We start from the raw sequence: 72,089 nt of genomic DNA on the forward strand, positions 1-72,089 counted from the left end.
TACGTAAACCAGAGGATTCTCTGACTCCGGAATCTCTGACTCTAGATCTTGCTAACGAACCACTGATTAAAGTTCATGTTCCATTCTCTCTTTAACAGAACTCTCTCAGATAGAAAGTAAGCTGGGTTCTTATACTTCTAATTCTGCTTCCTTTATTAAATAGTTTCAATATATAACTCAATCTTGTAGTCTCACCTTTCACGATATATTCGTGATACTTTCTAATAATTTACTTCCTGAGGAGCACAGGCAGGTATGGGAGCAGGCTAGTACCCATGCAGATGAAATTCATCAAACTAACCTTTCATACCCTCCAGGAGCTGAGGCAGTTCCTGACTGAGAACCACACTGGGACTATAACACCCAGGGTGGCTGTCTAACCAGAGATAGGTTTATTACCTGTCTCCTGACAGGTCTCCGTAATGCTGCCCTAAAACCAGTAAACTATGAAAAACTAAAAATGGTAATTCAGGATAAGGACGAAAATCTGTCTCTTGTTCCCCAGACCTCCTCAACTAAAATTTAAGCATCTGGAGAGCAAGGCTTCTGACCCCACAGGCAAAAGAGTCATCTGTGGTGCCAGGGAAAAGATAAAAGTCTGAAAACAAAATTGTAAGTGCTGGCACTCACTGACTCCCAAAAGCTGTTGGGTCCCTGTTTTAAGTGAGGAAAAGGCCATGGGCTAGCTAGCGAATGCCCTGCCAGGCCCTCAACAGCCTTGTTAAAAGTGCTGCCTAGAAAGACAAAGAGTCAGCTGACTGCCCCCAGGCACCAAGATGCATGGGTACATCAAGCTAAGACCTTCAGCAGACCTAGGCTTGGCTCGAGACATGGCAGGGAACCCAGAACACAGCAGGGAAGCGATCTGTTTCTTTCCTTCTGGACACCAGAACTATTGACTCAATCCTGGTAGTTTTGGGATGCCACCTCCTCTATTGTTGGGTACAGAGGACAGCCTTACCTGCCTCATCAGACACCACCACTCAATTGTATTGTCAGAGGCATCCCTCTCACACACACATTCTTAGTGGTGCCAAGCTGCCCTGTACCTTTAATGGGGAGGGATCTCCTAGCTAAGGTAGGAGCGTCCATTTCTTTTGCTCCACACATTCACCTCATACCAGATGCACCAGCAGCTCTTCTACTTCTCCTTCTAGCCACTTACTGTACAGACACCAAATATGCTTTTCATATCCTCCTGTTCCACGCTGCTATTTGGAGGGAGCGTGGCCTTGTCACAGCAAAAGGGGGATCCATATCTAACTCAGGCCAAATAATGGCCATGCTGGAGGCTTCCCACCTCCCCAGGGCTATAGGAATTGTCCACTGCCGGTCTCATCAGACTGACAGCTCCATCATCTCTAGGGGAAACAACCAAGCTGACCAGGCAGCCAGAACAGCGGCCCTCCATGGCCAAGTCTCACCTCACCCACCACAGGGACCTCCAGACACTAGACAAATTATTTCCTATCTACACCAGCTCTTTCAATCTCTCCATTTGAATGAATGTATGGAAAGGCCAGTTCTAACATCAGGTCTTTTATTCAAGCCTCCAACTGTTCCAGATAGTCTGTTAACTCCTCTTTTATGTCACCTAAGGTCTATTCTATGGAGCTACGCAGACTGTTCATTACCTCTGCCGTGTGACAATAATTGTCCACCTCCAATACACATTGGGGATCAGGTTCTTCTCTTCCCTCCAGGCCAGCGCCCTTCACTCCTTTCCCCTAAGTGGCAGGGACCCTTCAAGGTAATTCTTGTAACTCCCACAGCTGCTAAACTCGCTGGCTTTCCTCACCGGGTCAACCTGTCTCATCTAAAACCTTTTATCTCACCTCCATCCCAGAAAAATCTCTCTTCATATACAGTAAAACAAACAGGGCCTCTCACTCTCAAGCTCCAGAGGACATAAGGATCCACTGCCTTGTCACCAATTCCAGAGGAATAAGGTATCACCCTTTCATTTCCCAACCAGGGACACACAGAGCCGGAGGCAAAAAGGACCATCAAAAATATCCAGGCAGTAAGGAATAATGTAATACAACAATCTATCATTGTTCAATACTCAGCAACTGATCACCTGCATTTCCTAAATGCTAACTTAATAAGGGAAACAGGTGCCTTAAATAAGCTACCTCCAGTGAGGCTTGTCTAAGGAAAACAGGTGCCTTAAATAAACTACCTCTAATAAGGCTTGTCTCAGATAGAAATTAAGCAGAGTACTAAGGCCAGATCTACCTCAGGTAAATGTCACAAGTCTCTATCTGGGCAGGCCAGATCTACCTCAGACAAATGGCAACTCCAAAATAAAATAATAATGATTCTTTCTCTCTAAGCTCTTTCTATGTCAACAATATCTTGTCAAACAGAAAGTCCCCAGCCACAGCATGGATGGACAGCTGCAGAATGAGGGGATGGCAGAAAATCATTCCAGGACCTCCACCATCATCCCAGGACTTCACAAGATACCCCTCATCCCCCCACAAGAGACAATCAACACCCACTATTCAGCTGGAAACAGTTTTTGAGAGAAATGTTGCCCCCATACCCAGTCAACCTCAATTTTTTTCTTTCTTTTTTAAAAAGGAAAGAGTCAGGGATGAAGGGTTCACAAGACACCCCCAGGGTCAGGCATGTTTGCATATGCCTGGAGGACACTTCCACCTAGCCAGTTCCAGGTCAGGATAGCCATTTCTGGGTCAGGGCGTCTCGCGTGACCAGGATCCGTGATGTTTCATGGCGACGTAAGCGCGCAACATGGCCATGTGGTCTATGCGCATGCGCGGAGTAGTGACATGACCTGGGCACGCCCAGCCTTTAAAAGCAAGCACCATGTTCCTGATTCCTTCTTCTTCTCCACACATGTGTCTCTCCCACAGGCCTGTGCAATCTCTGTCCTTTTATCTTTAATAAAACTCTTATTAGCAGATTCTGTCATGTTTCGTGACATTTCCTTGCAGGGTAAGAGCACAACGTGGCCAATTAACTAATAGTAGGCACCTCGCAATTCTTGTGTTATATTGTAGACATGAAGGTTGTTGCCATTTTTGGAGAGATATAGACCAGACCCCAGAGAACCAGGCAGAATGATGGTGGCAGGCGAATAAACGAGTTGGACAAAAGAGCTCCGTGTACCAAGATTCATTTCCTCGTCATTAGTTATGTCTCTTCTAGGCCCCTGGGAAGGAAATTAAGAGGCTGGACCTCAAATTTTTCATTATGCAAGATCTCGGGTGGAGGAGAAAACATGTTCAGTCGGCATACTAGCATAATGTTGAGGGAAGGAATCTAATGAGAATCTATCCCTAGACAAAGTATTACAGGAAACTATTGACTGTTGAGAGAAGAAGGATTATTCTTTTCCAGGCATGAGCCTCCTACTTGGTTATCCAAAATAAAGTGGTCTGCCCTGAAATCATATAAGTACATGAAATACCAGATGGACTCAGCAGCTTATATTTAAATGCTTATGTGCATAGACATATACATATAAATGCAATGATAACAAACAAACAAAAAAAAAAAACAAGAGACAATCAATTTGAGATGAAGTCAGTGGGGGGTATGAAGTGATTGGAATGAGGAAGGAAAAGAGAGTTGTAATGGGTTTATCTTTTAAATATTAATCATGAGACATAGAGCTAAATAGTGAATTCTCAAAAAATAAAATACAAATTGCTAACAAAAAATTAAGAATGTTTAACATACTTAGCTATTGAGGAAATGCTAATTACACCTTCTTTTTAATTTCATATCACCCCAGCAGAATGCCTAAGGTGAAAAAACAAAAAAAGGACACATGCTGTCATTGATAAGAGGAAAAAGAACTCCATTTCAAGTCTTGAGGGAACGCAAACTGGTGCAACAATTTTAAAAATCAGTATGGAGGTTATTCACAAAGGTCACTCTAGATATGCCATATGACCCATCTGTAGCTGGATTTTCTCCAGTCCTGCCTGGCCCATGGTCAGGACAAATCTCGCTCACTCGCCAGTCCCACAGCCGCTTAGACACAACCAAGTAAACACACAGAGACTTATATTGCTTACAAACTGTATGGTCACAGCAGGCTTCTTGTTATCTAGTTCTTACATCTTAAATTAACCTATATCTATTAGTCTATTAGTTGCCATGAGGCTCGTGGTTTACCGGTACCTTACATCTTGCTTTCATGGTAGGGTCTGGTGGCATCTCTCTGACACAGCCTTCCACTTCACTGAATTCTCCTCTCTCCTTGTCCCTCCTATACTTTCTACCTGGTACTGGCCAATCAGTGTTTTATTTATTAACCAATCAGAGCAACACATTCAAATAGAATATCCCACAGCCCCCAGGAGTACCACTTCCATATATATACAAAAGGGAATCCACATCCTAGTCTAGAGACATCTGCTAGCCCATGTTCATTGTGATTATATTTACAATAGCCAGGAAATGGAAGCACCCTAGATTTGCATCAACTGATAAGTGAATAATGAAAATTGTTAGTCATACAGGGTAATGTTATTCGGATATGGAGAAAAATGAAACTATGGAATTTACAACTAAACAGATGGAGCTGGGCACAATTATTTCGAGAGAGGTAACCCAGACCAAGGGAGATAAAACCTTTAAATAAAGCCAAGAAAATGGAAACAAACAGTTGAAGGAAATGGACAAAACTGTTCAAGGAAATGGACAAAATTGTTCAAGACTTGAAAATGAAAATAGAAACAACAAAGAAAACATAAACTGAGGGAATTCTGGAAATGAAAAGCTTAGGAATGCAAACAGATATTACAGATGCAAACTTCACCAACAGAGGACAAGAGATAGAAATGAGAATCTCAGACACTGAAAATAAGATAGAAGAAATGGAAACATCAGGCAAAGAAAGTGTTAAATCTGAAGGAAATTCCTGACACAAAACATCCAGGAAATCTAGGATATTACAAAAGACTAAATATAAAAATAATAAAGAATAGAGAAAAAAGAAACTCGGGTGTTGCTGGAGAGCTTCTCTCCAGGTTCCACCAAGCCCCGCAGTCCCACAACCCATGTATAAAATAATCACTCAGAAACTTATATTACTTATAAACTGTATGGCCGTGGCAGGCTTCTTGCTAACTGTTCTTATATCTTAAATTAACCCATTTCTATAAATCTATACCTTGCCACATGGCTGGTGGCTTACCAGTGTCTTTACATGCTGCTTGTCCTGGCGGTGGCTGCAGTCTCTCTCCCTCCTTCTTCCTGTTTCCCCAATTCTCCTCTCTCTTTGTCCCACCTATACTTCCTGCCTGGTTACTGGCCATCAGTGTTTTATTTATATAGAGTGATATCCACAGTACTCGGGTTAAAGACACAGAGAATATGTTCAACAAAATTATAGAAGAAAACATCCTATCCTAAAGAAGAGGCCTATCAACATAAAAGAACCATTTAGAACACCAAATAGATTGAACCAGAAAAGAAGTCTCCTCACCATAGGGTAATCAAAACACTAAACATACAGAACAAAGAAAGAATATAAAAACTTCAAGGGAAAGCCACCAAGTAACAGATAAAAGCAGACCTATTAGAATTACACTTGATTTTTCAACTGAGACTCTAAAAGCCAGAAAGGCCTGGGCACAGACTCTAAGAGACCACAGATGCCAACCCAAACTGCTATACCCAACAAAACTTTCAATTAGCAGACATGGAGAAAATAAGGTATTCCATGATAAATCAAATTTAAATAGTATCTATCTACAACTCCAGCCCGAAAGAAGGTGATTCTTATTCTTAGAAGGAACACTCCAACCCACAAAAGGTAACTAAAACCATGAAAACACAGGAAATAGATAGCCTCATACCTGCAAAGCCAAAAGAAGGGATCTCTCTCTCTCTCTTCCTTTCTTTCTCTCTCTGTCTCTTTGTCTCTGTCTCTGTCTCAGCATCTTATACACACACACAGACACCAACAATAAGAACAATAATAATATAACAGCAAAGAACAATCATTGGTCATTGATACTTCTCAGTATAAGTGGTCCCAATTACCAAATGAGAAGAAACAGACTAACAGAATAGATGTGAAAATAGGCATTCTTCTGCTGCATACAAGAATACATTTCAATACCAAGGATAGACATTATCTCAGGAAAAAGGGTTGGAAAAAGATATTCCAAGCAAATGGACCTATGAAGCATGCTAGTATAGCCATTTTAATATCTGTCAATATGCTATCATCCATTCAAGTCCCTGAATAGCCCCAAAGTCAGACTAAAATCCAGAATTGTATTTTATTCTTATTTCTGGGAGTCTGCTTTCACCATGACAGTCTAGGTATTTACCTTGATATAAATATATAAATAAAAGTACAAAGGTATATACTTTGATAAAAATGTCACTGCATTATCACTACCTTTTATAATTTGCTTACATTTTTGTCAAAAAATACAGAGTAACAATATGTATCTCTAAAAATAGTAGCTCAAAAGTCTTATAAGGTAAAAATAAATAATGCTATTTTTGCATTATATGTTCTTTCATTGCTCTACAGATGCCTAGATGCCAGCAAAAGAATAGGGTCCTATGGCCACACATGTATTGTCAGTATTCAGGCACATACTTAGTCAGCCCTGGGTCCTGTGGCCATAAGTCACTATGCAATCTAGGCACATGCACTGTGTGGCTACATAAGTCTTTACAGGCATAAACTAAGCCTCCTTTAAAAGGTGGGCCCCTCCTGCCTCCAGTCTCTTCTTCCTCTTCTTCTCTCCTCAGCCCCTGTCTGTTTTCTCTTTCTGTCTCTTCCCATGAAGCTACATCTGCACTCCCTCTTCCCCCTTTCCCATCTCTTCCTCTCTTATTCCTTTTATCTCCAGAGATGCACTCTGCAATGGTAGAATGAATCTCTTCACATCTGTAGAAAGTGGATTTATGCCGGGCGTTGGTGGCGCACGCCTTTAATCCCAGCACTCGGGAGGCAGAGGCAGGCGGATCTCTGTGAGTTCGAGGCCAGCCTGGGCTACCAAGTGAGCTCCAGGAAAGGCACAAAACTACACAGAGAAACCCTGTCTCAAAAAACCAAAAAAAAAAAAAAAAAAAAAAAAAGAAAGTGGATTTATTAGAATGTCTCACAGGTTGTGGTCCAGCTAGTCCAATAATGACTATCTACCAAGGGGAAACTGAAGAACCCAGTAGATGTTCAGATCATGAGGCTATATGTCTCAACTGATCTTCAGTATACATCAGAATTCTGAGGAAGTAGGCCATAATGCTAGTAAAGGAATGAACATGGTAGCCAGAGGTAGGACAAGCAGGCAAAGGGAGGGAGCTTCCTTCTTCAATATCCTTTATATATGTAGGCTGCCACCTGAAGGTGCTATCCACATTAAAGGTGGATCTTAAATTCTTTCTTCTTCTTTTTTATTAATAAGAAATTTTCCATTCATTTCACATACCAATCACAGGTCCTCCCTCCTCCCTCCTCGTGCCCCAAGACTTCCCCCACAACTCATCCCCCATTCCTATCTCCTCCAAGGCAAGGCCTTCCATGGGTAATCAGCAGAGCCTGGTGCATTCAGCTGAGGCAGGTCCAAGCCCTTTCCCCTGCACTAAGGCTGTGCAATGTGTCTCAGCATAGGCCCTGGGCTCCAAAAAGCCTGCTCATGCACCAATGAGGGATCCCAAACCCACTGCCAGGGGGACTCCTAAACAGTTCAAGCTAAACTTTCTTGCCTATGCAGAGGGTCTAGTCCAGTCTCATGGGGACTTCACAGTTATTGACCCACAGTTCATGAGTTCCCACTAATTTGGCCTGGCTGATCTCCATGTCCCTTACTCATAGACTCCCTCCTCTGTCCCATTGACTGGACCCCTGGAACTCGGCTAGGCATCCAGCCATGGAATAGAGACAAAGTGGGAAAGCAAGGAAAGAGACACCATGATAGATAGGAATAGGGAAAGACAGGGTCCTAGGGAAGTTTTCAGGACTCCACAGGGATGACCCCAATTTAGACTACTAGCATTAGTGAAGAGGGTGCCTGAACTGGCCCACTCTGGTATTCAGATTGGTGAATATCCTGTCATCAAAGAGCCTTCATCCAGTAACTGATGAAAACAGATGCAGGGACCTTATTCTTTGTTTGATTTGTGGTATTTTTCAGACAGGGTTTATCTGTGTAGCTTTGGAACTCATTCTCTAGATCAGGCTGGCCTCAAACTCAGAAATTCCAACTGCCTGTGTCTCCTGAGTGCTGGAGTTAAAGGTGTGCACTTGTTCCAGGCTGCCAAAGGTGGATATTATCACCTCGAATGATCCAGATTAAAGATGGGTCTTTAATTTCAAAACCTTTAATAAAAATTCCTCACAAGTGTACCCAACTATCTGGGTTTTAGTTAATTCCAGAGGTAGTCAGTTTGACTACCAAGAATAGCTATCACAACAGCCAAGACAGAAGAAATAAGAAATATTTATTACCTGCAGAAGGCAAGGAGACCATGGGAGTTATTTCCAAAGCAATGCTTTTCCTAAACAAGGGAAGCATGGGGAGTTTACTTAGGGAGGCTGGACATGTTCATGTAGAGTTCTCTCTATTCCTAAGCATGCTCAGTTAACAGATCTCCTTCTGAACATGATCACAATGTAAAAGCAGAGACATTTAGGGCCAATATTGCCTCAAAGTCATTTGGGATATATATAATTTATAAAAATGATGGAAAGAAATGCCTCTGGCATGTTCATCTTATACCACAAGGCCTTAGCTGAAAAATCATGTAAATGACACTATGAAAGTTGATTGCTTTGGAGCCTATGCTATCTGTCAATCTTGATGTTTAATCTAAAGGATAGATGTACCAATGCCACAATTCTCACAAATCCAAAAGAGAGAGAACACAAATACATCAAGGAGAAGTCACCTAACATCACCGTATACTCTGCTCTTAGATGAATGTTATGCTGAGCTCTATTAATCTCTGAAGAAAGCTGCTTTTGCCTTTGAGCAGGCTGGGGCAGAGGAAGGCCACAGCTGCTTCTGTGCCAGACTAAAAGAGTTCATTTTACCTACCCCAAGCTGCTGTCTGTCTCGGGGTTGTGACATCACTATAGAGAATTCCAGTTTTCTTTTTCCTAGTGTATTTTAAATTTTTAGTTATATGGTGTTTTGCCTGCACGTTTCTTGCACAGTACCTATCTATACCTGCCAGACAAGGTCAGGAGATGCCTCCGACTTGGTTCACAGAAAATGCTATGTTTTCTGGGAATGAAACCAGAGTTCTCTTTAACAATACACAGTGCTCTTTATTGCTGAGCTATCTTTTTAGCCCCTCTTTTTATATTTAAATTCATTTCCACAAATTGTCAATTAAATGATATTACATCAGTTTCATCTTCCATCACTTCTTCCTATCCCTTCCCAAATCCCTCCTAACTTCTTCCTTGTTAAGTATGTGTGAATAAGTATGCTGAAATACAAGAATACAACCTGCTGCATTGGCTTTTGTTAGTTGTGTGCATGTAGTTTAAGGGCTGAAAATGTTGTATTGGATAAACAATTAGGGAGCTCATCCCTGCCTGAGGCTAATTTTTTCAACTGGAGGAGAATTCTACTTTTTAATAAGATTCAGGTATCTGAACCTGATTTGGCTTCCCAGGACAGGAAATATAGTCAAGAACAGAAAACTTAGGGTGTAAAATACTTTAGCAGTTAAGAATACTGAAGATTCTTCTAGAGCACATAGATTCCATTCTCTACACATATCAAAGCTCACTATTATTTGTAACTCCAGTATAAGGGGTTCTGACACCATCTCCTGGCCTCCCTGTCCACCATAAGAAGAGGATACTTAACCATAGTAATTATTTTTGAAGCTGTGAAGTACTGCATTATCTTAGTATCAGTACTGCACCACAAGCAGAGAAGCAGTAAGGTCACTGTGAGTTTTAAAACATGTCTACACACACACACACACACACACACACACACACACGACTGGAAAAGAACAAAACTAACACACCAGAAAGGACAATTGAAAAATTGGGACAATACAATACCTCTTAAAGTCATTTCAGATGTCTGCCACAGGTGCTCATAGAATCACTTTCAAAAATAAATATTACCAATTATGCAAGCAATTTCCATTAATCTCCACCCATTGGAAGGCAAAGACATGCTGATACCCATGAATCTGAGGCCATGGTGCTTGACATAGTCACTGCCAAAGTAAGGCCCATCTCAAAAAGATAAAAAAAAATGTAAAGGTATGTATAATGTGATTTGCTTTCTTTGAGATGGGGTCTCATTTGATATGCCAGTTGATCTTGATTCACTAATTATACTATAATGCATAATATGCTTTGAGTCTTTAATAAATTCTGATATATTTATTTAATCCCCTGCCTTTAGAACAATATTCTTAGCATCACAATCTTCTATAGTAGAGAGAGTTTCTAAATAAGTTGACATTGGTCTGGTTATAAATAAATGAAAATGTTCTTAACAGGGTTGTTTCTTCATGAAAAACACCTCCATGGTTTTCTAGAGGTGGAAGGGGAGATTTTTCTGTGTTCTGATCCTCCACAGAACCCTTCTGTATAGTTATCATTCTATTCCTCTGCTGGAACACACCATGTCCAAAGCAATTTATAAAAGAAAACATTAAATTGGGCTTACAGCTCCAGAAGGTTGGAGTCCACGATGGTTCGGTAAACCCATGGCAGAAGAAAAGCTGAGAGTTCACACTGTGAACCTCAAGCAGGAGGTAGAAAGCACACTGGGCATGGTGAGAGGCTTGGGAGCCTCAAAGCCCACCCCCATGAGACTCCTCCTTCAAAAGACCATGCCTCTACTCCTTCCCAAACAGTTCTACCAAATGGGGGAACAAAGCAGTCGACTACATGAGTCTATGGGCACCATTCTCATTTAACAGCCAACTGTTTCTTAAATACTGAGATCGACTTTTTATCTCACCACACTCCCCTCTATCGTTAAGTGAGACTGTCATGTTTCAAACATACAAACATACAATGGTACGGAATGAACAGTCCTATTTCTCATAAAAAGAATCAGAGCATAACAAGGAATGAACAGGCCAAAGCAAGACCAAAATTCAGCACAGCAAACATCAAATATTGTAGTACCTTGTCAAGCATCGTGAGATCGTGATGAACTTACCTGGACTCCAAAGGGCTTAGGTATTCCCTTTACTCCAGCTCTGTCAGCTGCAGCGCACACAACCTCTCTTTTGGGGCAGCTCACCAAATTCCTACAGCTTTCTCATACAATGCCACCATGGTCCTCATATTTCCAGCCTCCTATGTATGGATTGCTATTTCACTTCATTGAAAGTAGGTTAGAGGGACTGGAAAGATTGCTCAGTGGTTAAGAGAACTGGCATCTCTTCCTACAGTCCAGGGTTCCATTCCTAGCACCCACATGACAGCTCAAAATTGTCTCTAAGGACAATTCCACAGGAACCATACAACTAAATAATTGGGTATAAACTGGTACATTACATTGATTTGGTTTATAATCTCATTGAATTATACCAATGAGAGGTTTGTGGAGCATATTTTACATTTCAAATTTAAAAGTTAATTCTGGAGTCAAATATCCCTGACCATGATCTAGTAATATACATTTAATTAATGCAAAATACATGTTCCCTTACAAAAAGTCTTATCAAGGTTATTTTTCACTTAAAAGAGTACTAAGAGCATTATGAACAAGGAAATTAAAATATATTAATGTAGACAATTCTCATGATAAAGATGGGCATTACTTGGCAAATAATTGAAAATCTACAGTACAGATGCAGTTAGCACCCAGGGTTAGAAAGTGAGACTATGTCCCAAAACACACTCACTCCAAAAATCTCTACTTAAAGGTCAGGCCTGAGAAGATGGGTTAGCAGACAAAGTACTCACCTGGCAACTGAGAACCTGAGTTGTTATACGTTAAATTCTCCATTATAAAGCCAGTTGCAACATTGCATTCTTATAATCCAATGCTTTTAAGGCAACATAGGAGGCAGAGAGGAGAAATCCTACAATCCTATGTGCATTTGATAGTAAACTAGAGACCCTGTCTCACACATGATGAAGAGACAGGACCAACACTGAAGGTTGTCCTCTGACTTTTCCACCCATCCCATGGCACACATGAACATCTTCCACACCCACACAGAAATGAGCACATACATAAAGCAACCATAAGTGAATAAATAATAAAATTACAAATTGGATGATGTGGCACACATCTTCTTTTTCAGTACCTGGAGTCAGAGGCAGGCAGTTTTAGGCCAGCTTGGGCTACATTTTAAGTTCCAGGAAAGCCAGAGCAACATAGAAAGGCCCTCTGTTGAAATAAAATAAAATTCCAACTCCAATTTGTATTGATGCATTCTGAAATACTTTTCCAAAATGCAACAAAGTGTCCCAGCTTAACTTTGGCAGAGGTCCCTATGAACACCTAGTTTGTTACAAAACAGCATGGGGCTGTGTCTCTGACTCTTCAATCTTTGTACAGAACTGTTGTTTTTGTCCAATCATTCTCAAGTCTCATTAAATAGCTTTAGAAGAGCCCACTTGAGCGAGAAATAGGTGGACAAGCCTATAATAGTACCACACTAGAGAGAGGGGCAGGAAACTGCTGTCAGTTTGAGGAAATGCAGAGGATGATTGATTGATAAAATAAAGTACTGATTGGTCAGTAGCCAGGCAAGAAGTAGAGGCAGGTCAAGGAGAATTCTGAGGAGTGGAAGGCTGAGGCAGAGAGACGCTGCCAGCCACCATGATGAGAAGCAGATGTTAATATACTGGTAAGCCATGAGCTATGTGGCAACATTTAGATGAAGAGAAATGGGTTGATTTAAGATATAAGAATAGTTAGCAAGAAGCTTGCCACAGCCATACAGTTTATAAGTAATATAAGTCTCTGTGTGTTTACTTGGTTCGGTCTGAGTGGCTGTGGGACTGGTTTGTGAGAGAGATTTGACCATGGGCCAGGCAGGACTGGAAAAAACTTCAGCTACAGGGAAAGCCTATGCTATCTAGTCACACACACTCACATACGCACACATGCACACACACACAATGCAAAAGAAGATCCTTTATGAATAATAAAGAGCACTGGAGTTTCAGGACAATATCTCTTAAATCCTTTTGAAGTATCAACCACTGGTCCCTGTCAAATCATTCTTAGAAATAAATATATCTGAGCATAGTAGCAGAGCCAGGGATCCCTCCATGAATTTAAACCAGCTTGATATACATAGTGATTATGATAGTAAGACATGTCCAGTAAAACATGCACATGTGTGCATGCGCACGTGTTTGCGCATGCATGCACACACATACACACACACACAAGCACACACACTCACAGAAACACTACAATCTCCAGGTGTGTCTGTGTTGAGTATTTCCACACAGGTTTAATGATGCAGAGAGACTTCTGGAATTTGTAGTCACAATCCTACTGATTAAAGAATAATTAATGCTGAAACCAGCTAAGCACTAGTTTTAGTTTCTCCTTGTTTAGTGAATGCAAACCCACTCCTGTTGCCAAAAGTCTCTGTATTGAATAGATAATCTAGATTCTTTGAATCTTACTTAAATGTGATTTTAACTGCATCTATATTTCAAAGTTTTAAGGACATATTAGAAAGAAAAGTGAGAGCTGAGAAGCTGCCAAAAGGAACTCTGAGTGAATTGAATTATAGAATTTGTGTTGATTATTGTTTTCATTGTCCTTTGGTGGAGATGAAAAGGAAGAAGTGTTTCATTGTAGAAGTTTCAGTGGCATACCACTCATATTCCAGGCATCTCAGTATTTGATACCCTGTTCTTGACACCGTTTGGTGGTTTATGTGGTTTGACCTTCCTGGAGGAAGTACGTCATTGGTTGGAACTTAGGGTTTCAAAACCCATGAACCATTTCCAGTGTTCTCTCTCTGCTTCATGTTTGCTGTCCAAGACAAGAACCTTAGTCTCAGATTCCTGTTTTAGTTTTAGGTACAGCTGATCATAAGATAGTGCCAATTGTTTGTCCTTAGATAGTGCTGAGAACAAGAATCAAACAAAAGAAAGCTGAATAGAAACTGTGTATAAGATAATATAATAATTTAGTCCTTAGAGAAAACACAAGGCAGTCTTCATATATAATACATAGCATCACTGCTTTTTTTTTTTTGTTGTTGTTGTTGTTGTTGTTTTCTTAGACAGGGTTTCTCTGTGTAGCTTTGCGCCTTTCCTGGAACTTGCTTTGTAGACCAGGCTAGCCTCGAACTCACAGAGATTCAACTGCCTCTGCCTCCTGAGTGCTGGGATTAAAGTCATGTGCCATCATCACCCGGCACTTTTGGTTTTTAATGGGTGTATGTAGGAAATACAAAGAACCAGCAAACACATGACAAGACATCATCGAATAGATGTGTACAGCATTCAGTACAGCACAACTATGAAATCCCTCTTAAAACTATGATGCTCCAGCTTAGTATAAAGAGATCTTTACCTAAAGGATTTACTCTATCCTCTCTCCATAGATGCACATCCCATTAGCACATGTATAGACATGTGACCACTATACTTAAAAGCTGAACAAACAATTGCATCCTAGCATCTTATTCTGTAACAGGCCTGGTTTACATACTACTTATCTTTGGGTGTTTTAGAGGAAGACACCCCCCCCACACACACACACCACCATTTAATTCCACTTTGTATGATTTACTATGACCAAAGCATTGCCAAATTTTTTGTATCACCAATTCTACTCTTCTATATCACAGCGCAGTAGAGGAGTGCTACCCAGTACATGAGATGCCATTTGTAATCTCCACAAAATTAACTCCAAATGGATCTTACACATCAATGTCAAATTCAAAGTGCAGAACTCCTAGAAGATACTCGAGAAACTATGCCTCTCTCAGTTTTGCAACCTGTCTAAGCCTTGGGAGGTTTCTCTAAGGCCCGGATGTATAAGGGAGGGGCGGGGATGGGGGGGCGGGGAGAGTTCCTTCTCTAAAACTAGGAATATGCTTGGGGGAGCTGGTAAAAGTCTGGGACCAGGGCCTTTGGGAAGGGTTTCTTCAGATCCTGAGAGCCATCTCTTTCCACACCTGGGGCTGTGGTAATCCCTCCCAGCCTCTGTGGACTTTTTTTAAATAATGTTCTAGAGATACCTTGTGTTCCTCTTGTGCAATATTGTCAGATTAGCCTCCTTCTGAAAATGTATGCTTTCTTTTAAAACTGAACGCATTGTTTTATATTAACTAGAGACTTGCTGTGGAATTTGGCTCAAATCTCCAGCCAATCTGGGATAGGTTTGTGCTTCAGGTGGAAGAAGCCAGGGCTGGGAACCACTGGACTGTTTCCCTTCAGCTTACCCGGTCCTGTCACTCAGGGCTCACTAGCCAATCAGGGAGTCGAGCGGACTCACCAGTCAGATGGGAGTGTTCTTCCTCCTGGCGCTAGGGTTCTGGTTCAGCTCTTATGATGAGGAAGTAGGAAGTTGGCCTCTTGTGCTGTACCCCGTGCGCTCTGCTGTGGGTTGAGTACTTGGCAGCTGCGCCATGGTGAGCAAGGGGCTTCTGTTCCCAGACCGGGAGGAGTGGCCGGCCACGGTGAGCAAGGGGCTGCTTTCCCCAGACTCGGATGAGCGGCCGGCTGAGCCGGAGCCGGGTGGTGGGTCCTCCCGAAGAGGGTGGGAGCCAGTGGCCAGAGGCAGAATTCAGTGTGGTCCTGCCTGATCCTGTGCGAGCCTGGAAGTCCCACATGTTCCTTCCTGGTCCTGTGTGTCACGCGTGTATTCCTTTGTGATCCTGCGTGTCCTACGTGGCCCTTGCAACTCCTTGGGCTGGGGCTGAAGCCTCTGAATAACTTCTCTCCGTGGGCAGAGCATCTGTGTCTGTGCAGAGCATTGGGAACAAGACTTAGAAATACCCTTGTTGATGTCACTGTGAAGTGCTGGGGCCTGTAATGCTTGTATTGTCACCTTGGAAGGCAGATTTGCCAAACTCAGAAAGCCCTGGTCTCTGTAGAATCTTTAAGCAGTTCTGCATTTTCAACATTTAGGTTTAGGATCCATCTGTAGTTAATTTTGTGGAGCTGGTAAAGGACAAGTCCTGTGTAGAGTAGCACTCCACTGCTAAACTGTGATGTAGAAGAGTAGAATTGATGGTAATAGAATTGATGGTAAAATGATTTACCCATTTTTAGGAGACATTAAGTCACAAAGTAGAATTAAGCTAAGGGAGGGCTGTCTCTCAGATATCCCTAAGATATGTATTATGCTAACCGTGCCTTTTAGAGATTAATATGATAAGATGTAAATACTTGTTCCCCAGGACTAACCAGCCATCTGGGAACATTCCCATAACAAAGGAGAAAATGTAATTTACAACCAGTCAAAAGGGTCCCCCCATTCCCTGCCCCCTGTCAAAGAACAGGCCTCTAACATGCTGCTCACAGGGTCACAACCAACATTAAGTCCTGGTGTGCTGCCATCATAGTCTAGAACAGCTGCATTTCCAGTCTTTTTGAACAGTGTTTTTGAGTCAAATTCTCTGATGTAGATTGAGGACTTGAATCCTGTCTGTATCCCCACAGAGCATTCCCCTCACTACTGTCCTGACCAAGCACCATGAATTCTTTTTTTTTTTTTTTTTTTTTTTTTGGTTTCCCGAGACAGAGTTTCTCTGTATAGCTTTGTGCCTTTCCTAGAACTCCCTCTGTAGGTCAAGGAGGCCTCGAACTCACAGAGATACACCTGCCTCTGTCTCCCGAGTGCTGGGATTAAAGGCGTGCGCCACCACTGCCCAGCCAGCACCATGAATTCTTGTATTGCAGGTCTGTAGCACCACAGAGTTCTAAAGTAACCACTTTGAGTCACATGGTGGACTGTCCATTGCAGTAACAGGAAAGTATTTGTGTGTGGATCATGGCATCTCCCTTAAGACCAGAAGAGGAGGAGGAACAGTGTCCTGTGTATACTGCATGGGGAAACAGGCTAGGCAATAGCTAGACCATGGGCTGGAGTTTAAGGCAGTGAGCTGCAGAGGTCTCCATCATAAAAAAGGACCCGCTGGGCAGGGGGAGTGACTTTCTGTGTAATTTAACTCCTGGTATTATTCCTTCCATGTGAATGAAGTTAGATAGAATTGGTGGATGTACAATTTAGGGAGGGTAACTTGAAGTACTGAGTCTTCAGTTTCCAGTTAGGGAACTCTCCTGTGCAGATATGTACATTCCTGGTTGACACAGTTAAGTCAGCTCAGAGGTTTGAGACACAGGCCATTGGCTTTAACTCCATGTGTCAGCTTATAGCACCCAGCAGCTGACACTTTACATGGGAAAGTCATGCAGTGTCTTATGAATGGCATTCTCTCTAGCAGGGAAGTGCCTACTCTGTTGCAAAATCAGTACTGCTAAGTGTTCTTCCAGTTATTTCTATCATTTTAAAAAGTCAATTAGTGGTACCATTTTTTAAATTTCACTTTCTTTAAATGTATTATAGCTCTAATCTGTTTTCCAATGTTTCCTATCCATTAAGAATTTCTTTCCGCCGGGCGGTGGTGGCGCACGCCTTTAATCCCAGCACTCGGGAGGCAGAGCCAGGTGGATCTCTGTGAGTTCGAGGCCAGCCTGGACTAGTTCCAGGAAAGGCGCAAAGCTACACAGAGACACCCTGTCTCGAAAAACCAAAAAAAAAAAAAAAAGAATTTCTTTCCAATTTTTCTTAGGTGCTATTTATTTATTTATATACCTTTATAGAGTAGTGGTTCTCAGCATGAAGGGTAGAGGCTCCCTTTAACAGCAGTGGTCTTAGACCATTGGAATACACACATATTTTTATTATAATTTATAACAGTAGCAAAAATTTTAGGTATGAAGTAGCAGTGAAAATAATTTTATAGTTGGGTTCACCACCTGATAAAAGACTGTATTAAAGTATGACAGAATTAGGAAGGTTGGTAACCACTGGTTTAGACCAGTGTCCCCTGTAGCTCAAGTTTGTCTCACACTACATAATTGAGAATTTCTTGGAATACCACATCCTGCCTCTGCTGCCCAGTGCTGGGAAGACAGTCCTGCAAATCCTTCCAGGATGGGCCTTGACTGGTCAGTGAGATGGAAAATAGACCAGTGAATGAGTGTCCTCAACCTCTCTAGATTTCATTGTGAAATTACAGATGAAGTGGGCCCTGTGTAAGAATTGAGTTCACTGACCCACAGTAAAGCCGGTGTAGTCACAGCCCAGAAAGGGTTGGCAAGAAGGAGGTGAAAGCTTTCCTGCTGTGACAGGAGTTGACAGTAACAATGAGTAGTGAGGTCATCGATTTTAGACATTCCATAAATGTCCTGACTGACCATTTCTCTTTTTCACAGACCAGACAATCAAGAATCTGGATAAAGAACTGAATTTTTATGAAACAAAATTACATTAGTTACACCAGTTCAACCTAAATAGAAGAACTGGATAAAATGGTGTGGCCCTGCCTAATGTGAATCTTTTCCAGGTTAAGATGTACAGCCTGGGAGAAATGCATGAGTAGTACTTAGTGTGCTCTAGTACACATCCCTAGTCTCTGGAGCACATGGCCATAAAGCCTGTTTCAACTTTCCAACATAATTTTATGGGATTATTATTTCCTCATTTCCACTATCTCTTTCCTGGCTCCAAGCCCTCCCATAGACCCTTCATTGTGTTCTAATCCATGACCTGTTTCTGCTTCCACAACAGTTACTGTATGAATGTGACCTTTGCTTTGCGTCAGGACCTCCCAGCTCTGAAGCAAAGGTTTGGCTTCACTGGGCATTGAGTGTGTAATGGAATGTGCATGCAAAGGACCCAGTACCTTGAAAGAGGAATAGGAAGTGCTCTAGAGAATGAAATATTCTCTAAACTACAAGGTTCTCAGACTAGATACCTATCCAACCCTAGTGTGGAAGGGCAGAGCTGGGAAGGCTTGTGCTGTTTGAGTCATTGGCTCTCTGCTCACCCAGTAGGGTAACTGCTAATGTCCTGAGATACAACTGGGTGGTCCTAACTAATGCAGAGCTTTGGGAAGACTTAGCCATCAGTAGCACCAGTGGAAGGTGACTTCCAAGTTCTCTTTGGGATTCTCCTCTGCTTCTGCTATAGGGAGCTCTAAGGAATACCATAGCTATGCCATGGTGAATGTGGGGGTCCACTGTCCAGGACGAGCAGGTTGGTTGAGCTGTCAGAGTCTGAACTGCTGGGACTGGGATAGACCATGAGCCAGACTGTGTTTCTGTTAGTCCCTGTAGTAACCTGGGCAGTGGCCCTTTTCCTCTGATCCTTACTGATCCAGGGAGTGTGGATTCCCTGGGGAGGAGAAGGCTCTGCCACCCTGGCATGGGAGGCTATGATGCTTGTAATATCACTGTCCAGTGTGCACACACAGGCTTTGCTTCTGTGACAGTGGGAATCTGGGAAGACAGATTGGAAAACTGAAGGTCTGGTTTCTACAAGTTCTGGATGTTACTTTCCCCTTTCAGCTTTGTCTTATAAATGTTACAGACAGTTTAGAAAATGGTAGAAAGGGGGTGATGGAGATCATCCTTCAGCAATACATGATTAGAATGCTTTTAGCTTTCTGTTACTGCCAGCCACCATGGTGTGATTCAGTGAAGGTCAGTTTCAGGGGACAAAAGGAAGCTGTGAGCTACAGAGGTATCACAGGTTGCGTGGTTTTAGGCAGGTGGATAGGGCAGAATTCACATCTTGTGACATTATGTGGTTAGACATTAAATTATTCTTCTACAGTGTTTTCTGTGTGGGCATCACTGGGGCTGGGTTTGCCTGAAAACACAAGGGAGCATGAAGGCTGCAGAGCTATAGCAGGGTCTGCAGGAGATCACCTCCCTTTGCAGAGAGAGCTCTAGAACATGGGGCCTCTCTTAGAGAAATATCAGTAGCTAGAGGGTCAGAAACACAATTTAAGGTCACTTTGAGTTGAAAGTCATGAAATCTGTGTTTATTTAATTTCTATACACATAGAGTCATAGGCAGCTGCCTGCCTTTCATCTTGCCTTAAAAGCACTGGACTATAGGCATGCACTGTTGCAACTGGCTTTATAATGCAGAAATAAAGGGGTAGTTGCAAGATGAGTACTGTATCTGTTAACCCACTTTGTGTGTGTGTGTGTGTGTGTGTGTGTGTGTGTGTGTGTGGTCTGATTGTTCTTTATTTTATATCTAGAATCCACCTATGAATGAGTACAAACCATAACTGTCTTTCTGGGTTTGGGTTACCTCACTCAGGATGATTTTTTCTAGTTCCATCCATTTGCCTGCAAATTTCATGCTTTCATTGTTTTTCTCTGCTGAGTAGTACTCCATTGTGTATATGTACCACATTTTTTTCATCCATTCTTCCGTTGATGGGCATCTAGGTTGTTTCCAGGTTCTGGCTATTACAAATAGTGCTGCTATGAACATAGCTGAGCATGTATCTTTATGGTATGAATCAGCATTCCTTGGGTATATGCCGAAGAGTGGGATGGCTGGGTCTTGAGGTAGTTCGATTCCCAATTTTCCAAAAACCACCATACTGATTTCCACGGTGTTTGTACAAGTTTACATTCCCACCAACAGTGGAGGAGTGTTCCCTTTGCTCCACATCCTTCTCCAACATTGGTTGTCATTGGTGTTTTTGATCTTAGCCATTCTAACAGGTGTAAGGTGGTATCTCAGAGTCGTTTTGATTTGCATTTCTCTGATGATTAAGGATGTTGAGCATTTCTTTAAATGTCTTTCAACCATTTGTAGTTCTTGTTTTGTGAATTCTCTGTTTAGCTCTTTAGCCCATTTTTTAACTGGACTGTTCAGTACTTTGATGTCTAGTTTCTTGAGTTCTTTATATATTGTGGAGATCAATCCTCTGTCAGATGTGGGGTTGGTGAAGATCTTTTCCCAATCTGTTGGCTGTCTTTTTGTCTTATTGACTGTGTCTTTTTCCCTGCAAAAGCTTCTCAGTTTCGAAAGGTCCCATTTATTAATTGTTGTGCTCAGGGTCTGTGCTGTTGGTGTTTTATTTAGGAAATGGTCTCTGGTGCCAATGCGTTCAAGAGTGCTTCCTATTTTCTTTTCTATTAAGTTTAGTGTAACTGGATTTATGTTTAGGTCTTTGATCCACTTGGACTTGAGTTTTGTGCATGGTGACAGATATGGATCTATTTGTAATCTTTTACATATTGACAACCAGTTATGCCAGCACCATTTGTTGAAGATACTTTCTTTGTTCCATTGTATAGTTTTGGCTCCTTTGTCAAAAACCAGGTGTTCATATGTGCATGGATTAATGTCAGGGTCTTCAATTCCATTCCATTGGTCTGTATATCGGTTTTTATACCAGTACCAAGCTGTTTTTATTACTATAGCTCTATAGTAGAGTTTGAGGTCAGGGATGGTGATGCCTCCAAGGGTTGCTTTATCGTATAGGATTCTTTTAGTTATCCTCGGTCTTTTGTTTTTCCATATAAAGTTGAGTATTTTTCTTTCCAAGTCTGTGAAGAATTGTGTTGGGATTTTGATGGGGATTGCATTGAATCTGTAGATTGCTTTTGGTAAGATTGCCATTTTTACTATGTTAATCCTACCTATCCATGAGCATGGGAGATCCTTCCATTTTCTGATATCTTCTTCAATTTCTTTCTTTAGAGATTTAAAGTTCTTATCAAAAAGGTCCTTCACTTGTTTAGTTAGTGTTATCCCAAGGTATTTTATATTATTTGTGGCTATTGTAAAGGGTGATGTTTCTCTGACTTCTTTCTCAGGCCTTTTATCATTTGTGTATAAGAGGGCTACTGATTTTTTTTGAGTTGATCTTCTATCCTGCCACTTTACTGAAGGAGTTTATCAGCTGTAGGAGTTCCGTGGTAGAGTTTTTGGGGTCACTTATGTATACTATCATATCATCTGCAAATAGTGAAAGTTTGACTTCTTCCTTGCCAATTTGTATCCCTTTGATCTCCTTTTGTTGTCTTATTGCTCTAGCTAGAACTTCTAGTACTATATTGAATAAATATGGGGAGAGTGGACAGCCTTGTCTTGTTCCTGAATTTAGTGGTATCGCGTTGGGTTTCTCTCCATTTAATTTGATGTTTGCTGTTGGCTTGCTATAAATTGCTTTTATTATGTTTAGAAATGTTCCTTGTATTCCTAATCTTTCTAAGACCTTTATCATGAAGGGGTGTTGGATTTTGTCAAAGGCTTTTTCAGCATCTAAGGAGATGATCATGTGGTTTTTTTTCTTTCAGTTTGTTTATATGGTGTATTACATTGACTGATTTTCGTATGTTGAACCATCCTTGCATCCCTGGGATGAATCCTACTTGGTCATGATGGATGATTGTTTTGATGTATTCTTGGATTCGGTTTGCCAATATTTTGTTGAGTATTTTTGCATCAATGTTCATGAGGGAGATTGGTCTGTAGTTCTCTTTCTTTGTTGCATCTTTGTGTGGTTTGGGTATCAGGGTAATTGTAGCCTCATAAAAAGAGTTTGGTAGTGTTCCTTCTGTTTCTATTGTGTGGAACACTTTGAAGAGGATTGGTATTAGTTCTTCTTTGAAAGTCTGGTAGAATTCTGCACTGAAACCATCTGGTCCTGGGCTCTTTTTGGTTGGGAGACTTTTGATGACTGTTTCTATTTCTTTAGGGGTTATTGGTCTATTTAAATGGTTTATCTGGTCTTGATTTAATTTTGGTATGTGGTATTTATCCAGAAAATCGTCCATTTCTTCCTGGTTTTCCATTTTTGTGGAGTACAGGTTTTTGAAGTATGATCTGATGATTCTCTGGATTTCCTCAGTGTCTGTTGTTATGTCTCCCTTTTCATTTCTGATTTTGTGAATTTGGGTGCTCTCTCTTTGCCTTTTGGTTAATTTGGCTAGGGGTTTGTCTATCTTGTTGATTTTTTCAAAGAACCAACTCTTCCTTTCTTTGTTTTTTTGTATTGTTCTCTTGTTTTCTATTTCGTTGATTTCAGCCCTCAATTTGATTATTTCCTGGCGTCTATTTCTCCTGAGTGAGTTTGTTTCTTTTTGTTCTAGAGCTTTCAGTTGTGCTGTTAATTCATTGGTATGGGATTGCTCCATCTTCTTCATGTGTGCATTTAGAGCTATGAATTTTCCTCTTAGCACTGCTTTCATAGTGTCCCATAAGTTTGGGTATGTTGTACTTTCATTTTGATTGAATTCTAGGAACTCTTTAATTTCTTTCTTTATTTCATCCTTGACTCATTGATGTTTCAGGTGGGCATTATTCAGTTTCCATGAGTTTGTGGGTTTTCTATAATTTTTGTTGTTGTTGAGGTCTAACTTTAAGGCATGGTGGTCTGATAAGATACAGGAGGTTATTCCAATTTTTTGTATCTGTTGAGATTTGTTTTGTGTCCAAGCATGTGGTCAGTTTTTGAGAAGGTTCCATGGGGTGCTGAGAAGAAGGTATATTCTTTTGTGTTAGGATGGAATATTCTGTAGATATCTCTTAGGTCCATTTGAGTCATAACATCTGTTAGGTCTTTTATTTCTTTGTTAAGTTTCAGTCTGGTAGATCTGTCTTTTGGTGAGAGTGGTGTGTTGATATCTCCCACTACTAATGTGTGGGGTTTGATGTGCGTTTTAAACTTTAGTAGTGTTTCTTTTATGAATGTGGGTGCTTTTGTATTTGGAGCATAAATGTTTAGAATCCAGACTTCATCTTGGTGGATTTTTCCCGTGATAAATATGTAATGTCCATCCTGGTCTCTTTTGATTGATTTTAGTTTGAAGTCTGTTTTATTAGATATTAGGATAGCTACACCAGCTTGTTTCTTAGATCCATTTGCTTGGAAAGCCTTTTCCCAGCCCTTTACTCAGAGGTAGTGTCTGTCTTTGAAGTTAGGGTGTGTTTCTTGTTTGTAGCAGATGGATGGGTCCTGTTTTCTTATCCATTCTGTTAGCCTGTGTCTTTTTATAGGTGAGTTGAGACCATTGATATTGATGGATATTAATGACCAGTGATTGTTAATTCCTGTTATTTTTTGTGGTTGTGTTGTATTGTCCTTCTCTGGTGTATGTTGGTGTGGGATTATCTATTGCTTGATTTTTCATGGATGTGTTAAATTTCTTTGGGTTGGATTTTGCCTTCTAGTGCTTTCTGTAGGGCTGGGTTTGTGGACAGGTATTGATTAAATCTGGTTTTATCCTGGAATATTTTGTTTACTCCGCCTATGGTGATTGAGAGTTTTGCTGGGTATAATAGTCTGGGTTGGCATTTGTGGTCTCGTAGTGTGTGCCTAAGATTTGTCCATGACCTTCTAGCTTTCATAGTCTCTATTGAGAAGTCTGGTGTTATTCTGATGGGTTTGGCTTTATATGTTACTTGGTCTTTTTCCTTTGCGGCTCTTAATATTTTTTCTTTGTTCTGTGTGTTTAGTGTTTTGATTATTATGTGGCGAGGGGACTTTTTTTTGAATCCAGCCTATTCGGTGTTCTGTAAGCTTCTTATATCTTCATAGGTATTTCTTTCTTTAGGTTAGGAAAGTTTTCTTCTATGATTTTGTTGAATATATTTTCTGTGCCTTTGAGTTGGTATTCTTCTCCTTCTATCCCTATTATTCTTAGGTTTTGTCTTTTCATGGTGTCCCAAATTTCCTGGATGTTTTGTGTTATGACTTTTTTGTCTTTAGTGTTTTCTTTGACTGTCAAATCTATTTTCTCTATTGTGTCTTCAGTGTCAGAGATTCTCTGTTCCATCTCTTGCAATCGGTTTGTTATGCTTGTTTCTGTAGTTCCTGTTCGTTTAGTCAGGATTTCAATTTCCAGCATTCCCTCAGCATGTGTTTTCTTTATTGTCTCAAATTCATTTTTCAGATATTGGAATGTTTCTTTCATCTGTTTAATTGCTTTTTCTTGGCTTGATTTGATTTCCCATTTTTTGTTCATTTTTTCTTCCATTTCTTTAAGGGAGTTTTTTATTTCCTCTTTAATGGAGTTCTTCAATTCCTCTTTAAGGGAAGTTTTTATTCCCCCTTTAAGGGAGTTTTTCATTTCCTCTTTAAGGAAAGTTTCTATTTCCTCTTTGAGGGAATGTTTTATTTCTTCTTTAAGGGCCTCTATCATCTTCTTAAAGTCATTTTTAGGGTTGATTTCTTCTGTTTCTTCTGTAATGGTATGTTTAGGTCTTGCAGGTGTAGAATCACTCGCTTCTGATGTTGCCATATAGGTCTTTATGTTGTTGCCTGTATTTTTGCACTGGCGTCTACTCATCTCTTCCTCTGTACGGTGCAGATGGTGTCTGTGTCTGAGAGTGCCTCTCTTGTTCTAATTTTTAGTGTTGGTTTAGTAGGGGTTCTTGGTTAAATTGGTGCTATTGGGCTATTTTTTCAGGGGCAGCTGATTTCAGTTGGTGAATTATATACTTATGATTCTGGTGATCTGGTTTGGTGGCTGGGTAGCACCTTCTTCTGTGTTCCCAGGTCACGTTTTGTTCATTCGTCAACTCCTCAGCTGATCTTGTTTCTTCAGACTTCAAACTGTAGGCATCTGAATCCTCTCCCAGATGGGTTTCAGCGGAGCAGGGTAGTCTCACCAACACCTCCAAGTTGTTGGGTTTCACAGGATCAGCAGCTCGGCCCTGGATTGTCCTCAGACGGAGTGTTCAGATTCATTCTGGTTCCGACCCACGGAGATAGCTCCTTCCCCAGGTGTTGGAGTTAGGGTCGTCCCTGTTCCAAGCTGCGTCTACTTGTCTCCGTCCCTGGGCCTGTGTACCTCTGCGGTCCACTGCCGGGCCTGTATGTCCCTGTCAGCTGCTGCTGGGTCTGTCTGCCTCTGCGGGCCGCCACCGGGCCTGTATGTCTCTGCCAGCTGCCGCTGGGCCTGTATGTCCCTGTCGGCCGCCGCTGCCGGGCCCGTCTACCTCTGCGGGCTGCCCCTGGGCCCGTCTACCTCCGCGGGCCGCTGCCACAGTCCTACCTGCTTCTGCTTGTCTCTGCCGCCGGGTCTGTCTATCTCTGTGGGCCGCCGCCAGGCCTGAATGTTCCAGTCAGCCGCTGCCGCCGGGCCCGTCTACCTCTGCGGGCTGCCCCTGGGCCCGTCTACCTCCGCGGGCCGCTGCCACAGTCCTACCTGCTTCTGCTTGTCTCTGTCGCCGGGTCTGTCTATCTCTGTGGGCCGCCGCCAGGCCTGAATGTTCCAGTCAGCCGCTGCCGCCGGGCCCGTCTACCTCTGCAGGCCGCCGCCGCAGGCCTACCTGTGTCTGCTTGTCTCCACCTGCTTGTCTCCACCGCCAGGCCTGTCTACCTCTGTGGGCCACCGCTGCCGGGCCCGTCTCAGGAGTGAATATTTTAAGGACACAATTCTGCTCACTTGGCTTAATGAAGGAGTGAGTCTAATTATATGTATTGCTTAGTCATTCCAAAGCTTGAGGCTTTTAATAAACATTGCATGGCAACATGTTCATGTGACAGGAGTTACATGGTTTAGTCACTTGTTCTGTCTGCTTGCCACGTGACTGGTGGCTTACCGGCTTCTTTACATGCTGCTTCTCCTGGCGGTGGCTGCAGTGTCTCCCTAACCCACTTTCTTAGTCCTGATGTTTACCAAGAAGAGTTTTTGGAGTGATCTTTGGATAGTGTAGACTTGTGAGGGAGAGCCACACTTAAGAATTGACACAAAGCCATGTTTACAGTTCTGTTGATTTTGTAAATTTCATTTCAATGGGTCCTTAGGGAGTCTCTCTCTCTCTCTCTCTCTCTCTCTCTCTCTCTCTCTCTCTCTCTCTCTCTCTCTCCCCCCTCCCCTCCCCTCTCCTCTCCTCTCAGTTTCTCAGTCTCTCTGACTCTCTCCTCTTTGATAACAAGATAATTTAGAGACACAATCTTATGTTCTAACCCTGTCTGACCTGGAACTCACTATGTAGTAAATAGGCTAGACCTGGAACTCACAGACATCTGCCTGCCTCTGCCTTATATGACCACACCTGGCTAAAAAGAGATGTTTATCATGGATTTAGCACAGATATTATTAGAAAGAAAGGACTTTTGGATAGTGTAGTCTTGTGAAGGAGAGCCACACTTAAGAATTGACACAGATATGTTCAGTCCTGCTTGACAAAATTATGTCAGCTTAGAAGATTGAGAAGTAGACTCTGTGTGTCAAGTTACAGATCTCAGTAGCCAACATGTGTGTATGGGCAAGATCAGTTAGTCTCTTATTAATTGCATTTCCTCAACTAGGGAAGATTCTATTGTTTTTAAAAGTCAATATAGCTAACATAGCTAAGTTTTTATCTTAAAAATAAAGTACTTTTATCATGCTAAAAAGACAATTGTTATTTTTTAAATTTCATTTTCTTTAAATGCATTTCTTCTGTTAGATGTGACATTGATGAAGATCTTTTTCCCATTCAGTAGGCTGTTGTTTTGTCTTATTGACTGTCCTTTGCCATACAAAAGCTTTCAGGAGGTCCCGTTTATTAATTTTAAAGGGCTGATCTCCAAAATATATAAAGAATTCAAAAATCTAGACCTCAAAATATTGAACAATACAATTAAAAACGGGCTACAGAACTAAACAGAATTCTCAATGGAAGAATCTCAAATGGTTGAAAGACTGTTAAGGAATTACTCAACATCCTTAGTCATCAAGGAAATTAAAATCAAAATGACTCTGGGATACCATATTACACCTGGCAGAATAGCTATGATCAAAAATATTGAAGAAAGCTTATGTTGAAGAGGATGTGGAACAAGGGGAACACTCCTCCACTGTTGGTGGGAATGCAAATGTGTTCAGCCACTTTCGAAATCAGTATGATGGTTTCTCAGAAAATTGGAATCAGTGTACCTCAAGACCCAGCCATACACTCTTAGGCATATACCCAAGGATTATTCAATCATACCACAAGGACACATGCTCAGCTATGTTCATAGCAACATTATTCATAATAACCAGAACCTGGAAACAACTTAGATGCCTCTCAAATAAACAACGTCTAAAGAAAATGTGGCACATATACACAATGGAGTACTACTCAGCAATTAACAAAAAGATATCATAAGTGTGCAGGCAAGTGGATGGAACTAGAAAAATATCATCCTGAGTGAGGTAGCCCAGACCCAGAAGAATAAACATAGTGTGTACTCATAAGTGGATACTAGATGTATAAAGCAAAGGATAACCAGAATACAACCCACAGCTCAAGAGAAGCTAGCTAACAAAAAGGACCCTAAGAGGGACACATAGGTAGCCCAGAGATGGAAAAATAGATGAGATCTGCATGAGCAAAGTGAAGGTGGGGGGGTTAACGGAGGGCCAGGAATGGGGTATGATAACATAAGGAAATGGGAGGTTTGAGCTGGAACAGGGACAGAGTGGGAGAGCAAGGGAAGAGATACCATGATAAATGAAGACATCATGTGAATTGGGAGAAACAGGGTGCTAGGGAAGTTCCCAGAAATCCACAAGGATGATCTCACTTTGGACTACTAGCAATAGTTGAGAGGGTGCCTGAACTGGTCTATTCCAGTAAGTAGATTAGTGAATACCCTAACTGTCATCATCGAGCCTTCATCCAATTACTGATGGAATCAAATGCACAGATCTATGGCCAGGTCCCAGGCCGAGCTCCAGGAGTCCAATTGACGATAGAGAGGAGGGATTCTATACGCAAGGGACATTGAGATCATGATGGGAAAACATGCAGAGATGCCCGCCAAACTAGTGGACACAGACGAACTGTGTAACCAATAGCTGAGGAGCCCCCATGGGACTAGACCTGCCCCTCTGGATATGGAAGGCAGTAATTTAGATTGAACCGTTTGGTGGGCCCCCAGGCAGGTATCCATCCCTGGTGCATGAGCAGGCTTTTTGGAGCCCAGTGCCTAAGGTGTGACACCTTGGGTAGCCTTTTGCAGAAGGGAGGGCTTTGGACCTTCCTCAACTGAATGTACCAGTCTCTGCTAACTCCCCATTGGAAAATTTGACTTGGAGGAGGTGGGAATGGGGGATTAGTGGGGGGGGGGAGGCTGAGTGATGGCAGGAGGGCAGAACGGATATCTGTGGTTGGTATGTAAAATGAATAGAAAATTTCTTAATAAAAATTTGAAAAATAGCACTATATAGTTTCTGATGACAGTCCGCTGGTGAAGCCAGCAGGAACTTTCACAAAGCCTGTTACTATTAAAGAGAACTCCCTTGCTTTACAGTAGATGCCTATCAGCCCTGTGTGTAAGACCCCATCAGGTAAACCTTTAATTTATAGATGGATTGAGCAAAATGATTTCTAGTGCCAGGTTGCAACTTCATACAGAGTCTGCTACAAAGCAATTTGAAGAATGTCCATCACAACTTAGAAGCCAAATTTGAGAGGAATCACCCAAGTTGTACTGGTTCTGGAAACAGGAAAGATGCACAATTTAATTAAGGTCATGATTTCTTTCATGACATCAGTTTAGCACTGTTGTACACTTTTGTTTTTGTCAGAGTCAGAAACTCTGTGTGGAGGCTATGAGTGTTCATTGCATAAAGGTGTGAAGATGAAGCTGGGTTGCATTTTGAGACCATCAGATGTTGAAATACCCAAGCTATGGGACATCTGCCATGGAAAGCTACATACATTGAGTGGGGGTAGCAAAGGAGAGACATGTATGAAAAGTTGCAGTATTAAAGCTATCTAAGTGTTTTGAGAAAGAAGCCCCATGTATCTGAGACAGAGCAAGAGTATTTAGTGTTTGCCCTGCTGAGTTTTAGTCTTGCCTTGGTCCAATCTTGCCATACTGTGTCCATATTCCTCTACTTCCTTTCTTTATTAAAATTTATTTTGTCTCACACAATACACCCCAAAATACAGTTTCCCCTCCTTCTACTCCTTCTCTGTACCTCTCTCCCCTAAATCCCCTCCTCCTTCATTTCTCTTCACTAAAGGGCAGATCTCCCAGGCATATCAACAAAACATGACACAGCAAGTTATAGTATGATTAGCACAAGTTCTCATATCAAGACTGGCTTAGGCAACTATGGAGGAGGAATAGGATCTAAGAGTAGGGAAAATAGTCAGAGATACCCTTACTCCCACATACACATCAAGGTTAAAAAAACCATAGCATGTATGCAGAGGACCTGGCACAGACCCATGCACGACCCATGGTTGCTGCATGGGTCTCTTTGAGCCCCTTTCGTCCCTGCCTATTTCATTCTGTGGACATGTTCTCCTGGTGTCGTTGACCCCTCTGGGTCCTACAGTCCACCCTTATGCAGGGTTCCCAGAGCTCCAGCTAATATTTGGATGAGGATCTCTGTATCTGCTCCCATCAGTTGCAGGAGGAGGCCTCTCTGATGACAATTGGACTGGGCACTAATCTATGATAATAGAATATTGTTAGATATCAATTCATTGACTTTTTTTTCTTTTTGGTCAGTTGTATTTGGTTCTACCCTAGTTCTCTGAGCCATCCAACTTCTGGTTCCTGTTCATCCAAACAGTGTTGGGCATGGGCTCCCTCTTTGATCTTGGGCCTCAAGTTAGTTCAGTAATTGGTTGATTACTTCACAAATTCCAAGACACCATTACCTCAGAATATTTTGCAGACAAGGTAAGTGTGGGTTGAACATTTTTGAGGCTAGGCTGGTATTCCATTCCCACCACTGGGAGCCTTATATGGCTAGTTCAGGCTCCATATTCTCAAATATTTGGAGTCCTCATTAGAGTCACCCTGATAGCTTCCACAAAGATTCTACCATACTAGGTTTCCACATCACCCCTAATAGCTCGCCTATTGCACTCACTTTTTCCTATATTCTCTCCCTCTGTCCCCCTCTTACTTGATATTTTCTGTTCCTGTCCCCAGTCCAACCATAAAATCTATTTTATCTCCTCTTCCCAGGGAGATCCATGCATTCCCCTGCCTCCACAAACATCCTGGTGCTTATCCTCTCTGGGTCTGTGGATTATATTGTTGGTATTGTTTACTTGATAGCTAATGTCTAATTATAAGTGAATAACATATCACATTTATCTATGTGGTTCTGGGTTGCCTCACTCAGAATAATAAACAACTTAAGAAACTAGACATCAACAAATAAAATGGTTCAATTAAAAAATATGGTACATATCTAAACAGAATTCTTAATAGAGGAATCTAAAATGGCTGAAAAACACTTAAGGAAATGTTAAACATCCTTGGCAATCAATGAAATGTAAATCAAAATTACTTTGGTTTTTTTTTTAATTTATTTATTATGTATACAGTGTTTTGTCTGCATGTATTCCTGCACACCAGAAGACGGCACCAGATCTCATTACAGATGGTTGTGAGCCACCATGTGGTTGCTGGGAATTGAACTCAGGACCTTTGGAAGAGCAGCAAGTGTTCTTAACCGCTGAGCCATCTCTCCAGCCCTACTTTGGTATTTCATCTTACACCTGTCAGAATGTCTAAGATGAATGACACAAGTGACAGCTCATGCTGGCTAGGATGTGGAACAAGGGGAACACTCCTCCGTTGCTGGTGGGAGTGAAAACTTATTCAGCCATTATGGAAATTAATATACCAGTTCCTCAGATGATTGAGAATCTATCTACCTCAAAACCCAGCTATTACCACTCTTGGGCATATATCCCCCAAATGTTTCTCCATCCTGCCACAAATACACTTGCTTAACTATGTTCAAAGCTGGTTTATTCATAATTGTCAGGAACAGCTATGTCTGTAAGAGATTGTGTTGATGATTGATGTGGGAAGGCTCTTCCAATGAGTTGGCAATATCTCTAAGCAAGTGGACCTTGGATGGATAGGAGAGCTGGCTGAGCACAAGACAGTGACAAAGCAAGTGAGAAGCCCAGGAAACAGTGTTTGCCCATGGTTTTAATCTTCATTTTCTATACCACAATGATGGATTGTGACCTGGCAGAATCAGCTAAATAAACTTACCTGAGATGATTTTGATTAGAGGATTTAATCACAGCAGCAGAGAAGCAAGTTAGAACTAAAAAATGGAACATCCAAAGTGATTGTGTTGCTGGGAAGTATCTGGGAATGTTGTCCTTTAGAGGAATGTAGAAGAAATCAGGACTTAAATGACAAAAGTCATAGAAAACTATACACAGAGCTCAATAGGCTGTTCTTGTAGGATGAGGAAGATGAGACTCTTGAGAGTAATACACACAGAGGAGGGCAAGGTCATAGATTTTAGTGAGAAGTAGACTCTAGGAAACATTAAGCTAGAGGTCATTTGTGTCTTATTTGGCCTAGAATCTTCCTTATTCTGCCCTTGCCCTGAGAAATTGAGTAAGGCCAAATTAAAAAGTAATGGGCTGACTTCTTAGATGGAATATTGAATCTGTTGCTTGCTATTATTGATGACTCATTCAGGTCTACAGTGAAAAAAGTAATATTTTTTTTCAGAAACCAGTGACAATGAAAAGGTAGTTTCAGATGGAAGTAATATGCTGAATCAGATAGGAATTTTCAAGGAGATCACCATTAAAGAGAAGAAAGCCTATCTAGGTACCCTAAGGGCATCATGTTAAGCCTTCAGTTAATGAGAGGATTAGGCAAAGTGATTCCTATTCCCAGGAAGCAGCTTCATACAAAACCTGCTGCAAGTGTTGTCCAAACTCTGCAAGGTCCCTCTCAATTAAGAAGCCAAACCTTGTTCTGGTTATGGAAATAAGAAAGAAGCAAAATTTCTGGTCATGGATTCCTGATCTGTGGTTTCAGTTTAGCACTTTTGCAGTCATCTATGTTTGGCAGATTCAGAGCCCCAGTGAGGATCCTGTGAAAGTTCATGGCTTGAAGCTTTGAGCATGAAGCCCAGGTTGCATTTTGAGACCACAAAATGTTGAGATACCAAAGCTGTGAGACATCTGCCATGGAGAGCTGCATATAGGGAATGGAAGTAGCCAAAGAGATATATGAGAAATTTCAGGAAAATGAGACACCTAAGCTCTGAAACTGAAGCCCCATATGTCTGAGACAGAGGTGCTGGATTTGGTGTTTACCCTGCTGGGTTCCAGTCTTACCTTGGTCCAGTCTTCACTCACCGTGTTCCACTTCCTCTTTGGGAATGGTAATGGGTATTCTGTGCCAGTGTATGTTGGAAAGATGTAACTTCTTTTCTGATTTTACAAGATGTCAGAGTCAAGGAATCACCTGAGTGTCCAAAGAGACCTTGAACATTTGATATTTTAGGTGCTGTTGAAGACTGAGGATCATTGAAGATAGACTAAATGCGTTTTGATCATGGGGTGACCTTAAGCCTATGTTCAGGATGTTTTCAATTGAATGACAACTCTTCCAGATAGGATAGTGTATTTGAATACTTCTCTCTCCTTGGTGGCTTTCTTTGGGGTGCTTGGGGAACCTTTAGTAGGAAGAGTCTTTCTGGATGAAATTCCTCACTGGAGAAGGAATTTGAGTGTCTTTAGCCTCAATCCATTTCCTATGCAGCTGTACTCCCAACCACAGCAACAACCCCTACAATGAGCAAGTCACCAGACACACACCACAGCATAATCACACAGACACCTTTCCAGTCAGTACAGACAATTTCTAATGTTATCATGCCTCTAGGTACAACTCTATTATCACCAAAGTCCACCAACACTGGAATAGGATCATCAGTGTTTCTAGGCCTCAGAAAAACAGATAGGACCATTCAACAGCATTAAGCACACCACAGGATACCATCCCATCATTTGGAACTGGGACACTCACTCTTCCTGAGAAGTCAACTTTAACTCCACTCTCACTAAAACTAGACAAAGTCACTGACACAAACAAACCTTTACCCATGACTAGTTTGGCAGTTAAAAACACCTCTTCACCAACCACAGCCACCCTGAGGAAAACTGTTCACAGCAAAGTCCTATCTGAGACTCAGGAAAATGATACTCCAACTGTTTCCCCAACCCCAGCAACAATGTCCACAATGAGCAAGCCACCAGACCCATACCACAGCACAGTCACACAGACATCTTCCCAGCCAGCACAGATGGGCTCAAGCACAGGCACTGGTACAGCCCAGTCAGCTGTGAATTCCACAGCCCTTGTCTTTAGCTCATTTTCTTTGTGTCTGGCTGTCATGTCTTATACCACTGCTATACCTGATATCACTATATCCCGTAAGATATAGTTGAAGCAATTGATATTCAGTGCTAAGACATTTTGTAACCTGAGTTTTTGTCCATTTTGTTGTTTTTATTTTTGTTTTTGAAGAGGTTTCTCTGTGCAGCCCTGGCTGTCCTGAAAGTACCTCTGTATACCAGGCTGACCTGAACTCAGAGATCCAAATTATTCTGGCTCTTATGCCCTGTGATTAAATGTTGGCCATCATGCCTGGGCTTTTTTGTTTTTATCTTATTGGGTGATGGGATTGTTGTATAGGTATTTCTACATGTCAAGCATGTGCTGTTTTGCTGAGCTTCACCCATATCTTGAATTTTGAATTATGGCAGAATGTATCATTCTCTTTCCCAGGATGGCATACTCATGACATTAAAACTGCGTGAGTCTTCTGAGTCTTTCAATTGCAGCTGTGTGACATTCTTCCTACCTATTATGTTGGTTTTCGATTCTTTTGAGGAATGTGCATCTTTTGCTTGTATGCATGGATATGTACCACATGTGTGCCTGGTCCTCACAGCAATCAGAAAATAGTTTCATAACCCCTGAACTTGTAGTAATGGATAGTTGTAGGCCCCCATATATGATGAGCCCAACTCTCTGTAAGTCCAGCAAGAGCTCTTAAATATTGAGCCATTTCTATTGTCCTATGTTATTTTTATGATCAATATTTACATTGCTAATGTTTTCATCTCTTCACTTGTAGCTTTAAACATGCATTCCCTTTTAGTAAGATGTTATTATTGTTATAATTTAAACTGGTTTCTGGAAGATCAAAACAGAACTGGAGTGTATGCATAATTCTTTGTAGAAACTTCCATAGAAACCTGTGAGTTCTTTCTATCTTTCTTGTACAGTTTATTTTTATGGGGGAGAAAGGGTCTTACTAATATGTAACTGGCTAACCTGAAATTCATTGCATAGGCAGGCTGGCAGAAAACTCAATTAAATTCTCCTGCCTTTGCCTTGTGAGTGCTGGGATTAAAGACTTGAGCCAGTACACCCCACTTGCCCATTTTTTTTGTAGTTAGTAATTGTTCATTCAATTTCTCTAATTTGTACTTTGATCTGTTTGCTTGCCTCTGTTATATTTATCTTTAAAAAAAAAAATGATTGTTGGTTTTGAGCCTAGCTGAGCATTGGTGGTGCATGCCTTTAATCCCAGCACTCAGGAGCCAGAGCCAGGAGGATCTTTGTGAGTTTGAGGCTAGCCTGGTCTACAGAGTGAGATTCAGGAAAGGCACAAAGCTACACAGAGAAACCCTCTCTTGAAAAAAAAAGATTCATTTATTTATTATATATACAGTGTGCTGTCTGCATGTCTGCCTGCAGGCCAGAAGAGGGCACCAGATATGATTACAGATGGTTGTGAGCCATGTGGTTGCTGGGAATTGAACTCAGGACCTCTGGAAGAACAGTCAGTGCTCTTAACCACTGAGCCATCTCTCCAGCCCCTCTTTATATCTCTTAATAGGCATTTCTCCTGCAAGGCTATATCCTAGACCAAATGTTTAGAAATGACAGATGTGAACCTCATTGTTCAGTTTTTGTTTTCTAAAATGAGTTGATGATTAGAACTTTTGTGTCATAGAATAACTGTGGGGAGCCCCAGAATTATATGAATATACTGCCAAAGTAGTATACATCACCATGCTGTCAGTATCACACTTTCTGTTGTACAAATGTATGGAATATTTTAGACTGCAGTGACCTATGATGATGTGCATATCGACTTCACTTGGGAGGAGTGGACTTTGATGGATCCTTCCCAGAAGAATCTCTACAAAGATGTAATGTGGGAGACCTACAGAAACCTTACTGCTGTAGGTAAGACTGAATTTTTTTTATCACGTTTTAAAATAAGGGGACACCTCTTCCTTACTTATTGATACACTTTTGTAATTTAAATTGATAAAGAAGAAGAATGAGGTGAATAAATCTGGCATTGTCCTAAGGTTCATTGTAGATAATAATTTAACTTTTGCACAGTTTCCCATGATATATGATATATTTTCTGGTACTGTATTTTAGGCTACAGTTGGGAAGACCATGATATTGAAGAACATTGTCAAAGTTCTGGAAGAATTAGAAGGTACTTCTCATGTGCTGACTGATACAAATGTGCCTATGGAGAAATTTTAATGTGTCCCAGAAGTTTTAAATAAAAGCAACAATGTAAATAAGCACACTTTAAAGTGTACTGATGATTGTTAAATTCTCACAAAACCAAATACCTCAATGCCAGGTAGCTGATATGTTTTTTCATGCATTCCTCTAAGAAAGAACACAGTGAAACAATGCCTTCACTGACATTCCCATTTTAAATACAGCTCCATGATAGCTCTGCTGTTGAACAGCCAATCTGTTTAATTTCATGCCACTCAGATACTGTAAAAGGAATATGTGTTGAATAGGTGATAAGTATATATCCAAGTATATATCTATGAGGAAAAGAAAGTCGAGTTGTGTGAATGCAGTGTGGAAACATTTTATTTATTTGTTTTCCTTTATCAGTATATCATATACTACTCTGGATACAAGCCATGTGAACATATGAAGGATGCAACATATCTCTCTCTCACACACACAGAATAATTACAAGATAAGTAATAGTCCCCAATTTGAGTAGAAATTTTGAGTGTGATACAAGTTTAAACATAATTGATTTTCCAACTTCATTGTGAATACATCAAGACACCCAGACTGAAGAAAAGCTCTATGAGTATTGGAATGTATAAATATGTCTATTATCCTGGTTCACTTTGCAAGTGGAGTATGACCCTCACTATTGGAAAACTTATGAGTGCAATAAGTGTGTTAATGCTTTGAGTTCTTCCAGTTCTCTTCAAATATGTGAAGAATCTCATACAGACAAAAGATTCTATAAATGTGGATCCTATAATAAAGGCTCTTACCATTACAGATACCTTCAAAGACACAAAACAGCCCTAAATGAAGGGAAACACTATGAATGTAAACTTTAAGATCTTATTTGTCTTAAAAATTATACAAAATTGTAAAATTAATTCATACAGTTATAAATATTCATCACTGTTTTGAATGTGATAAAGCTTTTACATGTGCCAATTATCTTTACAGGTCCAAAGAACATCATATTGGGAAGAAACCCTCTGAATATACTCAATGTGCAAAAGCACTTTTATATTATGGTCATCTTCAGAATAATGAAAGTATTCATACTGGAGAGAAACTCTATAGTTGTATTCAATATGATGAAGCTTTTTCTCACAACATTAGTCTCCAAATACATGAAGAAACACATACTGGAAAGAAAATCAGTGAGAGTAATCAGTGTGGTAAAGCCTTCACAAGTCATGGTCACTTTCAAAAACATAAAGGAACACATACTGGTGAGAAACCTTATGAATGTAATCAATGTGGTAAAACCTTTGCATGTACCATTAGACTCCGAAGACATGAAAGAAGACATACTGGAGAGAAACCTTATGAATGTAATCAATGTGGTAAAGCCTTTGCATGTACCAGTAGTCTCCAAAGACATGAAAGAACACATACTGGAGAGAAACCCTACAAATGTAATCAATGTGATAAAGCCTTTTCACAAAACAATACTCTCCAAATACATAAAAGAACACATTCTGGAGAGAAACCCTACAAATGCAATCAATGTGATAAAGCCTTTTCACAATACAGTAATTTTCACATGCATAAAAGAACACATTCTGGAGAGAAACCTTACAAATGTAATCAATGTATTAAAGCCTTTGCATGTGGCACTAGTCTCCAAATACATGAAAGAACACATTTTGTAGAGAAACCCTACAAATGTAATCAATGTGATAAAGCCTTTTTACAACACAATCGTCTCCAAATACATAAAAGAACACATACTGGAGAGAAACCCTACAAATGTAATCAATGTGATAAAGCCTTTTCACAACACAGTCTTCTCCAAAGACATAAAAGAACACATACTGGAGAGAAACCCTACAAATGTCATCAATGTGATAAAGCCTTTTCACAAAACAGTTATCTCCAAATGCATGAAAGAACACATACTGGAGAGAAACCCTACAAATGTAATCAATGTGATAAAGCCTTTTTACGACACAGTCGTCTCCAAATACATGAAAGAATGCATTCTGGAGAGAAACCCTACAAATGTAATCAATGTGATAAAGCTTTTGCATGTGCCAATACTCTCCAAATGCATGAAAGAATACATACTGGAGAGAAACCCTACAAATGTAATCAATGTGATAAAGCCTTTTTACAACATAGTCAGCTCCATATACATGAAAGAATACATTCTGGAGAGAAACCCTACAAATGTAATCAATGTGATCAAGCTTTTGCATGTTCCAGTAGTCTCCGAAAACATGAAAGATCACATTCTGGAGTGAAACCCTACAAATGTAATCAATGTGATAAAGCCTTTTCACAAAACAGTACTCTCCAAATACATAAAAGAACACATTCTGGAGAGAAACCCTACAAATGCAATCAATGTGATAAAGCCTTTTCACAACACATTCATCTTCACATGCATAAAAGAACACATTCTGGAGAGAAACCCTACAAATGTAATCAATGTGATAAAGCCTTTGCATGTGCCAATAGTCTCCAAAGACATGAAATTATACATTCTAGAGATAAACCCTACAAATGTAATCAATGTGATAAAGCCTTTTCACAACACGGTCATCTCCAAAGACATGAAAGAACACATTCTGGAGAGAAACCCTACAAATGTAGTCAATGCCATAAAAACTTTTCACGACACAGTCTTCTCCAAATGCATGAAAGATCACATTCTGGAGAGAAACCCTACAAATGTAATCAATGTGGTAAAGGCTTTGCATTTTCTAATAGTCTCAGAAGACATGAAAGAACACATACTGGAGAGAAACCCTACAAATGTAATCAATGTGATAAAGCCTTTTCACGACACAGTTATCTCCAAAGACATGAAAGAACACATTACTGGAGAGACATCCTTCAAATATAATCAATGTGATAAAGGCTTTTCACAACACAGTAACCTTTAAATTCATGAAAGAACACATACTGGATAGAAACCCTATGGATGTAATCAATATGGTAAAGCCTTTGCATGTACCAATAGTTTCTGAAGACATGAAAGAACACACACTGGAGAGAAACCCTACAGATATAATCAATGTAATAAAGGCTTTTCACAATACTCATCTCCAAATACATAAAAGAACACAAAAGAATCTAGAGAGGAAACCCCATGAATTTAGTCAATGAGATAAAGTCTTTGCATGTGGTGGTAATTTCTGCATACATAAAGGAACTCATACTGGAGAGGAACCTTACAAATGCAATCAATGTAATAAAGCCTTTATATGGCACAGTTATGTCCAAATACAAAAGGAATGCATTCTGGACAGAGACTAGAATTTAATGAATGTGGCAAAACCTTTGTATGTCTCAACAATCTCAGAATACATAAAGGAATACATACTGGAGAGAAACCCTAAGACTGTAATCAGTGTGGTAAAGCCTTTGCAATTCAAGGTCATCTTTAAATACATAAAATAACATATACTGGAGAGAAACCCTGCTCTGGGATGGTCTGTATGTCAAATGTGTTGCTGTGATTGGTTAAAAAATAAAACACTGAGTGGCCAGTAGCCAGGCAGAAGGAAGTATAGGTGGGACAAGGAGGAGAATAATTCTGGGAAGTGGAAGGCTGAGTCAGAGAGACACTGCCAGCGGCAGCCATGACAAGCAGCATGTGAAGATGCCGGTAAGCCACGAGCCACATGGCAAGGTATAGATTTATAGAAATGGATGAATTTAAGATATAAGAACAGTTAGCAAGAAGCTTGCCATGGCCATACAGTTTGTAAACAATATAAGTCTCTGTGTTTACTTGGTTGGGTCTGAGTGGCTGTGGGCCAGGCTAGAAAACTCTAGCTACAAAACCCTATGAATCTAATCAATTAGATAAAGCCTTTTCAAAACACAATCACCTCCTCCAAATCCATAAAAGAGCACATACAAGAGAGAAACCCTATGAATGTTATCAATGAGGTAAAACCTGGATGTGCCAGTAGTCTCTGAATACATAGAGGACCTCGTACTAGTGAGAAGCCCTTCAAATATAATCAATGTGATAATGCCTTTTCATGCCACAGTCCTCTCTAAACACATGAAAGAATACATTCTAAAGAGAACCCCAATGAATAAAATTAATGTGGTTAAGCCTTTACATGTGCCAATAGTCTGCAAATATATAAAAGAACACATATTGGAGTGAAATCCTGTGATTGTAATCCATGTGGTGAAGCCTTTTCACAACAGACCAGTCTTCAAGTGCATGAAAGAACACATACTGGAGAGAAAACCTAAGAATGTAATCAATGTGATAAAGCCTTTGCATGAATCAGCAGTCTTTGAAATCATGAGAAAAAAATCACACTTAGAGAAACCCTATAAATGTAGTGAATGTGGTAAAGTTTTGCAGTATATATTAGTCTTTATAAAAAAATAAAACTTAATGTGTAATTTGTTAAGGCCTTTTCATTTTATAGTAGTATTTGAGGGCCAAAAAAAAAAAAAAACAACTAATACTGAGGGAAATCTGGCCATCAAGAGTTTGGTAAGATCTTTACCCAACAGACTTACATTCAGTTATACAAGATTACTCTGGAGAAAATATTTGACAAGTGTCACCAATCTGTTCAAGCATTATGATGTCCCTCTTTTTTTATTTGCACCTTCAAACTCATATGGACAAAAACCTATGAATTTAAATGATGAGCTAAGCCCTTTATATTCCACAGTTCTCTTAAATTACATGAAATTAAGGCATCCAGGTATAAAACTTGATGTATATTAGTGGTAAAACATTATGACTTTGACAACTTTTGTAACAGTTGGCCCTTGGGTCCAGAAAGATACAGGATCACCATGAAAGTGGCATGGCAACAAGTGTCAAACATGGCAGCTAAACGAGGAAGCTAAGAATTCACATCTTCCACCTGTGGCACGAAGGTGAAAGTGAGACCTGGAAATGGTGTGTGGATGTGAACTCTCATGTTCACCCCCAGGGACATACTTCTTCCAGCAGGGCAAGCATTACCTAAACCTTCCCAAATTGTGGGAGGGCTACCCACCACCCCTGCATTTCCCCAGATTGCTCTTGAGTTGGAGCAGCAGAAAATATTAGATAGAAGGACTCCGAATGGGGAGAAACAGATAGAAAATACAGGATAACCTCAAGAGGGCCTGGAACCTATTCCAACAGGCCCTGACTGTCTCTGCCCTAGGGTATTTACAGAAATGCCAAGGGTTGGAGCAAAAGATGCCCCCCCCCCAGAACAGCCCAGTACAGACCATATCAGATACCTGCACTCAGACCCATGGTCCAACCATCCTCTCTATGCAGAATTGCTGAGTAAAGCCACTAGGAAACCTGAAAATGGGCTCCCACAGGTCCCCCTTTCTTAATATATAAAAAACAACTCCTCATTACTAGTTCATAGCAAACTCCATAGCTGTCACTTCTTCCAGTATGGGAATTGAGAATAATAAAGATGACATTTCTTTTTTGGATTGGGTCTAAGATGACTACAGCAGTCTTAGCTGCATCCAGCCTTTTCTAAACCAACAACTCTTAATGTATTTGCAAACTTAAAGAATCCCGTAGTTTCATCAGTAACATCAACAGGTTAACAAATTTTGCTATACATAGTTAGAATTCTTTCAATCTTCCATCTCAAATCAAAGTCTTAACAGAACCATTTGAATTTCTTGCTAAGAGAACATAGGAAAAACTTTGATGTATTCACATCAAACTTAAATATTTCATTAACTTCAAACCAGGGTGGATTAATATCAATACACTCAACCTTAATTCACCCATTACTCCCTCTTTTCTTTATAATTTTTTAAACAAAATCTTAAACCTAGTTAGAAGAAATTCCAAAATTTTCCTTTTAAACACAACACCAGTTTCATAAGTAATTCCATTTTTACATAAACAGTTCTATTAAAAGCTCCATTTTTAACAAATATCATTTCATGAATCACCACAGTTAATAAAGCATATATGAATATGCAAAACTACATCTCAAGCCCAGGTAGAAACAATAAATATCTTCATTTAAACAGTTCACTTTTTTAACACAAATAATTCCAGAAAACAGTTCCTAGGTCATCCCATTGCATTGAAATCACTTTTGTTCATTTCTTAAGTACCAAATTTTAAATAATAAATTATGTACCAGCCTTCCAAATATGAAGAAATGTTTTACAACCAAAAACTTTTTGCAGCTAACAATTTTAGTTCAAACAAGCATCTCTACAGCTTTCATTCTCCACCCAATGACATCTTTAGTTACAGTAGCATTTTAAACTGCACCATTTTTGCCACTAGCTCAGGTTTTTCTTTGCTGCATTGATTTTCCAATGGGTCTCAGTTGGAAATGCCTGTCTGTGGTTGTCATACAGGTTCTGTTGTCTGCAATTCTTAGCATCTTAGCAGCTTCTGGAGCTTTTGAAAATGCTCAGACTGCCAGCTTGATATATTAAGCATAGACTCACATTCAAACATTTACACTTTTTCACCATATACAATAAGCATACACTCACACTCAACATTTACACTTTTTTCCTAACATATAACATGTCAACATATACTCATTTATGCTTCTTACAAGATAATATTCTTAAAGAAACTCCTTAGCAAATATACTTATATATTTACTTCTTACATTCTTATTTAAACTTACATTTACTTATATATTTACTCCTTACATTCTTTTTTTTTTTTTTTTTTTTTTTTTTTTGGTTTTTCGAGACAGGGTTTCTCTGTGTAGCTTTGCGCCTTTCCTGGAGCTCACTTGGTAGCCCAGGCTGGCCTCGAACTCACAGAGATCCGCCTGGCTCTGCCTCCCGAGTGCTGGGATTAAAGGCGTGCGCCACCACCGCCCGGCACTCCTTACATTCTTATTTAAACTTACATTTGCAACTAGCATCTTTACTTTACACAAGCTTATTATAGGACTACCTTAGCAAATATACTACATGTCTTTACTTTTTAATACTTATTACTACATGTCTTAGAGACAGTCTATACATCTATTAGCATATATCTAACAGCATACACCTAAAAGATTTCTACCAAACTTATACTATAGCACTATTAGAAAGACTCTCTTAACACAACAGGAAGTACACAAATCATTTCTAAAGTTCAGAGTTTATAGTCAGCTTTGATATACAACACTGGGATTTAGTGAGTGTTGTTGTTATGGAGTTGTAACACTTCTTGCTAGGGGACTGTAACATTCTTGAGATGAAGCCACACCCCAAAGTTGTTGAGTTCTTTCAGCCATTCTGGAACCAGCAGAGATGCGCTCTCAGTGGTAAATGGTTTTTAACTAGAGGCTGTCCCTTCACCCCACTTCATAATAGCTCCCCTTATTGCTTCAATTTAGACAAATGTTTCTGTTACAGCAGGACTTCTGGTTTGCTCTACTGAAAAGCTTTGCTTCAGGCTTAGAGTGAAATTACCATATTGAACATCTGTAAATCTCTTAGCAAAAATCTTACACAGATATTAGGTGCTATAAAGTATTTCACCAAAGGAGCCATAAAGCCAAAAAGTGGCGTAGTTCCAAACTCCATTTCCTTACATTTTGCATTAACCAGTGACAAAACCTCTGAAACACTAATTCAGCCACCTTCATTCTAGTTCCTCTATGGGAATGTCATTGGAGCTGACCTTCCTTAGTTCCATGCTCCTTACCAAATGCTCCCTTAATCACCAAGCTTCATTCTCCTCTTGTGAAAAAACACAAACATGTCCTCGACCCTATATTAACACAGGATCGGGAACCTTCCATAATCCTGAGCAGGGATCCTTTCATTTCACTTGAGCAAAAGTCACTTGGGTACCACTGTGCCAAAATCTATCCATAGCAGACTGCTCACAGACATCCATATTAAAAAAAATTCAGAATGAAAAGAGCATGATTTAATGCATTATGTGGTGGTTGAGGGTAAATTTCTTCCTTTTTGATTTTTAGTTTTTGAAGCTGTACTTTAAGACTGCTATGAGCCCTTTCTACAATACCTTGTCCCTGAGGATTATAAGGAATACCTGTTTTATGTTCAATTTTCCATTGGGTACAAAAGTGTTGAAATGCTTTACTACTATATCTAGAGCCATTATCAGTTGTAATAATTTTTGTTATACCCATATACAAAAAACACTTCAAGCAGTGTGTAATTACGTGCTTTGTAGCTTTCCCAGATTGTGCACTAGTCATTAAAAATCCTAAATAAGTGTCAATGGTCACATATACATATTTTAATTTGCCAAATTCTGCAATATGAGTGACATCCATTTGCCATAGACGATTAGGAAGAAGATCTCAATGGTTACCCCTAAGTGAGGGACAAGAAAATATTTTGGACATACCCCACATTATTTAACTATTTTTTGAGCTACTTCCTTGGTAAGATCGAGTTGTTTTCTTAAGGTTTTGCTATTTTGATGATGAAGAATATGTGACTGTTGAGCCAGTTCCACCTGGGATAATGCTACTATCTTTGTTAACTTATCAGCCATTGCATTACCCTCAGCTAAAGGACCAAGAAGATTGGAGTGAGCTCTAATATGGCCACAAAGCATGACAGCTTTCTTTTATGAAAAGCATCTTGAATTTGTTGAAATAACAATTTAACTTGATTGTTGTTAGTTCCAATGTAGGGAACAGTTTCTATGATTTGAAGAGCTCTATAAATATATTGACTGCCTATATATAAGTTAAATGGCCTGTCTACAAGAACCTGAAAGGTCATGTTCACTGCCTGTAATTCCACTATCTTTGCAGAAGCTGGAGTTGTTTGTACTACATAACTTTTTCCATTAATAACATAAGCAGCCTTTCCATTAGAAGATCCATCAGTAAAACCTAGCATAGCATCTTCTACGGGGTCTTTGGGGTATTTTAGGAAATACAAAGGGATGTATCTGAATAAATTGCCACAATGGGTCAGATGGGAACTGATTATCAATTTTTCCTGAAAACAGAAAAAGCAATTGTCCAAGAATCATATTTTGAAAAAGCCAATCAACTTGCTGCTTTGTAAAAGGAACACTAATTACCACATGTTCTTTACCAAATAACATCTAACTTCAATTCTACTTTTTTGTACCAAACAAGCTACAGACTCATAGTAGGGATTCAATGTTTGATTGGTGAAACAGGAAGATGTAACCATAAGAGAGGATTGTTTTTCCATAATACTTCTGTAGGAGCATGTCTAGTGGGTAAAATATATGTATACCCAGGTAGAGCATAATTAATGTAATGTACTTGCTGGTTTGAATAGCCTTTTCAACTTGCAAGAGAGCTTGTCTACTTGCTTCAGTTAACTCTCTGGATGAATTAGAATGATTATCTCCTTTTAAAACATCCCTTAAATTTTCAACTCACCAGCAAATAGTTTTAAATAAGGGTGTAACCATTGAATGTCCCCCAATAATTTCTGAAAATCATTTAAAGTTTTTAACTCATCCTTTCTTATTTCCAATTTTTGAAGCTTTATTTCCTTAGGGTATAATACATGTCCTAGATATTGAAAAGGTGACTGTCTTTGCACTTTCTCTGGAGTGATAATTAACCCTGCATGAGTAAGACAGTGCTGAAGCTGTCCTAAGGCATCAAGCAAAATTTCCTTGTCTTTATTCCCAAGCAAAATATCATCCGTGTAACGAATAATATAAGTCAGCTGAACTTGCTCTCTAACTTTTTGGATAGCTTGAGCTACAAATTTCTGACACTTTGTTGGGCTATTAACCATTCCCAGGGGCAAAAATGTTCCAATGGAATCTTTTCATGGGTTCTTTAAAGTTGACTGAGGGAACACTAAATGCAAATCTTTGACAGTCCTGGAGAACTAAAGGAATGGTATAAAAACAATCCTTTAAATCCAAAATAGTTTTATCCATATTTTCTGGTATGGCAGTAGGGATAGGCAATCCAGGCTGCAAAGCTCCCATTGGTTGTATGGTCTCATTAATTTTCCTCAAATCCTGTAATAATCTCCATTTCCCTAACTTCTTTTTTTGATCAGGAAAATGGAAGAATTCCAGAGAGAATTAGAAGGTTCAATACAACCACCATCTAGCTGTTTCTGTACTAACTGCTGGACAACCTGTATTTTTTCTTCTGTTAGAGGCAAATGATCTATCCACACAGGCTGATTAGATTTCCAAGTTATAGGATCTGCACGGAGTACAGGCTGCTCAATTACCCTTCTTAAAAATGCTCCATACCTTCCTTATTCATTTTTTCTTTAGGGGTTAAAATTGACATTTCTGCTAACTTTTGGTCAGGAACTCTTTGTTCATAGTTGTATCAGTACAATATAAATATACTCCCAGATGGCTCCAAGCATTTCAACCCCACAAATTTACAGGTGATTGAGGGACAATGTATGGCAGAAAATTCCCTTCATGACTCTCTTCATCTCTCCAGGAGAGCTCATTACTGCTCTTCTCAGGACACTGAGTTTGGCCAATCCCTTGGAGCTGTGTAATAATCTCCATTTTTTTTTGTGAGAGAGCAGGCCATTGACCAGCAGATATAACAGAGAAGTCTTTGCCTATATCTAAAAGACCTGAGAAACTTTTACCATTTATGACTAACATAAGTTCTGCACATTGTGGTTCTATGGCTTGTAGCCAATAGGCATCTGACGAACCGAATCCAGCCTCTCCTCTCTTATCCCATTTGATTGGATTTTTTCTTTGTATTTGAGGAAGTAAGATTAACTGTGCAAGTGCCTGACCGATCTTTATTTCTGAAATTCTTGTGGGTGAATGAGTCATCACCTTTATTTCTCCCATATAGTCAGCATCAATCACTCCAGGGGCAACTAGAATTCCTTGCATGGTAGTACAACTTCTACCCAACAATAACCCCACAGAGCCCTGTGGCAAAGGTCCATAAACACCTGTAGGGAGGGCTTGCATTCCCATTTCAGGGGTCAGAACAGTATAGATACAAGAACTGAGATCTAATCCAGTACTACCTGGTGTTGTTCTATAGAGGTCTTGAATATATTTCTTTGCCAGAGGATTGACTGCTGAATTACCCCAAGGTCTATCTTGTTGGGGGCTGGGGTGGGCCCCTCTGTCCTTTTCCCTGAAATGGACTCTTCTGGGTACCTGCCCTTGACATAAATTCACTAGTCCAATGTTTCCCTCTTTTACATCTTGGGTATAACCCAGGCTCTCTATTTGATCCCAAGCCCCCTACTCTTGCCAGGGCACCTTCTAATAAATGTCTAATTTGTCCACACCCAAAACAACTTCCAGGAGGTCCAGTATCTTTCCCCTGTCTGGAATTAGAATGACTTTGCTGGTACAGAACTTCTCTAACCATTTTTCTTTGTAATGCTGCAGCTATAACTACCCCTTGATTGTAGGATGGTCCTATTACAGATCAAAGTTGGATATAGTCAGAAATGTTTCCCTTCTTTCTAAGAGGGCATACGTATTATGGCCTGGCATGCTACATTGGTGTTTTCATATGCAAGTTGTTTTATAAGTAAAAGCCCAGCTTCTTATTAACTGGTAATTAACCTGTTTGCCATTTGCATTAATGGAAACAAAATCTTGAAATAACTCATCAGGCCCTCAGGTTGTCTTCCTGATGATGGATGTGTATTCCAAGCTCTTTTGGCAGCAGGATTAACCTGATCATACATCACTATATCAAAATTTAACTGTTGACCCATCTCTCGATAAGGGCCTTCCCCAGCAAGCATATCAAAGGTGATGACCAATTTATTTCAGCTATAGCCTGACACTATTTTACAAACTCACTTTTCCACAGCAGATAGTCACTGCCAGATAGAAATGCTTCAGACATTTGTTTTCAATAATGTGGGGACAAAACTTCTAAAGCAAGGCTTTCTAACAATGCTGTTGTGAAAAGAACAGTTGGGCCATATTGACTACATGTTGCTGGAGGGCTTCTCTCCAGGTTCCACCAAGCCCCGCAGTCTCACAATCCACGTATATAATAATCACTCAGATGCTTATATTACTTATAAACTATATGGCCATGGCAGGCTTCTTGATAACTGTTCTTTTATCTTAAATTAACCCATTTTTATAAATCTATACCTTGCCACGTGGCTGGTGGCTTACCGGAATCTTTACATGCTGCTTGTCCTGGCAGTGGCTGCAGTGTCTTTCCCCCCTTCTTCCTGTTTCCCCAATTCTCCTCTGTCCTTGTCCCGCCTATACTTCCTGTCTGGTCACTGGCCATCAGTATTTTATTTATATAGAGTGGTATCCACAGCACTTCCCCTTTTCTTCTTTTTTTAAAAAGGAAGGTTTTAACTTTAACATGGTAAAATTACATATAATAAAACAATTATCGAGCAAGAATTACAGTTACAGTATTAAAGATGTCCTAACTATCTTATATTTGTGAGTTTAAAGTTTTTTATCTAACTTATCTTTTATAATAACTGAGGAAATTACAACTATCTAGTCTTTAACCACATCAAAGACCTGAGAAGGAACATAATGGTACCTGAGAAATGGTAGATGGATACAAGCAACTTTCGGGAATCTTGTAAGAGTAGACCAAGACAGCTGGCAGCCTGGGCAGTCACCTAATGTTTCTCAGCATTGTTGGTGAATTCAAATTGGCTACAGGCCTAGAGTATCTGACAGACCATTTTTATAAGCAGGAATTTTGAAAGACCATCTTAAACTGTCTTCACAGAGTACAGTGGTCGCTTTCCTTGTGTCCCGCTTGTCCAGAAAGGACAGAGTGCTGTGGATACCACTCTATATAAATAAAACACTGATGGCCAGTGACCAGACAGGAAGTATAGGCGGGACAAGGAGAGAAGAGAATTGGGGAAACAGGAAGAAAGGGGGAAAGACACTGCAGCCACCGCCAGGACAAGCACCATGTAAAGATGCCGGTAAGCCACCAGCCACGTGGCAAGGTATAGATTTACAGAAATGGGTTAATTTAAGATATAAAAACAGTTAGCAAGAAGCCTGCCAGGGCCATACAGTTTATAAGTAATATAAGCATCTGAGTGATTATTTTATACATGGATTGTGAGACTGCCGGGCTTGGTGGAACCTGGAGAGAAGCCCTCCAGCAACAACTACATGCTGTTTTTAACTACTTAAACTATTTGAAAGGAATTGGAACATACATTCTTATAATATTACCCTGGCTGTCCTGATCTTCCAAGGCAGGGAACATTTGAAAGCCTTGACTTTTTTCCCCTTACCAGCAGCTTCCTGAAGGCTAGCTTGAAGAGATGTAGTGTTGACAGAGAGGGTTCGAATTGCTTCAGAGGATCTCTGTATTATGTGAATTACAGGTTGCTTTTCCATTCTAAAAGATGCCTCCCCAGGTGAGTCTAATTCCACCCCTACAGAAGAAATAGGAGAGACTTGGAGAGTTTCTATTTTTTTAAGTGAGAGAAGTTACTAGGCTTTTCAAGCTTTTCAGTTCCTCCTTTGTCTTCTCCCAAGACTTCTGTTCCTTAAACTTAGCTTTATGGCCAAGAGAAACCAGATCCTGTTCAAATGGTGTTGTACAAGGGTTTTTGGGTTCTGCTGGCAGAGCAGAGGGTTTTGTCTCTGCCTCATAACCTTAGGAAAAGATTCTTCCTATTTTTCAGGGTTTGGATCTAAATTACCCCAAATTAATGCCCACAGGCCAAGGGCTTTCATGGGAATCATTTTTGGCCCATGTTCTCCATAATATTTTTTCATTTCAACTCCAATATACTCCCAGGAATCTTCATATATATATTTCCCATAATCAGAAAGCCAAGGACACAATTCCTCTACAAACTTTAAGAACCTCTGTACTTGTAGTTCCACCTTAACCCCTTTATTTTTCAATCTTTCTACAAGTGATTCTTCAAAGATTTGCTTAGTATTTCCATGCCCCATTTTTCTCAAGAGGTCTTTGTTTTTTCTTAAAGCTAATCACAGGTGAATTACTAATATCTCTAGGTGATTTAATTTTTTTTGTCCTTTACTGAAAGAAAACTCAGAAAGTTCTGAAAGGCTTTTTAGAGAATGATTAAGAGAGCTTTTAGTTTCAGAGAGAAAGATTAAGGCTTTTAAGAGAGATTTTATGAAGATTTTTCCCAAAAGATAGAAAGACCATCAAGTTCATTCCCAAAACTGCTAACTTTTGCTTATTCCCCCATATTTTGCTTTAGGTAGAATTACTTTCTCTTGCTACTTGGACTTAGTATTTTAGTTGTCCCCAGGCCAAAAGCTTCTGTAGGATTCTTTTTTCTGCCCAATAAACTCAAAGAAGAGCTTTTCTCTGCTGGTAAAGCTCAAAGAAGATAATTTTTCCCCCAGTTTGCATTCATGGCCCCCAAAGTTAGAAGACTGAAGACTTAGTTTCTCTGTCTAGTTGCCTAATTTATCTTAAGTAAATTTTTTCTATACTACTTTACACTTCTAAGTTTTTCCTGCACTATATTAGTATACTCTACCTTCCTTAATTTTCATAGATAGAAATTGAGAAAGAGATAGAAAAATATAAATATTGATGAAGGAGATTTTGTGCTACAGCATCAGACATTCTTCCAGTCTGTTTCTCTTTTCTCTTGAGGATAAAACCCCTTGCCTTATTTAATTTTTCTCTTTTTACTGTCACTGTTCAACTGGCAGGACCTAACTCCTGACTTTAACCAAGAACTCTCAAATCTATCTATCTATCTATCTATCTATCTATCTATCTATCTATCTATCTATCATCTATCTATCTATCTATCTATCTATCTATCTATCTATCTAGCATCATCATCTATCTATTACTACTATTATTATTTTTCCTTTGTCTTCAGTCTCTGTTCATGGTGTCATTCTGTAGGAGGGCTACCCACCACCCCTGCATTTCCTCAGAGTGCTTTTGAGTAGGAGCAGCAGAAAATATTAGATAGAAGGATTCAGAGTGGGGAGAAACAGATAGAAAATACAGGATAACCTCGAGAGGGCCTGGAACCTATCCCAATGAGCCCTGACTGTCTCTGCCCTAGAGTATTTATAGCAATGCCAAGGGGTTTAGCAAAAGACCTCCCCCCAGCACAGCCCAGTGCCGACCATCTCAGATACCTGTACTCAGGCTGTTGGTCCAATCATTCTCTGTATACAGACCTGCTGGGTAAAGCCACTAGGAAACCTGAAAATGGGATCCCACACCAAATGATACCACCAACTGAGAAAGAATGATTTCTCTTACTGTAAGCCTATATGCCTGCTTTCTGTTACATGAACCAGTTCATGATGAAGAAAAACTAAGTAAGCCTTGATGCTTCAACACCAGAGTTACAGAAATAAATGCTTTAAGAGAAAAACATTCTTGAGTGAAAATCTGATTGTTTAAATATTTGTTTTAATTTTAATTATGTGATGTCAGTGTGTCTTTTTGTGGGTATGTGCATGCTGGCTTCCAAGAAGTTTAGCCTCTTTAGACTCTTGGATCTCCTTTTAGCAGAAATTACTAGAAGTTTTCAAAAACCTGACCTTCATCCTGGGAATGAACTTCTCTTAACTTCTTGGCTATGTCTCTCACTCTGTAAGTATTTTAAAGCCTTCATATATCATCTTGATGTCAGAAAATAGGAAGTAATTCATACAAGAGAAAAAACCCTATTCAGGTAAACTATTTGGTAAAGAATTTAGACATCATAGTTGTCTTCAGTTTCAAGAAAAAAATTCTTGTTTCATCTCCTTTTCATCATTGTCTTGAAGGAAGTAATTTATTTACCATGTAAGACAGATGGTGAATATCACTGCATTATTGTTTCTATTTTGTAACATTTGAGTTAGATACTAATGTGTTCTATATGTGTCACAAATTCATTTTCTGGTTCTTATATTCTTTTTTTTTACTTCTGTTCTTCTTTTGTTGTGCTTTCACTTAGTAATAGGTATTTTTCTGCTACAATGTATAGAAAGGATGCCCATCATCTATGTGGTCCATTGTTTATTTAAATATCAGTCAGTGTGTGATCATACTTTTCAAGGAAGGGTATCTGTGAAAGGGTGGTGAGTTGTTTTTCCTGGTTCTGTTTTTTCATATTTTCACAAATTCCTTTGAGATGTTTATTTTCCAGCCTGGCTTCAATGTCAGTAATTAATCAGGGATACATTTGAACTCATGATACTAATGTGTCTTCCTCCTGAATACAAGTCCATGTATAGATAATGTATCTCTGACATATACTATTTTATTAGCATGTTTCAATAATGTTAATGTTAAAATGCTTAATAGAAGAAAATATAAAAAAAATGTTAAATGCATATGTTTCCAAAGCTGCATTTTCATATATCTGGTAGAGATGTAATAATGTAGGATAATTAGCAATCAACTGTATATGTCACAACATAGGTTGATGTGCTATGGATATATATATATATAATTTGAAGTTCTATGTATGTTCATATCCCCATTAGTTACCCATTTGACACCTCATCTTGAAGTACTGTGTTCTAAGTTAATTATCCAGAGATGCCAGATAACGTAATGTCAATGAGATTTGTTTAAAAAGAAGTTCTGTTCTGTGTGTATGCATTTACGTGTGTGTGTGTGTGTGTGTGTGTGTGTGTGTGTTAGTGTGTGTGTGTGTGTTTGTGTGTGTGTGATATGATTATGTTTTTTTTGATCCATGACACATAAGTGTAGCAGGAAGACAACTTTGCAGGGTCTCCTTTTTTTCCTGATTCATATGATGATCAAGAAGAGATTGCCAGTCTTACATACCACAGACTATTCCCACTGAGACATATCACTGATTCTCAAATAAGATTAGTTGAAACATTATATAACTAAAATATTGTCTTCTTTTCAGATGATAAACATACTTTTATCCAAGAAGAGCAGAAAATAGGACAGTTTGAATAATAAATACTATTTGCAAATGAAAACAATATACTGCTTTCACTTTCTTTTGGAATGTGTTAGTTTATTCTGAGGACTAAACTTTTCTTATAACACTTTTTCAGAACCACAAATGAATGCCAGAGATTTTTCTCAGTTGGTAAACAGAGTTGCTGCTTAGCCTGATGACCTGAATTCAATCTCGAAGAAACCCAGAATACTCCTAGAAATTTTTCTCTCATTTCTTCACTTGGACTGTGGCATATGCACACTCCAACACCAGCACATACATAAATAATATTTAAACCCAAATAAGTGCCATTGAATTTACTTGCAGCCAAACAACACTATGGATTTCATCTCTAAATCTCACATAGGAGAAGTAGATAATAGACATCTTTAAGTTGTCCTCTCATTGCAACATAGACAACATGGCACAGGTAAAAACACAAACATAGTTAAGCATTTTTTGTTGGATTTTTTGTTATATTAAGAAATTTTTATTCATTTTACATACCAACCAAAGATCCCCCTCCTCTCTCTTCCCACCTGCAGCTTTCCCCTACAACTCATCTCAGCTTCCCACCTCCTCCAAGGCAAGGTTTCCCATGGGGAGTCAGAAGAGCCTGAGACATTCAGTTGACACAGATCTAAGCCCCTCCTTCCTGCACCAAGGCTCCAAAAGGTGTTCCAACATAGGCACTGGGCTCCAAAAAACCGGCTCATGTACCAAGGATGGATCCCGATGCCACTACCTGGGGTCCCCACAGTTTAAACTAAAGAACTGTCTCACCCATCCAGAGGGCCTAGTCCAGTAGCATGGGAGCTCCACAGCTATTGGTCCACAGTTCATGCATTTGTACTAGTTTGGCTGGTCATCTCTTGTCAGGGACCAAACATGAACCATGGAAAAGTACTAGCTAGGCCAGAGAACAAACCCCTGCCCTAAACCAGATGCCCCCAATGATAAAGAACAAGTCAGGTAGGTCAGGTAGCATAGCAACAGAACAATGGGCCCTGACCAGTGGCCTTATCACTTAGCAGCCTCACAACTTGCACATAGTCCTTCACCTGCATGCCTCCCTTCATCTGCGCATATGGCACGTCGTGTACTCCTTCCCACCTACAGCTTTCCCCCACAACTCATCTCAGCTTCCCACCTCCTCCAAGGCAAGGTTCTTCCCTCCTTCCTGCCCCCTCTCATGCTATATAAGCCTTGCTGAGGAGAATAAAATTTGCAGCTTGATCAGAACACTGTATTGCTGTCTTCTCTTGTGTCTCCCTGTCCCTTTCATTCTCTCCCACAGGTGGGTCGCCCCATTGACACCACACTGGCCGGGGCAATCTCTGTACATTTTTCCATCATGATCTCATTGTGCCTTGCTCATAAAATCCCTCCTCTCTCTCATCAATTGAACTCCTGGAGCTCAGCCTGGTGTCTAGCTATGGATCTCTGTATCTGCTTCAGTCACTGGATAAAGGCTCATGGGGACTCCTCAGTTATTGGTACATAGTTCATGCATTTCCACTAGTTTGGCTGATCATCTCTGTACTTTTTCCAGTCATGGTCTCGATATCTGTTGCTCATAGAATCCCTCCTCTCTCTCATCAACTGGATTCCTGGAGCTTGGCCTGGAACCCAGCCATGGAACTCTGCATCTGCTTCCATCAGTCACTGGAAGAGGGCTCTATGATGACAAAGTATTCAGCCATCTGATCACCAGAGTAGGACAGTTCAGGCACCATCTCCACTATTGCCAATAGTCTAAGGTGGGGCCATCCTTGTGGATTCTTGGGAACTTCACCAGCACTCTGTTTCTCCCCATTCCCATGATGTCTTCATTTATCATGGTATCTCTTTGCTTGCTCTCACACTCTGTCCCTGTTCCAGCTGAAGCCTCCCATTTCCTTAAGTTCTCATCCCTCATTCCTTCCCTACCATTACCCCCCTGACCTCCAGTTTGCCTATGTAGAACTCATCTATTTCTCCTTTGCTGGGCCATCCATGTGTCCTTCCTAGGGTTCTCCCTGCTTGTTAGCCTCCCTGGAGCTGTGGGTTCCAGTCTGGTTATACTTTGTTTTATACATCTAATATCCACTTATGAGTGAGTACATCCCATGTTTGTCCTTCTGAGTCTATATTACCTCACTCAAGATGATATTTCCTAGTTCTATCCATTTGTCTGTAAATTTCATGGTGCCATTATTTTTCTCTGCTAAGTAGTACTCCGTTGTGTACATGTACCACATTTTCTTAATCCATTCTTCAGTTGAAGGGCATTTAGGTTGTTTCCAGCTTCTGGATATTATGAATAATCCTGCTATAAACATAGTTGAGCATGTGTCCTTCTGGTATGACTGACCATTCCTTGGGTATATGCCCAAGAGTGGTATAGCTGGGTCTTGAGGAAGATTGATTCCCAGTTTTCTGAGAAACTGCCATGCTGATTTCCAAAGTAGCTGTACAAGTTTGTATTCCCACCAACAGTAGAGGAGTGAGTGTTCCCCTTGCTCTACATCCTCTCCAACATAAGCTGTCTTCAGTGTTTTTGATCTTAGCCATTCTGACAGATGTAAGATGGTATCTCAGAATTGATGAAATTATTAAGGCCACTCCACGTAGTTAAAAGGGAGGTTTATTTTGTGGGGTAACTTACAAATGGAAGGATAGGTAACAGGGTCTGGGAAAGGTGTAGCACAGTCCAGAAGTGTTCTCTGAACTCTGCTCGGTCTACTTCCCACGTCCAGCGTCCAGGAACCAAGAGAGCTGGCACATCTGGATCTTGGGCCTTCAGGGTCCTCTCTCGGCTCTGCCTTATAGGTGCGACCATTACCAAAGCCTCAGTGGGGGTTGGAATTTCCAGATCAAAGCTGTTCCTCTTTTGTCTAAATAAGAAGGTTCTAACCCAGTACAAGACTATATACAAGGGAATGGTTATCAAATATTGTCCAGGATTAATGAGGGATGATGACCTAGATAAGATGGAACTACAACCAATGTGAACAATATCAAGCAAGAAACACATAAAAAATCCAGAGAGGTCTAGAGCGTAGGCAAATGGTATGTTACAAAGATCATTCCAAAAGGTGTCCTATCCTAAAGAACCTGAATCTAATACTTAATATGTTCTATCTAAGATATATATATATATATATATATATATATATATATATATATATATATATATATATATACTAAGTTGTAACTATAACTGCTAGTCTTCAGTCCCATCAAAGACATGAGAAGGGAGATAATGGTACCTGAGAACCTGAGAAATAGAAGATGGATGCACGCAACTTTCGGGAATCTTGCAAGAATAGACAGAGACAGCTGGCAGCCTGGACAGTCACTAAATGCTTCTCAGTATTGTTGGTGCATTCAAATTGGCTATAGGCCTAGAGTATCTGACAGACCATTTTCAAAAGCAGAATTCTGAAAGACCATCTTACCCTGTCTTGGCAGAGTTCAGAAGTCACTTTTCCTTGTGTCCCACTTGTCCAGAAGGACAGCACTTATATTGTCAGCAGTAGAGGCAAGGGCTCAACTTTACTCCACAGGCCATTTTGTGCCAAGAAGACAAACTTCCAAATGGAAATGTCTTAGAAGCCCAACATTCTCTTGAGATCAAATTGTTGCTGCCAGGTGCAATTGTGTCTCATCTCAACAAAATTCTAAGTTATTTAAATGTCATATTCTCTAGGTTTATGACGTGTTTGAAGATTACCTGTCCATCCAACCTATGTATCTGTAAATCTGGATAACCTAACTTACATAACTATAGAGATGACAAGCAAAGGTGACTATAAATCTGGAAGTCTTATCTACCTAAATAACCTAAGGACTAAGGCTTCATGTAAACAAGGTAAACAGTCTATAAGCAAATGTATGGTAAAGGACAATGACTATAAAATTGTGACAATACACAAGGTTTTATAACAGAGGTAGGAACATATAGTGCAATATTCAATATGACAATAATCTTAAATATATATCAATATACAGAATATCCTAAACAGAAGTAGGGCATACATACAGTATAACAGATATAATTTACATTTGTACCAATATACAAATATTTCAAATAAGAGTAGAAATGTATGTACATCATAACAAATATAGTTCTGTATTTGTATCAATATACAAATTATCTTAAACAGGAATATAAAAGTAGTTTACATTTGTATCAACATATAAGAATCCATGTAGATGTAACCAACCATCTTATTAAATAAGAAACACAGAACCAATGAAAAGAAGAAAGCCAAGAGGTCAGAGCTAAGAGCTAAAACCTTATCCTTCCTCCTGTGGTGGTCCTACCTCTCTGAAAGAGAGCTACTTCCTGTCTTAAAGTCTTTATATAGACTTTCTGTTTTGCCTTCTCATTGGTTGTAAACCCAGCCACATGACTGCCTCATCACTGCCTGTCTGTATAGACCTCCAGATCTTTTATGGTTGCTATTGAGATTAAAGGCATGTGTATCCAATGCTGGCTGTATCTCTGAACACACAGAGATTTACCTAGCTCTGCCTACCAAGTGCTGGGATTAAAAGTGTACACCACCACTGCCCAGCTTTCCTATGGCTTGCTAATAGCTCTGACCCCCAGGCAACTTTAGTTATTAATATACAAATAACATTTTAATATAAATAAATTATCACCATAAAGCCATAACAGTGCAAATTATCTAAGGCTGCTATTTTACTAAATTTGTTTACTAGTATATACATTAATCTACCATAATACCTTATACCTATCCATTCCATTTCTTCTTCTCCCCCCCCCTTTTTGTAGGCACTTTCTCTTTTCTTAAGGAGAATACTGAGTTTAATATTTTCTTCCACCCTAACCCTATAATGATCATCCATAACCCTGAGAAATATGAAACCTTAGGGAGAAGGGGAGTCTTTTTCTTAGAATTGCTTCCTGCTGTTTAGGGGGTGGTGGTATCTTTGTTGGGTACTGTAAGAAAACTCAGATAGTTAAATCTCAGTTAGACTAACTGTAGATTCCATAGCAAGTCTCAGAGTAATGGATAAGATTATCTGAAATTCTGGCAAGTAGTGTAGTATGATGATGATTACCATGGCATCCTTCTGGATTCGGTAGAGTTGTTGTTGTTGGGGCCCCATCTTCTTTCTGAAGACTTCAGAGATTGCTATTGGAAAACTTTTTTTTTTAATCAAAATGGAAAGTTTGGATATAAAGATGACATGACATGTAAGAAAGGATTCTGAGAAATCAAGAGTAAGCATGGAGAGAATTAGAATCTTGAAGACAATGGTCCCTTTTGATTGATTTCCTTCTGTCCCACAACAGAGGACTCTTCTGGTATGGGACTGAAGAATCTCTCAACCTTTTCTTTTTGCAATATGTTTGGGTTTATAGAAGGAGTGAGCCAATTCCATCTACAAAGCCAGCTTGGTTTATAATTGAATTGGAACCAAAACTTTTCTAGACTGATAGGGATATAGATGTTAGACAAAGAGATTTTACCCTGTGTAGATTGTTATCAATAGATTCTTCCTTTCTGCTGTAAACATCTGGATATCCAAGGCCTTATGATTTTTGGAAGATGGGTATTTCCGTTATCCTGGAAAGACAAAAACAGAACCCTACCCCAACCTTTGATTGTTAAGTTTTTCTTACAACTTGTAGAGATGTCACATTGGTGGATGAGCTTTTACTTCTTCTCATCAAGGGGTTTCTCCTGTTCAAATCAAATTTTTATTAATTTTGTTGCTATCCATAGCTTTTCTTCTCCTGCAGAAACAAAAGCAAAACCCCTTCCCCAACATAGGACCTATCCAAGTTTCCATTCTGAGGACAATACATCTTTGAAATAAACCAGTTGGTTTAGTTCAGGAGTTTTGTCTGTTGTCCAATGTCTCTCCGCGGCTATTACTCCTTTCTCATCAGCATTGAGAAAATTCAAAGTTAATAAAGCACTATGCAATCTATTCCATGGAACCATTGTTACTGGTTGCTGTTTATTTAGCATATCCTTTAAAGTTTGATTGGATCTTTCTATGATTGCTTGGCCTGTGGGATTGTGTGGTATAACTGTAACATGCTTTATATTGTAATAAGCAATTTTATTTTATTGGAGACATATGCTGGGGCATGTCTGTCTTAATTTGTACAGGTATTCCCATGATGGCCATAACTTCTAATAGGTGTGTAATCACAGAATCAGTCTTTTCAGAACTCATAGGAGTTACCCACTGAAATCCTGAATAGGTGTCAATGGTATGGTGTACATACTTTAATCTTCCAAATTCTGCAATCTGTAACACATCCAGCTGCCAAATTTCAGTTCTTTGTATACCCTTTGGATTGCTCCCTGCAGGTATTAGAGTTTGATTATAGAAGGAACAAGTAGGACATTTTTTTTTTTCACAATATCCTTAGCTTATTGCCAAGTGATGGAAAAAATCTTCTTCAAACCTTTGCTATTTACATGGTGTTTCTTATGAAATTCTGAGGCTTCTAGCACATTACCTATTAGTAACTGAAAAATCTCATCATTTCCTTGTGCTAGAAGTCCTGGCGGACCTGTATGGGATCTGATATGTGTTATATATATAGGGTGTTCCCTTTTTCTGATGATTTCCTGCAATTATATGAGTAATGAATTTAATTCTGTATTATCAGGAATAAATTCAGCAGTTTCAATATGTAAAACAACTCTCTCTGCATATTGAGAGTCAGTGACTATATTGAGGGGTTCTGTGAAGTCCATCAGTACCATAAGAATGGCATACAGTTCTGCCTTTTGTACAGAGTTGTACCACTTTGTACCACTTTACTTAAGTCTCCTGATTTGTATCCTGTGTTCCTTGAATTATTTGCATCTGTATAGAATGTGAGGACTCCAGAAATTGGTTTTTGTCATACAAAGTGAGGAAGGACCCATTCAGTCTTCTTTATGAATTCTATTCTCTTGCTTTTGGGATAATGGTTATTAATAACCCCCAAAAAGTTACTGCAGGCTCTCTTCCAGTATTTATTATCTTTCCATAGTGATGAAATTTCATTAGTTAAATGTACTACAATTTCTGTTAGGCCCATTCCTGTCAACTGGTGAAGTCTTAGTTTACCTTTTTGAATCAAATCAGAGATCTTTTCTATGGTGATATTTTATTTGTATTAAAATGTTATTTGTATGTTAATAAATAAAGTTGCCCAGGGGTCAGGGCTATTAGCAAGCCATAGGAAAGCAGGGCAGTGGTGGTGTACGCTTGTAATCCCAGCACTTGGTAGGGAGAGATAGGTAAGTCTCTGTGTTCAGGGATACAGCCAGTATTGAATACACATGCCTTTAATCTCAATACCAATCATAGAAAACCTGGAGATCTATACAGATAGGCCATGATGAGGCGGTCATGTGGTTGGGTTTACAACCAATGAGAAGGCAGAACAGAAACACTATAAAAAGACAGACACCCAGGAAGTAGCTCTGTTTTGGAGAGGTAGGACCACCGTAGGAGAAAGGGTAAGGTTTTAGCTCTTAGCTCTGAGCTCTTGGCTTTCTTCTTTGCATTAGTTTTGTGTTCCTAATTTAATAAGATGGTTGGTTACATCTACATTTGGCACCCAACATGACAAGAATCCATTAAAAACCACTTGGCTTGGCTTGGCTTGGCTTGGCGGCAGGTCCAGTTTCCGGATTGAGTGGCCCGGCTCCCTAGCTTTGGCCCAGGTCTGACTGAACCGCAGCTGTTGCTACTTGCTTAAAGCTGGTGCTATAAACAACTCAGGCCTGCCCTGCCAAACAGGGCCCCTGCCTGTAAAGCTAAGGCTTGACTCGGCTCAAGCGGCTATGCTTTTCTCTCTCTCTCTCTCTCTCTCTCTCTCTCTCTCTCTCTCTCTCTCTCTCTCTCTCTCTCTCTGGATTCACACCTCAAACACCAGGTGACTGTTTTGAAATTCCCTCAGATTTCTACTGTTCTATGCAGACTTGGTGAGTCAATTAACATATCTATTTAAAAGAGTTTTTTTCTACATTTAAAATAATGGGCTTTATGTGTACATTGGAAAAAAATTGGGCTTTGTTTGAAATTTTAGGCACCCTGACAATGGAACAACTATATGAGAAGATTAATATTGATCAAATTATTCATTTTATTACTTTTCTTATCCTCATTTTACTATTTAAAAAGATAGTCAATTTAAGTGCCAGGATAACAGTCTTAGAAAAACTTGTTAATCCTCTAAAAATGAATTATAGAGAAATTCAAATTCAGACAAAAGTTAACAGTGAATTTAACAGTGAATTAACAGTGAAGTTGTTTCAAAATTGGATCATAGTTACAGAAAGAAAGCCAGTTTTCACACAATCACCTTTAATTTATCTGGTAGCCATACAACAGCTACCTGGTGAAGAGAATGAACAAAATACTTGAATTCCAATTGAAATGTTAGACTTACAAAGATTTCAGGAGTCAATTAGCATCGTATGGCATGCATTCCCCATATATAAAGCAAATGTTAAACACCTGGTCAACTTGTAATAGGATTCTACCAAAGGACTGGTGGGATTTGGCACAGGCTGTTCTTGAACCTGGACAAAATCTCCAGTGGAAAATGTTCAATAACGAGGCTAAAAATATAGAAAAACAATGGAGGGATAACGGAATACAAGTCTGCCAGGATCAGCTTATTGGAGAAGGCCAATATGCTTCAGTACAAACACAATGTTTATATGATGTCCAATCCCTATTTCTATGTCATATGGCAGCCTTGAATGCATGGGACAGAGCTGAGAAACCAGGAAAAAAAACTGAGTCATTTACAAAGATTATACAGGGCCCAAAAGAATCTTTCACAGATTTCTTACAAAGATTGTCTTCAGCAGTACAGAGAATGTTCCCAAATTCAGAGGCTAGTCATATAATAATTGAATCTTTGGCCTTTGAGAACACAAATGTAGCATGCAAAAAAAAAAATCAGGCCATTAAAGGCAAGATCTGCACCTTTGGAAGAATGGATTAGAGATATGGTTAATGTTGAGGCTTATGACCATGACAATATGTGGGTAGGAGAAGAAATTTCAAAAGGTTTGAGAAATGTTAGATGTTTTGGATGTGGAAAGCAAGGACATCTGAAAAGAGACTGTAAACAGGTCATTCCTAGAAATAATGTTTCTTCAAGGAACACTGGCAACAGAATGCCCCTTCCTTCTGGAGTATGCAGAAGGTGTGGTAAGGGAATACACTGGACAAATGAATGTAGATCAACAAGGGATAGGTAGGGTAATCTTTTCCTTGGGCTTCAGGAAACTCCCAGAGGGGCCTCAGGCAGGCCCCCACAGTAAATCCAGTTCAAACCTTTCCTGCAGTTGTAGAGGAAACCCCTACTCAAAGCAACTAAATAACCAAATACCTATTGGAATAAATCATGTTGGTCAGGATGATGAAACAGAGAGAATAGGAAATTCAGGAAAAAAACATAAAAAAATTTTTGGCAGATCTGTCAGCATTCTCCAATTAGCAGTTGTGCTCTGTTTCTGTACAGCCTGAATGGTTGGTGACTGTTTTTTTTATAACATATTATGATATTATTCCTAGAAATATGCATTGATCTATATACCTTTTCTGAGAATGTAGGAATTTGAATCTGGGTATTCCACTGTTGTAACAGTTCTCGGCCCCAAAGATTTACTGCTACATTTGCTACATGTGACTTCAAACTTCCTCTCTGTCCTTCTGGCTCTATGCATTCAACCCATCTTGAACTCTGTTTTATCTGAGATAGGGTGCCAATCCCTAAAAGTTGGACATCTACCTCTTGAAGAGGCCAATTCAGATGCCATGATTTTGGTGTAAGTATAGTCACATCTGCACCTGTGTCCATCAGGCCCTCCAGATCCAGGCTATTAATTCAAATTTTAAGCTTTGGTCTTTGTTCATTTATGGAAATCTGCCAAAATATTTGTTTTATCGTATTCTTTGGATATTGTGATTCATCTATCAGAGATGTTTTATCATCCATTGCAGTATTGGTTTTTACATTAGGCATTGGTTTATTCAGTTGTCCTGGAGAATTTCTTCCACTGTGGCTGGAAATATTTGTATCATGTTTGATTTGGGGGCCTGCAAGAGGCCCCCTGAGGCATTTCCCGCCAGTAAAGGTTTGCCTTGTATATCTATTTTTGATCTGCACTCACTGGTCCAATGTCGGTGTTTGCCACATTTTCTACATAATCCAAGAGGTTGGGGTCTCCTATTTGGGCTATTTGTAGAAGTAGTATTACCTCTAGGAGCACTCCATGTACAGCTTTTACTTATATGACCTGGTGTATCACATTTAAAACATTTGGTACTACGGAGCCTTCTTTCACCTCTGGGATTTATCCAAGTCTCATTATTGTAGTTAAGAGACTCAACACCATTAGTTTACTGAATCCATTCTTCCAAAGGTGCTGATATGACCTTTAATGGTGTAAGTATTCTTTTGCATTCTGTATTAGCATTGTTGAACACCAAGGACTCAGTTAATACTTTTCTTAACTCTTTATCTGACACAGCTTTTGTTATAGCTGTGTTCAGCCTTTGTAAAAAAAAAATCAGTGGAGGGTTCATGCAGTCCATGAAATATCTTTGTGTATACCTCAGTTGGTTTTCCAGGTTCTAGAATTTTCCCCAAGCATTTAGAGCTGCTGTATGGCATAGGGATATTGTATGCTCATCGTAATTGACTTGTACATTCCTGTCAGTGAAACATCCCTCACCAAGTATTTGATCTTGAGAGATCACAAAACTTCTGAGTTTACCTTGTTATTCTAAATATCTTGCTTCTTCTCTCAACCAGCTTTTCCACTGTAACCGCTGGCTATATTCTAGAACAGCTGAAATTAACTGATGCCAGGAATCTGGAATGATTCTATGTGTGGTAGACCACAAATTTCACATCTGTCTTACATATGTGGAGTGTATCCCATATGTAACTACTGCTTCCTTTATATTTTTAACATCCCTTGTTGAAATTGGTTGTTATGTATATGTCATATATGGTCTAGAGTATGTATCATCTTCTGGCTTTTCATGGATGATGATAGGATAAGCCATTGTATGACAGCCATTTGTAGATGTTACAACCTGTATGGTCTTGCCCTTCTACTTATTAGGTCCCTTGTCATGTTTCTTCCAGGACTTGCAGGTGAGTACCTAGGGTCTGTTCTAGGGAGTGAACCTTCTCTCTTGCAAGGGATTCCAGATTTCTCATAGAATCATGGAAGTTTTTATGTTCTTCAGAAACACATGATTCCATGGACCTTATCTTATCAATTAATGATAATCTTCCTTCCTTATATAGTGTCTGAGTAGCCACAACTTCATTCTGGAGAGTTAGTGTTCTATCCATTAAATATTCATATTTATTATCAATAAAATCAAGTTTGGGTACAAGCCTGTTTTGTAAATCCTGATTAGCAGATTCAAGAGAAAGAATCTTTTTCTGTAAGTATTCATTGCTATCTTTTAAAGCCTGTAAATCCTGGTTAGCAGATTCCAGAGAGACAATCTTTTTATGTAAACCTTCATTGCTATCTTTTAAAGCCTGTATCAGTCCCAATAATGACTCATTTTTGTTCTTATTAGTAAACCAGTGTTTGAACACTGTGTGAATTATTATGATGAATGCCAAAATGGTCCAGGCCAGGTATGCTTTAGGAAGGTCATATATTCGCAGGAAAATGTATTTCATCATGCAGGCAAAAAGGTTTTTAAATTCTTGTGAGGTAATGTTGTCAGCCATATTACAGGAATTACTCAAAATTTGTTAGTTTTAAGGTGTAAAATTATCAAGTACTTTTACTTGAAATAAGATGCTGGTTTACCTATCTTACCTTTCCATGGTTTTGGGGGATGTAGTAGCACTTTTCAGCCAGCAGGAGGCATTGGAATAGCTCCAAAGCAGGTCCTGTTGAATGCCTTGGCTGGTAGGAGAGTGATGGAACACAGGCAGTAGGAAGTTCTTCTGGTGACTCCCTGGAGCTTCACGGTAAGGAGAGTTCCAGGCTGCTCTAAGCCCCTCTCTGCCTCTACAATCAGGAGATCTGCCAGCAGGCATGGCTCCAAGCCCTCTCTGTGCCTAAGTAGGGTGCTGCCGGGGACAGTGCCATATCTATTTTAACTAGGTGAAACTGTGGAAGCCTTGGACTAGGGAAGGGAGCTGGCACTCAGGGAGGAGGGGGAATGCCTCACTCACAGTGGATTTGCTGGTCTGGGGGCTGAACTTGCCATGAACCTGAGACCAGATTAGCTCCTTTTCAGGAATGGAACCCTATAGGTTTTTCCTGGTTTTACGGAGCTCTGCAGGTGGTACCCTGCAGCTTCAAATGCCCACCAACTGGGGGAGGAGGCTGAGGGTGGGAGCCATCCAGGCCTTGGGAATTTTCACCACGTTGGGTGCCAGTTATTGGTGAAATTATTAAGGCCACTCCATGTAGTTAAAAGGGAGGTTTATTTTGTGCGGTAACTTACAAGTGAAGGGATAGGTAATAAGGTCTTTGAAAGGTGTAGCACAGTCCAGCAGTGTTCTCTGGAGAACGCTGCTTGGTCTACCTCCAATGTCCAGGGTCCAGGAATCAAGAGAACCAGCACACCCATATCTCAAATCTTCAGGGTCCTCTCTCAGCCCTGCCTTGTAGGCATGACACTTACCAAAGCCTCAATGGGTGTTGGAACTTCCACTTGATCTTAGCCAAAAGGCCGAGAAGCGATGTGTTGGAACTTCCAGATCAAAGCTGGAATGGCTACCCACTACATCTCTGAGTCATTTTCATTTACATCTCCCTGATGACTAAGGATGTTGAGCAATTCCTTAAAAGTCTTTCAGCCATTTGAAATTCTTTTGTTGAGAATTCTCTGTTTAGATCTGTAGCCCATTTTTTAATTGGATTGTTAGATATTTTGATGTCTAGTTTCTTGAGTTCTATATATTCTGCAGATCAACCCTCTGTCAGATATGGAGTTGGTGAAGATATTTTCCCAATCTGTAGGCTGTCATTTTGTCTTATTGACCATGTCCTTTGCCCTACAAAAGCTTCACAGTTTCAAGAGGTCCCATTTATTAATTGTTGCTCCCAGTGTCTGTGCAACTGGTGTAATATTTAGGAAGTGATCACTGTGCCAATGTTTTGCAGAATACTTCCTACTTTCTCTTCTATCAGGTTCAGTGTAACAGGTTTTTTGTTGAGGTCTTTGATCCACTTGGAATTGAGTTTTGTTTGTGCATGGTGACATATATGGATCTATTTGCAATCTTCTACATGTTGACATCCAGTTATTCTAGCACCATTTACTGACTGATGGATCTATTTCCTTTATTATATCTTCAATGCCAGAGATTCTCACTTCCATCTCTTTTATTCTGTTGTTTATGCTTGAATCTGTAGTTCCTGTTCATTTAGTCAAATTTTCCATTTCCAGCATTCCCTCAATTTTTATCTTTTTTATTGCCTCTATTTCAGTTTTCAAATTTTGGACTATTTCCTTCACCTCTTTAATTGCTTTTTCTTGGCTTCCTTTAAGGGTTTTATTGATTTCTTCCAATTTTTTGTTTGTCTTTTCTCCATTTCTTTAAGGGAAATTTTCATTTCCTCTTTAAAGGCCTCTATCTTCTTCTTAAAGTCATTTTTAAGGTCAGTTTCTTCTGTGTCTTCTGTGTTGGAATGTTCAGGTCTTGCTGATGTAGAACCACTAGGTTCTGATGGTGCCATATTGGTCTTTATGTTGTTGAGTGTATATCTGAACTGCTGTCTACTCATGTCTTCCTCCACTCCATGCAAGTTTTGTCTATGTCTGAGGGAGCCTCTCTTGGTCCAACTGATATTCTTGGTCTAATGGGAGCTCTTGATCTAATCAGTGCTGATGGATTCTGTGTCTAAGGCAGCAGCTCTTGGTCCAATGAACACCAGTGGGCTCTGTCTCAGGGAGCAACTGTTTCCAATTTGTGCATGGTAGAACCTGTTTGCTTGGTGAGGGGGTGGGGGAAGAGGCAGCTGCCTGGTCCCTGTGGCTCCAGTGGTTTGGGGGAGGGGCACAGGATGTGCCCCCAGAGCCTAGGGGCTAAGAACCTGGTCTGCCCAGTCTGGAGATGGGGGTCTTACTTGTTCCCAGTTGGTGCAGGATGGGCTTATGACTTCAGTGGTTGCTGGTGTCACAGGGGGCTGTTTTCTTGGTGAGAGGGTGGGGAAGAGGCAGCTGCCTGGTCCCTGGGACTCCAATGGCTTGGAGAAAGGGCACACAAGATGCCCCCTGGGCCTAGGGGCTAGGGACCTTGTCTGCCCAGTCTGGAGATGGGGTCTTACCTTTTTCCAGTTGGTGAAGGGTGGGCTTATCTAGTTAAGCATTTTTAAATGAATAAAATTAGAAAAGCAAAGAAAATAACCCAATTATTGAGATCATATCAAATGATTTGCCAGTTTAAATTATTATTATATAATTTTAAGAAGTATTACTGTTCACCAAAACATTCCTGGTTCCTTCTAAACACTTATTTTGTCCTTTAATTCTCTGATTCAAAGATAGGCCATTTAAAAACATATCTCAGCTGGGCTTAAAAACATATGCCTATAACCCCAGCACTTGGGAACAGTGGTAGGCCAATTTCATTAAGTTTGAGGTCAAGTTGGTCCACATAATGAGTTTCAGGATAGCCATGTCTGTCTTAGAAGAGTTCAAAAAGAAAAAAGCATATCTAAAATCATGAAAAATTTTCCAATATACTCTGACTGGAATCCTTTGATAACCATCTAGCGGGGACTTTCATCATGTTCAAGTGATAGGAGACAGAAGGAGCAATGGAGCATTTTCATCTTCTGCATTATAATGACATATTTGGGAGCTGATGAGTTTTCTCAGTAGTATTGCTCCTGTTGGGCACCCAGGTTTGGTTCCTAGCACCTACATCAGGTAGTTCAGAGCTACCTGTAATTCCAGTTTAAGGAGATCTGATGCCTCATCTGCCTCATGGGCACCAGATATGCAAATGGTGAAAAGACAGATATATTTGGGATCTCAGGTTGTTAAAAAGGTTTTTGTTAGTTATTTTGCGGCACTGTGCTCTTACCCTACAAGGAAATGTCAGGAAACACAACAGAATCCACTAATAAGAGTTTAATTAAGACAAAAGTGACAGAGAGTGCTCAGGCCTATGGAAGAGACACATGTGTAGAGAAGAAGAAGGAGCCAGGAATATGGTGCCGGCTTATAAAGGCTAAGCGTGCACAGGTTGATGTGACTACTCCACGCATGTGTGTAGATCACATGGCTATGCTGCACGCTTACATAAACATGCAAAGTCATGGATCCTGGTCATATGAGACACTTTGACCCAGAAATGGCTATCTTGACCTGGAACTGGCTACGAGGAAGTGTCCAGGTCCACCGGGCATGAGCCAACATGCCCAACAATGGGGATGTGTTGTGAACCCTTCATCCCTGACTCTTTCCTTTAAAAAAAAATAATAATTGTGGTTGACTGGGTATGGGGGTGACATTTCTCTCAAAGACTGCTTCCAGCTGAATAGTGGGCATTGGTTGGCTTTTGAGGGGGAATGGGAGGGTAGCTTGTTAAGTCCTGGGATGATGGTGGGGAGGTCCTGGAATGATGTTCTGCCGTCCCCTTGTTCTGCAGCTGTCCATCTGTGCTGTGGCTGGGAACCTTCTGTTTGACAAGATACTGTTGACATAGAAAAGGCTTAGAGAAAAAGAATCATTATTTTTTTATTTTGGAGTTGGCATTTCTCTGAGGTAGATCTGGCCTGCCCAGATGGAGACATGTGACATTTATCTGAAGTAGATCAGGCCTTCGTACTCTGCTTAATTTTTATCTGAGACAAGCTTTATTAGAGGTAGTTTATTTAAGGCATCTGTTTCCCTTATTAGGTTAGCATTTAGGAAACACAAATGATCAGTTGTTGAGTATTGAACAATGATAAATTGTTGTATTACATTTTTTCTTACTGCTTGGATATTTTTGATGGTCCTTTTTGCCTCTGGCTCTGTGTGACCGTGCTTGGGAAATGAAGGGATGATACTTTATTCCTCTGGAATTGGTGACAAGGCAGTGGATCATGATGTCCTCTAGAGCTTGAGAGTCAGAAGCCCTGTTTGTTTTACTGTATATGAAGAGAAATTTTTCTGGGATGGAGGTGAGATAAAAGGTTTTAGATGAGACAGGTGGACCCAGTGAGGAAAGCCCTCGAGTTTAGCAGCTGTAGGAGTCACAAGAATTACCTTGAAGGGTCCCTGCCACTTAGGGGAAAGGGGTGAATGGCGCTGGCCTGGAGGGAAGAGAAGAACCTGATCCCTAATGTGTATTGGAGGTGGACAATTATTGTCACATGGCTGAGGTAATGAACAGTCTGCATAGCTCCATAGGATAGACCTTAGGTACATAAAAGAGGAGTTAACAGGCTATCTGGAACAGTTGGAGTGTCGGATAAAAGACCTGGTGTTAGAACTGGCCTTCCATACATTAGTTCAAATGGAGAGGTTGAAAGAGGCTTTTTAGGAAGAGCCCTGAGCCTGAGAAGAGCTAGAGCCAATAATCTTACCCAGTCTAGAAGAAGTTCTTGTGACATCTTAGTAAGAATAGTTTTTAAAGACAGGTTGGTACGCTCCAACTTTCCTGAGGATTGAGGACGGTATGGGATATGAAAATGCCAAGGAATGTTAAGAGCCTTAGCTTGCATCTGAGAAATCTGGGAGGTGAACTCTGGGCCATTGTCAGATTGAAGAGAAGCAGGAACCCCAAACCAAGGAATAATTTCTCAGAGAAGGAGGTCTGCAACTGTCTGAGTCCGCTTATTAGAAACCAGATATGCCTCCATCTAATTTGAAAATGAGTCTACCATCATGAGAAGATATTTAACTTTTCTGACAGTGGACATATGGGTAAAATCGAGCTGCCAGTCAGTTCCTGGAAGGGAACCTCTAGCCTGGTGGGTGGGAAAAGGATGACTCCTGTACTTGGTATTGGGATCTGGTTTTTTGGCAGATCTCACAAGAGGCAGTAATAGTTCTTAAGAAGTGTAAGTCCTCAGAGGTGGGCTGCAGGTGAGCATATATGAATTGAGACAGAGCAAGATTGTTACGATGAAAGACCTGGTGTAGATAAGAAATAATTTGTCTAGTGTCTGGAGTTCCCTGTGAGGGTGTAGGCTGTACTGTATGGATTCCCTGTGGTGGGTGAGGTGAGACTTGGCCCTAGAGGGCCGCTGTTCTGGCTGCCTGGTCAGCCTGGTTGTTTCCCCTAAAGATGATGGAGCTGTCAGTCTGATGAGACCAGCAGTGGACAATTCCTATAGCCCTGGGGAGGTGGGAAGCATCCAGCATGGTCATTATTTGGCCTGAGTTAGATATGGATCCCCCTTTTGCTGTGAGAAGGCCATGCTCCCTCCAAATAGCAGTGTGGAACAGGAGGATAGGAAAAGCATATTTGGAGTCTGTGTAAACATTTAGAGATAGTCCCTGTGCCAACTGGAAGGCACGGGTGAGAGCTATCAGCTCAGCCTGTTGGTTAGTGGTGTGTGGGGGTAATGCCTGTGCCTCTATTATCTCAGCATCTGACACCATGGCATAACCCACTTTACGGGTTCCTTCACATAAAAAGGAGCTCCCATCTGTGTACCAGGTATAAGTAGCCTGAGGCAATGTGCCCTCCTGTATGTGTGAAGGGTGAGGTAACAGCTCCTCTAAGGTTTCAGTGCAGGAATGAGAAGGAGAATAGTCAGCATTAGGTTGAGGGAGGATGCTTGAAATATTAAGAGGTGGACAAGTCCGGAAAGTAATTGTGGCATCCTCTAGTAGTGCCACCTCGAAAGAAAGAACTCAGGAAGAAGGTAAAATTTGTATACCTTTATAAGTTAAAAGATGTGACAGATTATGGTGAGAGAAAACAGTAATGGATGACCCAAAGCTTAGCTTCTTTGATTCCTGAATAAGGAGCTCTGCAGCTGCTAACATGCGAATGCAAGGTGCCCAGCCCTGACTGGTAAGGTCTAGCTTCTTTGACAGATAGGCTACAGGTGCAAAGGAGGGTCCCAGATGATGCCCTAGAGTTCCCAGGGCAAATACCTCTTTCTCTGTTACATAGAGAGAGAAGGGATGGGTTAAGTCTGGGAGATGGAGTGCTGGAGCCTGAAGAAGAGCCTGCTGGAGCTTTTGGAAAGGTTTAGTGATAGGATGAAGGAGGGGCTCATGTGGCCAGCCCTGAGCTGCCTCTTATAAGGGGCGAGCAAGGAGAGAAAAAGATGGAACCCAAGACCATAGAAAGCCAGCTATTCCTTATGAAAGACAGAAATTCCTGTTTAGTAGAAGAGACTGTGAGGGACTAGATTAGATGCTTTCTGTCTACAGTAATAGCCTTGTGAATTGGAGTAATGGATAGACCTAAATAGCTGACCTGGGGAGTTGACAGCTGAACTTAAGAAGGAGATACACTGAAACCCCAGCTGGATAAGAAATTTAGGAGAGCAGAGGTGTTAGTTTGTCTAACTGGTAAGGATGGGCAACAGAGTAAAATGTCATCTATATACTGTATTAGTTTAGAGCCAGGGACAGACAGAGAAAGCAGGTCAGAGGCCATAGCCTGACCAAATAGGTGTGAACTGTCTCTGAATCCCTGTGGCAGAACAGTCCAGGTCAGCTGTGTGGACTGGTGAGTGTCAGGGTCAGTCCAGGTGAAGGCAAAATTGTTTTGAGACTGAGGACTGAGAGGAATAGAAAAGAAGGCATCTTTGAGATCTAGAACTGAGAAGTGAGAAGTTCCCAAAGGGATAGTGGATATGAGAGTATAAGGGTTAGGCACTACAGGATGGAGAGGGACCACTGCAGAGTTAATGAGTCAGAGGTCTTGAACCGGGTGGTAGGTTCCATTAGACTTTTTAAGTGAAAGTATGGGAGTGTTAAAAGGTGAAGAGGTTAGGCAGAGCAGCTTTTTCCTACAAAGGTCAGAAATGATAGGCTTAAGTCCTCTTAGGCTCTGGAGTGAGAGAGGATACTGAGCTTGGGTGATATACCTGGCAGAATCTTGTACCTCGATAATAACAGGCTGA

The 72,089-nt window shown here is 40.2% G+C and overlaps 1 protein-coding gene across 1 annotated transcript; it reads left to right on the top strand.

Moving 5' to 3' along the window:
• Nucleotides 1-15,431: 15,431 nt before the first annotated feature.
• Nucleotides 15,432-40,623, top strand: LOC102906561 (uncharacterized). Its single transcript, XM_076573843.1, has 4 exons — nt 15,432-15,594; nt 35,808-35,934; nt 36,139-36,199; nt 37,207-40,623. Exons 1-4 carry the CDS (start codon nt 15,544-15,546, stop codon nt 39,095-39,097), a joined length of 2,130 nt encoding a protein of 709 aa, XP_076429958.1. The 5' UTR covers nt 15,432-15,543; the 3' UTR covers nt 39,098-40,623.
• Nucleotides 40,624-72,089: the final 31,466 nt, after the last annotated feature.

The sequence above is a fragment of the Peromyscus maniculatus genome, chromosome 6 (assembly GCF_049852395.1).
Source record: "Peromyscus maniculatus bairdii isolate BWxNUB_F1_BW_parent chromosome 6, HU_Pman_BW_mat_3.1, whole genome shotgun sequence".
Classification (NCBI taxonomy): Eukaryota; Metazoa; Chordata; class Mammalia; order Rodentia; family Cricetidae; genus Peromyscus; species Peromyscus maniculatus.

Bases quoted from the DNA above. Each gene is read 5' to 3' on its own strand.
- LOC102906561 (XM_076573843.1), top strand. From the start codon at position 15,544: ATGGTGAGCAAGGGGCTTCTGTTCCCAGACCGGGAGGAGTGGCCGGCC. The intron at 15,595-35,807 runs GTGAGCAAGGGG...GGAATATTTTAG, and splicing joins GGGAGGAGTGGCCGGCCACG to ACTGCAGTGACCTATGATGA. The intron at 35,935-36,138 runs GTAAGACTGAAT...ACTGTATTTTAG, and splicing joins CAGAAACCTTACTGCTGTAG to GCTACAGTTGGGAAGACCAT.